Source organism: Lygodium microphyllum, chromosome 18 (assembly GCF_053477565.2).
Source record: "Lygodium microphyllum isolate KBCC chromosome 18, Lygodium_microphyllum_v1.1.10, whole genome shotgun sequence".
Lineage (NCBI taxonomy): Eukaryota > Viridiplantae > Streptophyta > Polypodiopsida > Schizaeales > Lygodiaceae > Lygodium > Lygodium microphyllum.
The window spans coordinates 21,009,778-21,081,866 of record NC_141152.1 but is presented as its reverse complement, the minus strand read 5'-3'; the positions used below and the strand labels follow the sequence as shown (position 1 = coordinate 21,081,866).

The 72,089-nt window shown below is 38.8% G+C and overlaps 2 pseudogenes; both read left to right on the top strand.

Moving 5' to 3' along the window:
- Positions 1-16,318: 16,318 nt before the first annotated feature.
- LOC148020660 (calcineurin B-like protein 1 pseudogene) lies at positions 16,319-17,353 on the top strand (annotated as a pseudogene).
- Positions 17,354-17,478: 125 nt separating this feature from the next.
- On the top strand, positions 17,479-47,521 carry LOC148020659 (calcineurin B-like protein 1; annotated as a pseudogene).
- Positions 47,522-72,089: the final 24,568 nt, after the last annotated feature.

Below are 72,089 nucleotides of genomic sequence, written 5' to 3'. Positions count from 1 at the left end.
CAAGGTAATCTACTAGAAAACTAACATTATTAATATATTAGAATTAGTATTAAAGAAACATATATAGAATATAAAAATTCTTTCCATGATTGAGCTAACCATAAATTTTAGTATCACACTTATAAGAATGACATTAGTAGAATCCTTGAAAATATTAAACAATAACCAAGGATAAATTAGTTAAGTCCATCTCTAAAAGTTAAGTACTATAGTTATAGTAATAATTATTTAGATGCATAATTGAAATTTGAGTTATTCTCTTGACTAAAAATTAAAGGTTTCTATGAACATTTAAACATGTAGGACTTATTTCTAAGATAATGATAATTGTTAATAGATTTGAAGACTCCTTTAAATAAGAATAGTGTCTATTGATTTGGCCACGAAAAGACTTTCATAATCATAAACTATCCTAGACGACATATGAAATATAGATTATTACTTAGGAATAGGTTTTCTAACTCTTGGGTGACAAAACAGATAAATATGGAAGTATAAGGAATTGTTGATTTAGTAAACTTAGAAAAAAAATGTCATTATTAGGGAAAAAAGGTATTTGAAGAAAGAAAAGAACTAGTTGCCATACATTTGAAAAATTAGAAAATTAGTAAAACAAATCAAGCAAAGTCTTCTCATAGAAAATTCAATAGCCACAAAATGGAAGAAGCAGGGAATGAAAATCCTTAGAAATTATTGGTTGTCAAAGTCAAAGTTATTGAAAAATCTTTTCGATAAAGTTATAACCGACTTTATAAATTACTATTTTTAGTAGTTTTAATTGCTCAAAAAATATTGATTATAAAGGACTGGATAATTGATGGTTTCTAATTTTTGAAACCTAGATGTGATTGCGATTTCTTCACAAATGGAAGGAAATATTCTTGGCTAGATTAAGAGCCATTTTAGTGGTTGACTTTCTCTTGGGATCAACTGCTGGAGCTCGAATGAGTTGGATATATATTTTGGTCTGCCTGGAGCGTCTGACCAGCGTCTAGGACGAACGGTCCAGTATGGAAGGTTCCTTCCTATGGTGACTCATAACCATGAGAAGATCTGGTTAGAACTTATTCCTAGAATATGTACCAGTCCTAAGACAGAGAAGAAATCCATATTGTGTTTTGCATTGGAGCCTAGAGATGCAGGTTGGAAACACTTCTCTGGATTCTGAGAACGGACGCATCTCTCATTTTAAGGGCAGAATTGAAAATATATAAATATGTTTTTATCCAATGTTTTGAAAGGATTGGTTTCACTATTTTGTTGTGAATCAACGAAGACATGAAATAAACCTTGTGCTAAAAGGGTAATTAATGAAGCTATTCTTATGTATTCAACAACATGGTAGTATACTCTGTTTAGATAACTAAAGAAAACATTGTTTGAAGAGAAGCGAGTGAGTCACCTTTCCCAACAAAATACATTCGATGACAGACAGGGTGGACTCAATGAGTTGGGTGCTTTCCTGAAAGGGAAAAATAGGATAAAGCTGACATGATGGCTTACCCTAGGGTTAGAGTCTTAGAACCTAGACTAATCGTTATCTTAGGGGAAAGGTGTAGCAGCTATGCCAGAATGCATTAGGGTTTCACGAACTCAAGCCTATTACTCGAAAAAATTGTTACACTCCATGAACCAGGGTAATGACCCCTCTCCGTTCGGATAAGAAGCCCCTTAGAGGACACCTCCAAATGTGAGCTAGCTAAAGATGGGAGACTGTTAGGTTAACAGGAAACACTCAGGTTGATCCTCGTGGAATGAGGTAGGACGTTCCCCTGCGAGGCGGACCTCGGGTCACCTAGACGATCAAAGTCCAAACATTCCAGTGGAGTGTGGATAGTGGTAACTAGGAAAGACCCTAGACGACCACGAAACATTATCAACTATATTTAGTGGTCCGTATGTCATAGGCCGGTCATGTAAAAAAGGGGATGGGTGCGCAAAGGGATGAGGGCATGTATGAAAGCCAAAATTGGAATAGAGAAGCTCATTCTTGGTGTGTGGAAAAAGTGGCTCTTCTTCTTCTTCTACCTCTTCTCCTTCTCCTTCATCTTCTTGCTTGCTTGTACTTGTGCTTGATCAGAGAGGGAGTGTTAGAGTGTGAGGGAGTGAGTGTGTGAGGGTGAGGGACCATGGTGGAGAAGCTCTTCATTTTTTCCTCTCTTCTTCTATTCTCTTCTCTTCTCTTGTCTCGCATTGTTGTGCCACTACACGAACACAGTGTAAAAAAATATGAAATGTATCATCATCCGACTTTCTTAGTGATATAGAGAGTTAATGCCATATTAGTCATTAGTGTTAATGTCCAAAGTATGTATAGTTCAAAAATACTAGATTCTTGGATAGATTTAGACTATTTTTTATATTTTGGATATGATTTATTGTAAATATCTTTAAAAGCTATAGAAAACTTCTAGAATAGGCTAACATGTAAAAAAGAAAGTGGCTTTTCCAGCCAATTTAGGAGATTTCATGCAAAAATAAGGATTGGTAAAATCATGTGATGCGTGTTCATAGTTTATAGGCAAAAAATAGCATTCCGACTGGGAGAAGAAGAAGGAGTGATCTGAAAGAATTCTCATCAGGTGTCCTACTATTTTACCCCCCTTTTGGAGCTAATGAAACCATCAGATTTGCACTCTTAGTAGTAGAGAAAAAGCTATTGTTTTGATGTATGTTTTTTGTCTATAAGGGAGCTCTAAGAGATCTAATGCTTGGAGATTGTTTCTTAGTGCCAAACAAGGAATTTCAAGTTCTATCAATACATAGTACTTTGATTCATTGTGCTTTATATTTATTGTGTGTACCTCTTGTCCATTCTTTTTTTCTCTTTTCTATCTCCTATTCTCTACTTCCTTCTCTCTCTGATCCCTTGTGGATACGACCTTTTGACTAAAACCCCTTCGACAAAATACACAAGTATGGAGCATGGAGCTTGAAGGTGGAGGATTGAGCTTGCTTGAACTTGCATCTTGGATCGTGGAGCTACCGGTGTGCTTGAGAGAGGAGGGTACTCGATCCAACATTGAGGTAAGCTCACTACACTCCTAAGCTTGAGAGTGCATATGGCTATGTAAGATGTAGCCATTAGCATTCACCTTAAAACACTTGAGCAATAAGCACTCTATCGGTCTTGGCAATCGAGCGAAAGCTCCCACATGGAGCTTCAAAAATGATACACGCATGGAAAATCTTTAGGCTACCAAAAGAAAAAAATGTGACAATATATTTATGCACGAAAGAATTCGTAACAAAGGCCATATCTACTGAGAGCGGATTCTTAGAATCCATTTTTTGAAGCGGAAAAGTAGCCTAAGAGGCATAAAAGACCAATTTCTCATGCAAAATAAAACAATTGTGGATCAATGAGATGGAGTTCAATGCCAATAACCCAAGGGAAGTCTCGATTTCTCGATGAGAGTCCGTTTGACCCCTCGTTTAATCTCGGCAAGTTTTGGTGTTATAAAGTAGCTATGTGATCTTAAAGCCAAAAAGTGTATGACGGAGGCTACATTTATAGATTTTGACACCACAAAGCTAGCCATCCCATCCGTTTGCTACTTGGAGGTTGTTTGGGTCTCCTTTTGACAAAAAGATCACTTATGACAAGTGTGAATATAACAAATTAAGCTAGTTAGTTTTGTGGTCAAGTTTAAAGCTTAACTCAATTAGGAATGAAAAGACATGAAACACGAAACGAGGGGGGGGGGGTTTTGCGCCTCCAAATTCGATTTAAAATTGTCATTTTCAATCTATTGGAATCATGAGGAAGGAAGAGGGCAACAAGACAATGGATTTCTTTGCCATCCATCGTTCTAGACTTATTGAAAGATGGTGCATTAAATCAAGAGATCAGATTTTAGTCATTCTCTCTCCTCCCTTCTCTTGTTGTGTGTTTCCATGGATTAATGTATGAGAGAAGGGGGTGGGCTAAAATGAAAGGTTTTGATCATGGGATGATACGGGAGTATAAAGGAGGATACATCGAGTTTTGGCGGATCATCAATGGCTGTTGGAGAGCATCAACTGGCCTCCAATTATGAAATATGTATGTCATAAGGCACGATTTCATTTAGTAAGTCGTACATTTCATTGTTTTATGATAAAATTGGGTTGAAAATGATTAGAAATGATTGCATTTGGTTTCCAATGCTCTGATTTATTATCAATGTTAAAGAAATCAAGAAAAAACTGTCATCCAATAATTTTATGCTAAACATGCAAAACCCACAATATTGCAATTTAATGAAAATGATGTGTTTTTGGGGTTTTATCATGCGTATGTTATTCCTATGGGTTGAAATATGATAAGAAAATAATTCTTAGTAAGATCAATCAATATAGATTAGTAAATTATAAAATATCAATTATTATCTATAATTAAATAGTAAAAAATAAATAACATTTTAAAAAATATATTTTTTAATGCGAAAAATAAGATTTGTGTTTGTGAATGTATAGTAGATCTGAGACATGTGTTTTACCCTTATTTCAGTCCCAGCTCTATGTTAAAGTGGATTTTTATTACTTTCGTAAAAGAAAAATACATTAAAAATATTCATAAACCTACCACCAAACACATAACTTTAAGCAGTAGGGAGAAGGGGGATATTAAGTTCTTAAAGTACATGGATTTATGATGTTTTATGATGTATGGAGTATACGGTATGTTGTAATCTAAAGTTAAAAGGGTCTAGTAGCACGAGAATACTTGGTGCTAGCTCTAAGCCAATGTAGTATTTGCGGTTTAGAAGAAAGGCACGAAAAGAACTATTTTCTCACCTTCACAATGTAATTGGCTGTTAATGAATAAACTTGTTTGAGCACTCTAGTCATACACAATTCCATTACACACACCATATGGTATCATCCTAGATGCACATCAATTTGTTTCATGGATGATGACCTATGTTGTGTGTGAGGTACCCTAAGTTGTAGAGTCAGTCACTCATTCTTGGGGAATATTCAATGAGGACTTTCTATTATCTCTTATATTGATCAATTAAAAGAGTAGATTATGTATCAAATGTACTTTATGTGTTTACGGCACATATTGGGACCAATCCCCGAGGTGTAGGAGAGCCATACTAGGGAAGTGGCAATCAGCTAAGGGGCACTCTCTATGTGTTTGCTTACATGGTGGATTTCACCAATATGTGTAGGGACTCCCTTTGAGGAGTATGGGGAAGGGTTATCCATTGGACTACAATCCATACAAATGCAAAGTTTGTATTGAAAGTTAGGGTAGTATACCTCTTAGACGCTCTTGGCTATGAGGCCGTGTGGGGTGGTTTGAGGTATGTAATAGAGGTCCGATTAGTGCCTTAGAGAAAGTATCAAGCCTGTTTTTAGGTCTTGACAAGTGATGTATTTTTCGGGAGCCACTACTAAGTGGCAGTTTGGGAATCTCAATCAATACAGGCCAGATTATTAGTGTATCCCAAAAGACAGTGAGATAGATTCAAAAGACCATCAAGTCCAGCTTTAAAAGTAAGAAAGAGCTAAATGGGCTAGACGACAGGTTGAAATTATTAGATGATATTCTCTGCAAAGGAGTGGTCCAATATCCCTAGAAGGCCACGATCTTAGTACCCTTAGTTTGATGCATAATCTATTAGGAGGAGGAAGTTCTAGTACTTCCCCTCTTCTAGTTAGTCAATCCACTTCAAGTGGAGTTATAGTTCCCATTGTTCAAACCCTTTAGTGAATCTGGTCACCACAACACAACCCATTGCAATCCTACCAAGAATGTTAGACTTGCAAGTTACCTTAGGATTTTCTCTATCCATTTTTAATGGGTTAGGAGAGGAGGATGTGAAACTTCCTATCAATGGATTCAAAAAAGTAAATGTTTAACTATCGAATCCAAGATGAAGGACACTTGATGATGTTCTTTAATATGACTTTGAAAGGATGAGCTAGAGTATGGTATCATAGCCTAGAGACTAGAACCATAACTATGATTGACTTCTTTTGTGCAACCTTTCGGAGAGAGTTTGCCCCTGAAAAAAGAGGCCAATATTGCCTGCATGTTCTCAATGTAACACATCAATAACCTCATGAGAATGTTCATGGGTATACCAAGAAATTGAAGGAAGTATTCCATAAGTAACAAGACTAAATTCCTATTCTAGCTGTTGCTCAATTACAGTACTTTTAAATGGGTTAGACCTTAACATTTAAGTGCAATTGAGAAATGTTGCTATTGCTAACATTGATATGATTATTACATAAGCAAAGGAGGTAGAGTTGCAATTATAAGTGGCCTATATCTCTAGGGCAACATGAAATCGGAGTCTAATTGTTGAAAATGCTTTAGCACTAACAAATAGAGGTCAAGAGATGCCCATGAGAACCCCCACTGGCAGAGGAAGCATGATTCAAAATGTGCACATGTTGCCAACTCCTCCCAGTGTAGCCATACCTATGGCTAGTCAGATGGGCCTATGGAGCCCTTATCCTTGGTCAGTCTTATCTTGTAGTTGAGCTATGCCAAAACCAAGGATTTGTTTTAGTAGTACGCTTCTGAATGGTTGTTTTGTGGATTATCATGTTAGGCCAATATGGCTATTTTTGTTGGGTTTTAAGGTTTGATTTCCTTAGGCCAAGAGGGCTAATCATTTTGTAGTGAAATGTCCTATCTCATTAGGCCAAGAAGGCCATGTGTCTATTTGATGTGGGTGTGTTTAGTAGTTTTCTATTTTAGTGAGTGCATCAGATTGGTTTGATAAAGGACATGGAGAGAGCCTCTTATTGTGCAGAAGCTTCTTGTGCCCAAGCCTAGGTGATGTTCTTCCTTTATGAGTACTTTTCTTTTCTGCTATATTTTTATGTACTTGGGGAGCATTGTTCTTTTGTTGGGAACCACCAATCAAGGCATGAAGTCCTAAGTTTAGGGTAGGTATATCTAGGGGAGGTTCAAGTAGTTGTCTAATCCCGTGCAACGACATTGTTGGGCATTGAATGACCTATTTTAGAAGACAATCCTAGTGATCCCGTCCTTCCTGCCTACTACTAGACAACTATTCTAAGAGTCCATGCTTAGTGTGAGGTAGTTAAACAAGCCTACCAAAGTATAAAGAATATGAAAAATTAAATATATTTGAAATATAAAACGATACAGAGGTGTATAAAAAGAGGTTCTTATTCTTGAAATAGAAAAGAAAATAAAGAAAACTCTTAGGAGTAGTTGATTATTTCCTTGCGAAGGCTTGTTAGGTTCCTGGGGCCGAGTCAAACCTAGAGCTAATGCCTTGTCTTCTTAGCAGTAGCATCTAGCTAAAATAAAGAAATAAGGAAGGTTGGAGCGAAAACAAAAGTGAGTGGGAAAGAAAAGGATTAAGTGTCACCTCTCACAAGAGCTTGATAGGTTCTTAAGTACCGAGTCAAGACCCAAGGCCATACCTTATTCTCCTTGGGTTAGTCTATGCTCAACTCCCTCCTTCTTATATGCTAGAGTATGGAAACTCTGAAAGAAAAGTGTAAAAGTAAATTTATGATGACAAGGCTATAGGAATACTCACCTAGTAGGAGGTTTGGGTCTAGTTATCCAAAGTTAGGTAGGTAGTTTAGGTCACTAGGATGACTTCTTTGATAGTTTTCTTTGCTAGTCTATGTAGTTGGTTAACAACTTGCTTTGGATTTCTATCAGTTTATGCTAGGCCTATTCCTTATAGATTTGCATGCCTTGATTTTGTCAGGGGGTAGGGTGAGAGGTATTCTTGTGCTTTGTTGAGTAGTATTCTATTTTGTGGTAGCCTAATGCTTTTTATGGTTGTTTATGCAAATTAGCTTGTGGGATTCAATGGGCTAAGTTTTCCTATCCCATGGTTGCCAATGAGAGTGGATTTTCAAAACCTGTTTTTAAGCATAAAAGTGGCCCAAAAGTATTAAAAGACTAATTTTTCATATAGAATGAAGCGGTTGTGGATCAATGAGCTAAAGTTTTTCTAGATGGATTTTGATGCCAACAAACCAATGCAAGTCTCTGTTCATCGATTGGAGTCCGTTTGAGCGCCCATTTAATCCCCGCAAGGTTTGGTGTTATAAAGCAACAATGTGATTGGGGAGCCAAAAAGTACATGAGGAGGCCACATTTATAGATTTTGATGCCACAAAGTCAATCATCTAGTTCGTTCGTAAATCAGGGTCCATTTGGACCTTTGTTTGATTAAAAAATTCACTTATGATAAGTGTGAATATGAAACAATTGAGCCAATTAGTTTTGTGGTTAAGTTTAAAGATTAACTCAATTAGGAATGAAAATGCATGAAATATGAAAGGGAGGGGAGGGGGGGGGGAGGGGAGGAGGGGGAACACAAATTTTTTCCACGCCTCCAAATTTGATTTCAAAAACGTTACTTTGAGCATGTTGGAATCACGAGGAAAGAAGAGAGTAGTAAGACACTGAATTTCTTTGCCATCCATTTCTTCACTTTGATCAAATAATGATGTACTAAATCAAGAGATGTGATTCTAGTCTTTCTCTCTTCTTTCTCCCCTCCTCTTATTGTGTGTTTCCATGGATTAAGGCATAAGTTTCATTGTTTTACGATATATTTTGGCTAAAAATGGTTAGAAATTATTACATTTGGTTGCCAATGCTCTAATTCATCAGCAATGTTAAAAAAATCAAGAAAAATCTGACATCTAATAATTTTATACTAAACACATAGAACCCACAATGTTGGGGTTTAATGAAAATTATGTGTTTTTTGGGTTTTATCGTGTTGTGTATGATGTTCTTATGGGTTGGAATATGATAAGAAGTTATTTTTAGTATGGACAATCAACAAAAATTAGTAAATAAAAATAATAATTAATTATCTATAAATGAATAGTAAAAATAATAAAAAATAAGTTTTTTGTATTAAAAAAAAAGATTTGTGTTCGTGAATATATGGTCAATCGAAGGCATGAGGTTTAGCCTTAGTTCTGTCCTATCTCTATGTTAAAGTGAAATTTTATTGTTTTTTTGAAAGAAAAATACATAAAAAATATTTCTAAACCTACCACTAAATGCATAACTTTAAGCGATAGTAGGAATAAGGGGGATGTTAAGTGCTTAAAGTTCGCTGAATTCTGATGTTTTATGATGCATGGTATATAGGGTATATTGTTTTCTAAATTTTTTAAAATGATCTAGTAGCCCGAGAATGCTCGGTGCTAGCCCTAAGCAACACATCAATTGTGGTTTAGAAGAAAAGCATGAAAAAAACTATTTTTTCACATTCACAATGCTAGTTGTTAATGAATAAACTTGTTTGAGCACTATAGTCATACACAATTGCATTGCATGCACCATATGGTATCATGTGGATGCACATCAATTATTTTCATGGATGATGACCTACGTTGAGTGTGAGATACCCTAAGTTGTAGGGTTTGTGGTTTGTTCTTGGAAAATATTCAATGAAGACTATCTGTTATCTCCTGGATCCATCAGTTAAAAGAGTGGATTATGTATCGAATGTGCTTTATGCGTTCACGCCACATCTTGGGGCCAATCTCTGAGGTGTAGGAGAGAATGGAGCCACGGCAATCAGTCGGGGAGCATTTCGTTTGTATGTGCTTACATGGTGGATTACACCAATATGTGTAGGGATTCCCTTTGAGGAGTGTAGGGAAGGATTATCCATTGGACCACAATCCATACAGATGCAAAGTTTTATATTAGAAGCTAAGCTAGTATATCCCTTAGATGATCGTGAGGCCGTGTGGAGTGGTTTGAGGTGTGCAGTAGAGGCTTGGCTAGTACCTTAAAGCTAGTGTAAGACCTATTTTAGGTCTCAACATCTACATCTATGTCAGAGATTATAGACTCCTCTCAATTATTATTCAATGTTGTTTCCTCCATGAGTCTCTCTTCAAAGCAAGCTTCTCTCCCTTTTGAAGAATGAGAATATCTTGTAAAAAGTGTATATACCTTTTTACAGTGTCTCTACTCAAACCCTTCTAAAATTATCCATCCCATGTTGTTAAACCTCATGCACATGCATAACTCTCTCTCATATTTTTCAAACTTTGTAGTTTATCTTCCCTTTTCTTATTATTTTCTCCAAAAAGATTGATTATGAAGACTCATGTACACAAGACAACAAAAGATATTATGAAGAGAGACTCTATGTACTACCTTATATCACCTAGTGCATCATCCAATTTGGGGATCTAATCAATTAATATTACATTTTATTAATTGGGATTAGTAGATAATATCATTTAGCCAAAGCTTTAAAATATGAAAAAGTGATATATTTACAAAAAACCTACATTGTTTGCTATTTTAGGAGATTTTTATAATTCTAACCATGCTTCTTAGTATGCTTCAATGTGTCAATCTTTAATAGGTGGAGTCAACGCTCTAGGCTAGCCATGGAGGGAGGCTCATGGACACCTTGCTTCAACAGGTGGAGGTGGTGGTTGTGGTAGATGTCTCGAAGAGCCGCAAACTTTCTCTCCTCCTTGTTCCAGGGGTGGTTTTGGGGAGTGTTCTAGAGATATAGATGATTTGACTCTACAATCAGTTGCTACTTCTTGCTCCAATACAAGTTCTAGAGAGGGTGGATTAAGTGTGTGCTATGGAGACATCGATATAATGTCCCCATCCCATCGATCGAGTAGACACTCATCACCTCTACGATTTGGTATATCTATAGGGATATGTACTCCACTTACTCTAGTTTTTTCTTAGTCATCCTCCATAGGTGACACCCCTATGGGTGCTACCCCAAGATATACTACCCCTACAAGTATTGAGAACTCAATTGACTTGTTTTTTGGGCTGATTTTTGTTGTTTTGTGAGGTGAATGGTTAATTTTGAGGTTTATTGATTGATTTTGGTTTAGTTGAAAGTTTTTGGGAATGTATTGGGATATTTTGAGTATGTTTGAGAAGTTCATTGTGGCTTTTGGTTGAAATTTGATATTCTGATAGCATCTATAATATGTATATTTGGTTCTGATAAGGTCTATTTTTTCTCTATTTAGATCTGAATTCTCTCTATTTGTGAGGTTGAGATTATGAATAAGCCTTTTGAGAAATGATTGAGAGCATGTGGGATGGTTTGAAGTGGTTTTTGTTTGAGCTATATGGTTTTTATACCTTTTGTTGACCCTCTGTAGTATCCTGTAGAGCCTCTGTCTCTGTTAGTTGGGGTAATTCCACCCCATATTCATAAATTAAGATAGGTCTCAAGTTTTCTTCATCTTATCTATTTATAGAATTGGTGAGTCCTTCTATAATGAATGTGACTTGAAGTATTAGAAAGGGGAATTGCAATGTGCAAAAAGATGAAAAAAGTTGTGATGTTTTCTCTAGAGATGTCTTTTATCCAATCCAACCACGTCTCTTAGTAATTTCTTGAGCCTCTATTTACTTCTGTATCTATTTTTATGGATGGATGTTTAGCTTGGAAAATGTTTTGAAATCTTGAAAAATGATCAATACAAGCTTAAAATATCTTGAAGAAGCAAAAGAAGTAGTTGAAAAAGACTTGAAGTGAAGACTACAATGAAGCGGCAGTAGTGAGCTCTAAAAGGACTCTATAATGGCTCTGGTGGCTCTTCATATTAGTAGGCATACCTGTTGGGAGGGGTATCCACAACCAAGAGAGGTTTATTGGGGATTATTCATTTTCATTCCAATGTACTATTGAGAGAGAGCATATATAAGAGAGATAGAGTATGAGAGATAGCCAATTTTTATGAGAAACATTATTATCTACATGAGAAAGGATGAGAGAGAGGGACTATGAAGACTATAAAGATGATGAAAGATGAATACTATGTGATGAATTCCATTTAAATTTAATCTTTCTTTTATGTCATTTCGGTTGTTTGATTATTTCTATGAAGAATATGAAGAATGTGTTAAAGATTTGTTGTGATAAATCTACAGTGGGAGAATTCCTATATGACCTTGTGTGAAGATTGGTATTGTTTTTCTTCTTGTGGGTAATTAAAATATAAAAAGCATGCTTGTTAGTGTGACAAGATAGATTTTTTTGCACTAGATTCCCCATTTTTCTTGGTTTTCCTCTTAGGGATCCATGTTTTTCGTCCATAGTAGGGGAAGACTGCCATTAACAAGTAACCACAAATGCTGTAAATGGAAAAAGTGACACTATTGAAGAGGAAAAAATGCAATTGAAGATTCTAGAATTCTTAACACTCTTGAAGAATTGAAGATCTTCATTGCCGAAGCCACTTTTTACAAGATTCAATGCATTCCTCGATATCAGAAGCATACCATCATCTTAATGCATGCTCTATATGATAGATTGATCCCATTATCTTCTGATGCTACAAAAAGCTTTTTCATAATAGTGAATTATTTCCCACAAAACTAAAGAGCAAAGTAGAAACAGAGAGAATGATCATCCATAGAGGTTTGGCATTCATTGAAGAATTTTGTGACATCATCAAGTGGGAGATTGTGAAGAAGTTTCAAGAGTTATGGTCTGTAGAGTTGGAATTTGTTCATGGATACTTAATAGCAAGATACGTGGTGGTATGCTTGGTGCACTGATAACCTTATCTTTTTCCAGTCTGCAACCCAATGGAAGCTAGTAGACAAAGTGTTCTTTACAACCTGTGCTATTAAAACTCTTTGAAGTGAGTATTATTAGGACAATGGCACCATGGTGATTGTTAACCCTCATAAGAAAAAGGTGGAAAATCCAAAAAATCTAAAGCAGAAGATAAGGCCAAGGCAAAAGTGAAATGAAAAATGAAGGCGTGTCAAGAAAAGTATGGAAACACAAAAAGTGAAAAAAAGTCTCCACAACATGCTTCATTCTTCTTCCTTCTCGAAAGTGATGTATTTACATTCTCATCTTCTTGCCAACATTACTTATTGTATCATTCAATAAGTTCCCTTTGTGGTTTGCATTTTGACGATGCATTTTACTTTTTGAGTTTTGCATTTTGCTAGAGTTTTGAAAGATACAAACTTCCCTGCCTTTCACACACACACAACTATCATTTGTGATAATAAACATGCATTAGCAAGTCTTAATGATACTACTCAATTAAAGTGATGTAATGAGACAAGATTGCCCATTTGGAACAAAAGATTTGTTTAAATTTTTGAAAAGATTGCCTTAATTGTTTTTGTATTTGTGATTAAGTTATCTGAGTGAATTATGTTCTTAACAAGTTAATTAAGGAACCCATTTTTCTATTTGTTAACCTAAATGTGCTAAGTAATCAAATAGCTAAGAAAACCTCTACTGAAAGGAAACTAGGAGGTTAGCTCAATCATAGATTTGTCCTATGGTAGGGTAGACTTGATTAGCAAAGTGGCTTCCCTCTAAGAAATGATAGAAATAATTTCAAGAAAGGCCAAATGCCAAGTATCATAGAGGATTATCATAAATATCAACCCCGTATTATTTTAGGGGGTCAAGGTGAGACTTTGCCATCCATAACTGATGCTATAAAATTGTTAAGGTGACCTTAGAAGCTATTTAGGAATCTTGTTGCATGCTGAATCTCATGGGAATGAAGTGGATATTTCTCTATAAGGATAAACTCAAGCTACCCTAGGCAAAAAACTTTGGATATTCCAATAGAACTCTAAATGACATTGCATAGGTTTATCCCTTGATGGACTTCCAAAATTGTGCCTTCAAGGTTTTGTTAGATAGGGACATCACAAAAACATAGTTGGAATGCAATAGCTCTAAGGGAAATCAAAAAGTACCAATACTCTTTTTATCTCATCATTCTAAAGGCTAAGTTCTCAAGAATTATAAGTGAGATTGTGTGAGATCTATATCAATCAAAAAGTAGAATATGATTTCTACTATAGTAGTAAGATAGAAATGCCTACTTCACAAAGGAATGTCTTTATACTGTCCATTGGTTCCATATAAATTTTTAATTGACTCAACCGAGTGATATTCAACTTTATATAACACATGCAAAGTACATTATATACATGATGATTTTCAACTGCTAATGAAGAATATTCAAGCTATTATGAAAAATGGACTTCTCATTTTGTGGATTTTTTATACATTTATAAGGCTAGGAAGTGACAAGGAGATCAACTCATATAGTAGAACCATGTAATAGATATTATGGAAAATATTATAAAAATAATATAATTTTATAAATTATTCGCAAATTTTTGGTGTCTCTTTGCTGCAAAATCATGGCTTGTTACATGTAAGTGCTACTTCTTTGTAGTGGACACATTATACTCAATAAATAGAGGGCAATGAGCTAATTTGTTTATTGTTATGGAGGTGAGCATATTATTAGGTGAAATTATTCAAATTAATATTTTTGAATAATTATTTAGTATAAATAATATTTAGGTGACTTTGTAGCATAATGTATAATAATATGTACTTAAATGATATTGTGTAATATTAAAATCACTAGCTTATTTGTATATTATGATTTTATGCTTTTTTGGTAGTAATTTAAAATAAATAATTAGTATTCATTACTATTAATTTATTTGATTTAATGTATATAATAAAAATAAAATTAGAGTATTAGATTTAGGATATGCTTATATCAAACTAAGTTTTCTTTATAGAATCTTTTGCTATTTTCTTTATGTGGTCCTTTTTTTAGAAAGGTTTCTTAGCTTTCTTTAGAAAAAAAATAGGATCATGCACAAAATAGGAAAATAGGATAAAAACTTACTTTTGTTATCTCTTCCTTGTCTTGGAGTAAGAATTCAGAGCTTTTCGAGTTGTTTTAGACGTTTTTGGCATCTTTTCGATGTGGTATCCATGCCAAAACATTATGATTCAACACAAAAAAAAAAATCTACAATAACTATAGTGAGTGACAAGAAGTCTCTTGATCCACAAAACTTTGTATTTTGATCTATATTTGTATTTTCTTTGCAATTGGATATATGCTGTAAATATAAATAGTTACGTAAATAAATATTCTAGAGCAAAAGATGGAAAACTATGGCTTTTATCATGGGGGAGATTGGGCCCTATCATATGTTTTCTCTTGTTCTTTTTGAATTTGTTTACCTATTCAAATTATTTTATGATTTATAGAGGTGTTTGCATCTAAGAAGTATACATTAGATTCACCATGTGGTCCCCTTTGTAATAGAAGTCAAGATATACATTTATTTCAATAGAATAAATATTGTTTATATCTTTCTTTAATAAATGTCCACCCCATTGTCGTGACTCTATGCATCCACCATTGCAAACCCGAGGGCGGAGTTTTTCGCCAGGAATTTGAAGTCGTTACTTAATGTCATTAGGAATTTGTTTTTTGTTGTGTGTATCTTTTTGTTTGCAAATGCTTTTGTTTGTAGCACCCTTGTGACTATGTATGGTAAATGTGGTAGCCTTTTGAAAGTAGAAAGTGTATTTTCTCATAGATCCAACCATGCGGTATTGTGGAGTGCTCTACTTTCGGTATATGTGGAACATGATCAGGGAGAAAGAGCTTTATGCCTCCATAGGCAAATGGTAGAGGAAGGTGCAAGTCCATATCTACAGACATACATACTCATCTTGCAAGCATGTCCAACCCTTCAAGGAAAGGGGGAAACTCTACTTAAGGACGGTTGTGATATGCCCTAGAAATTGTGCAAGCAGTACATGATGATGCTCAAAGTAAGTTTGGCAAGCTAGATGACCATAATACTATATCATGGAATGCAAAAATCCCAAATTCCTTGAATATGGCCAAGGAGACATTGTTTTGCAGTTATACATGCAAATGCATGCAGAGGGTATAATTCCAGACCAATGAACAATGTTGATTACCCTTCAAGCATGCACCATTCTTTTAGAGCACACAGAAGTCAGAGTTAAAGGGTGGCTACCCCATCCTGTTGTTTTGAATATTGGACATGTATTACACATTGATGCTTGGAGCAAGGGGTTAGTCAAAGATTTTTTTGTGGGAAACACATTGATTGATATGTATGGAAAATGTGAAAGTGTTGTGGAAGCAGAGATCGTGTTTGAAGGAGATGTGTTGGCCCCTTCAGAGGAATGTGTAGGTTGTCAACATGTTTCTCTGGATGACAAAATTACTTGTACTCCATTAATGCATGAATGGACAATGATATTTTTAAAGATATAACATATTATAGAACAAAAGATAAGAAAAGTGATGCTTTTCCAATCATAGGAGATGGGTCACAAAGCTTCAAGAAAGAAAAGCTAATGATAACAAAAAGCAACGTGCTGTTTGTTTATGTCTCCAATTATGTGTCAAAGGCTGAACAAATGCCTCACAACATTGGGCCTCAGGTAACAGTGGCGCCATTGCGGAGGTGTTGTCCTATTGCTCTCCGGCATTCTTGGACTATGCTATCAAGCCTTTCATGGGTTGTTTTGGATCAAAGCAAGTTAAACAATTTCTTGGTTATGAAGATCCAGCAATCTTGGTAGGGGGAAATTGCACTTAGGTTTAGTGAGGTGGAAGATCTAGATGAGCTCTTCAAGAAACTTATCAGCTCAGTAGTTGATGATGGGCTTATCCATAAGGAAGAACTTCATCTAGCGTTATTTTAGGAATAGCAAACGAGAGAATCTTTTTGCAGACAGAGTTTTTGACCTCTTTCATGTGAAGAGGTTCAATGGTGTTATTGATTTTGGAGAATTTGTTCGATTGCTGAGTGTATTTCATCCCAACACTTCACTTGAAACAAAAATTGAATTTGCCTCCAAGCTGTACCATTTGGGATTGACAGGCTTTATTGAACATGAAGAGGTCCAAAAGATGCTCATTGCCTTGCTATCAGAGTCTGAGAAGCAACTACCTAATGAACTATTTGAAGTAATTCTAGATAAGATGTTTGTAGAGGCAAATACAAACAATGATGGGAAAATTGTCTAGGAGTAGTGGAAAGCTTTTATGCTAAAGAATCCAATTGCTGCATCGACACTTACATCAGTAGTAGCTGTTGGATCAACAATGACTGTTGCATCAAGAACAGGAGCATATTCTTGGTGCAACCAAGGCGATCAAGGATGTGGTTAGTGAGCAAAAATTATTTGATGACCAGAATGTTTCAACTTACATTAAGGCCTTTGAAAGCCAGATGGACTTGTTTGGAGTTTTGACCAATCGGAAGAACAATTTTTTACGGCTTGTCATGCTTGCTTTGTAGGTTAGAGTGAAAGATTTGTTTGTACAGGACTCTAATTGGGATTCTTCCAAGAAAGCTCTCAAAGACAAATATTTTCTACAGGATTATGGCATTGCTATGCAAAAGACATGTAGAGAGTGGGTTTATCAGCCCAGCAAAGAACTTGTTGTCTTTGAACTATTTCGGGAGTTTGAAGAGCAACACAACCAGTTGGATGCACTTAAGCAAAGAGATGTGAACTCAGAGAAAGTGGAGTTATTCTTATAGGTGGATGATCTTGCACTTCAGGATGAGCTGGGAGAGCTTCTGGAGGATGGTACACATCCTATGGGATTGAAGACGGATTGGTAGGACGATGTCAAAGTGGTTTCTACACTAACAAGGAGGTAGAGATGGAAGGCTCACTTATAGAATGGGATGCAGTCATCAGAAGTGATTTCTTCTCTTGTCATGACTTCTCCTACTTCTCCTATTGCACCATATACTACTTCTCCTATTTTTGAGCTTGTGTCTATGCATGTGCCTTTTCCTACTGTAGTTGTCAGACCAACTGCAAAACCCACTATCGAAGATATCAAAGAACTTAAAAGACCTACAAATCAAGATGACCAGAATGGAGCAGCAACATCGCTTAGTCTAGCTCTGGTTTCATCCCCAACTTCTTCTACTTCTCCAAATTCTTTCAAGAGTGATCATGTCTGTTGTTGCATGTGGTGTGATATTCTAGAACATGAGCGAAATGGCTATCAAGATTTTGAAGAGGTGAGAAGGCTAAAGTTGGTAGTTTGGAAAGACTAGATGATATGTTTTGGAGATATAGAGCAACCGATCAAACCAAATTTTAGTAAGGGTGGTGGCTTTAGTTCCTATTGATTACCTACACTCATTGGGTCTCCTTCCCGACAACCATAACGGACCTTCTTGAGCTCCCGTTACTCCCCAATTTCTTGAGCACCTTCCAAGCCCCTTTGGATACTCTTAAGCCATTGCATCAAAGGTATTTCTTCATTTTCTTCAGAGTTTCATGCTGGTTATAGGACTATAGGTCTGAGAAGTGAAAGGGGGCTCCATATCTTGACATAGTCTTTACTAGGGCACCCTAGGCTTGTTGTGCACATTCTTTGGCACCTACTTGAGCTTCCTACCACTATGACCAGCACAAAAATGCGAGTAGAAACCCCAAGCGAATTTGTGCAATTTTCCAAGTGCATTTATAGAACATGATCAATTGTTTGATCTCCTCCATCTCATTCCAGTAATTGGCAGCCTCATTTGGGCACTTTACACTTGTTATGCTTGGTGTTTGATCCCAAGCATTGGCATTGAGCATTGATGTAATTTAGTTTAGGTTCGAGACTATTATACATAGTTTGCAGGTAGCCCATAGTAGTGCTACATTAGGATTTTATGTCTGGACCACTTTGGCATTGACATTGATTGCTCGGTTGGTCCCCAATGCTCCCTAAAGGCTAGAGGAATGTATGCCTATGATATGAGATGCTTTTGGGGCCAAATTTGCTCATTCTTTGACTATTTTACATAGTTCACAGGCAGCCCAAAACAGGGCAGCCCCCTGACATTACACTTTATCCTCGTGCTACATAGTCATTTGATGCCTGATTATGCTCGATTGGTGCCTATACATATGGTAAAGTATGCCTATCATGGTTTGTCTACGGTTTTGAGCTTGGATTGAGCCACAATTGGCTTATTTTTGGATGCTTATTTGTTGTTAGAATATTCAGGGCTAAAGCTCATTTTCTTATGTTTGGATATGCCTATTGGATTTGGGCTATGTCTTGGATGTATACATTGATATAGTGACTCTCAGGGATTGACATAGATCTTGGATTTTCTCTCAAATCATTGGTTGAGCTTGAGCTCACTTCGCATAGCATTTGGATCTTCATCTTTGATGTACTTATGGCATGTACTTTTCTTATGTCTGATCGATCTTGACATGCTTGGCCTATGCCACTACTACATGCCCGTTACATTGTTTGGAGTTGGATCCTATTGAGCCTTACTTTGGCTATTTCTTGGCTTGCCAAAGTTATAGTTTGGATGTATTTGATGTCTATGGATGCTATCTACAGATGCTACATGGCCTATATGCTCATGAGGTCTTATTAATACTTGATCTTGGATCTTCTCGCATTGGTGCTATCATATGCCATTGTTGAGCTTCTTTGCTTGATATTTATGACTTTTGTGCCAATGGGAGTGTCTTGATATGCTGAAAAACAAGGAGGTTTATGCAACTTGAGCATTTGGATACTTGAGACGACTGGGATCTTTACTTGGATGTTGCATGGTTGATATGTTGTGGTCCTCAAGGATGTATTTGGACTGATTGGGGCTTTGCACTCCTTCCACATATATGTCTTTGTGTCATGTCTTTCCAGTGTTGTGTACACTTTTCCCTATTACACAGGAGATGTGCTGAGTTACTGAGGGATTCATTGGGCATACTTGAGTATTTGCTTGCCATTCACATGATTGTCACTTGTTGATTTATGCCTGCTTGATGCCAATTATGCTTTGACAGTCAATGGTTGACTTGGTGCATTCATTTTGCCTATAGCTTGCTCTCATTGTATGTGGTTGTAATTTATTATAGCAAGTAGTTATGCATGGAGTAACATTGAATTTTCATGCTAAATCATCCTAATTTTATGCACTTTTGATTGTACTTGGTGGGCAGTATCATTAGCTATTAGTTCATAGTCATTTTGCCTTGGTTTTTGTGGTATTTTGGCTGTTTACAACAGAAAACAACAAGCAATTTTGAACTTTCTGCACCATTTTGGAGTATAGTATAGCATCTTCTTCCATTGACACTGCTATCTTCAACATCATTAAGCTTGATGGTACGAATTATGCCTATTTGGAAGAGCCAAGTTTAGCAGGTATTGGTGCAAAAATCATAGATAAAGCCACTAAGGATGCATGGTGAGTAGCCAAAAACTATGGCTGATGATGAATGGGATGAGCTTGATGAGTTATTCAAGTCCGCCCTAATCTTGTCTCTCACTGAACAAGTGCATTACAATGTGGTTGAGGAAGCACAGAGTGCTTGGGAGATAAGATCAAGAACCTCTATGACAAGAAAAGTCCGGCAAGTAAGATGTATTAGCTGAAGCAACTTATGGACCTGCGCATGAAGGAGAATATGATGATGTCTACTCATTTGAGCCAATTCCATGCTATTCTCAAGAAATTGACTTCACATAGGGCATTACCTTTAATGATGAGGTTACTCCACTGTTTTTTCTTGGGACTCTGAGTGAGTAATGGGATATATTCCGCACTACCTTATATGATCCTACTATTATTTTGAACTTGTCTAATATAGAGAGTGCTCTTCTACAGGAATAGATCAACCGTAAGAACTTGGATGCCTCTCGTGTGTTACATTCTTTGACTGTTAGTGGTAGAGATGGTAATGTAAAGAATGATTGTGGGAATGGCAGTGGTGGTAGAGACTCGCAGAAGTCTAGATCTAAGTTGCGTGGTAAGTCATGCAGTAAGTCTCATGGGAGAAATGCTAATGTGACATGTCATCATTGCAGCAAGAAGGGTCACATATGGCCATAGTATCATGAGTTGCACAATGATAAGCACAAAGAGAAGGGGAAAGTCAAAGTACAAGAAAAGCCCTCAGATTGTCGCATAGTACCTGTAAAATCCAGTGTGAAAGTAAAGGAAATCAATGTCATGCTGCACACTAATGACTCCGATGGGTAGTACATACTTGCAACTAGTTCTTGTGATGCTACGCCATTGATCAAGGTTTGCTCTATATATGTGCAATGTCGGCTTTTGGATTCTGGTGCTTCATTTCATGTTCCACCATGACGTGAATGGTTTCACTCCTACCGCACTATCTCTGGTTCAGTTCACTTGGGCAATGACATGCCACTTGCTATTGTTGGCATTGGGGATGTTGCAACTCTCTACTTGCAATACTTTTTTGCTCTACAAGATGTCCGTCATGTACCTGCGCTTACACACAATATTACATTTGCAAGGTAGCTTGATGATGCTAGATTTCATGTTTCATTTGGGGATTTTACTTGAAAATTTGCATGTAGTAGACTTGTGATTGCTAGAGGTGCCAAGGTTGGCAACCTCTATCCTCTTGTAGTTGATGGGTTCTCTATTGACCATGTTTTGTCAATTAGTTCCATCCCACATGTATCTCTTTAGCATGCTCGTTTTGGCCATATGTCCTTGAAAGGAATGAAAATGCTTTCTAGTTTGCAGTGCTTACCGCCCCTTGACTATGTATGTTTTGATTCATGTGACCATTGTGTTTATGGCAGACAAACTAGGAATACACATAAGAATTTTGGTAGAACACGCATGGATGAGCCCTTGGCATTGGTACATTCAGATGTTTGTGGGTCCATGCCTTGTCAGTCTATGGGTAGTGCAAAGTCATTGATGATTTTTTGCGTAAAGTCTGGGCTTACCCCATTAAGCTTAAGTCAGATGTTTGGGTTGACTTTTAGAGATTGCTTGCATTGGTTGAGAACTAGACTGGGCTGAATGCATTAAGAATGACAATGGGGGAGAATATGTATCATGTGCCTTTGAGTAGATATGTGATGAGATAGAGAGATATTAAGTGTCAGTTGACCACCCCCTATACCCCGCCCTAGAATGGTTTGGTTGAGCGGATAAATAGAACCATCCATGAGCGTATATGTAGTATGCTTAGCCATGTATGCCTACAACGGAGCTTTTGGGTTGAGATAGTCAGTATAACTGTGCATGTCATAAATAGATCACCTTCTAGTTGTTTAGATTTTCAGGTTATTGTAGAGGAGGTATGGACAGTCATGTATTCATCTACATGTCTTTGGATGTGAGGCATTTTGCCATGTGCCCAAGGATTTCCCAAGGAAAAGTGTACTAAGCTAGATCCTAAGAGTGTCAAATGCATTTTCCTTGGCTGTGGAGATACAGGCTAGATGGGTTACCGCCTCTGGGATCTGCAAGTGTAGAAAGTCATCCACAACCATGATGTAGTCTTCCATGAAGACAAGATGCATCAATAGCATGAGAAGGTGGTAGAGATATGCATGGCTATATTTCAGAAGGAGCCATGTGCTCCTGCACAGCCAGTTGGATAACATGTAGCAACAATTGGTACACATGGACAGGGTGTCGGACAGGATGCTAGACATGGAGTAGAGCATGGAGTGAGACAATCTATTAGAGCTAGACGTCCATCTAATAGATTTGAGCCCTCAATGCATTATGTGTTGGTTACAGATGTAGGAGAGTCTCTCACCTATGATGAGCCTATGCGCAAGGGTGACAATCACTCTTGGGAGAGGGCTATGCAGTCTGAGATGGACTCCCTACATAAGAATATGACTTGGGATTTGGTTGCATTGCCTAACGACAGGAAGGCTTTGCCATGCAAATGGGTGTATAAGTTGAAAAGTACCCAATGGGCACCCCAAGTCGGCTTATAAGGTAGGACTTGTTGCTAAGGTTTTTAAATAGGAGCATGGAGTTGACTTTGATGAAGTCTTTTTCCATGTGGTCAAGATGACCACCCTATGCTTGGTTTTGGCCTTAGTCGTGCAGCTTGACTTAGACATATATTAGATGGATGTCAAAACTGCATTCTTGCATAGGGATTTGCATGATGAGATCTACATGGAGCAGCCCAAGGGCTTTGCGGAACAACCTGGCATGGAGCACCTAGTGTGCAAGTTGAAGAAAAGTCTTTATGACTTGAAGTAGGCATCTAGGGAGTGGTATCATAAGTTTGATGCCTTTATGCAGTCATAGGGCTACATCAGGAGTGCTATGGATCCGTGTCTTTACACGAAGATAGCCCGTGATGGCTCATTGCTTATTTTGGTACTTTATGTGGATGATATGTTGATAGCAGGGAGAGCTCATGATGAGTTGGATGTTCTTATATCTCAGTTGAACAAGAGCTTTGAGATGAAGGATTTGGGATAGGCCTCTCAAATTCTTGGTATGTGCATTAAGCGTGATAGGCATCAGAGACTACTCTACCTATCCGAGAGGGAGTACATTCATAAAGTCCTTGAGCGTTTCACATGCAGGACATGAGGCCTATTGGTTGTCCATTACCTTCTTATGTGAAGGTTTCACAACTGATTCAGATGAGTAGAATGCCAAGATAGCCAAGATCCCTTATGCATCAGCCGTGGGCAGTTTGATGTATGCCATAATAGTCACTCGTCCAGATATTGCCTTTCCAGTTGTTTATGTTGTGGCACACTATATGGCTACACCTAGCAAGAAACATCGGGATGCCATGAAGGGTATCATGAGATACCTAAAAGGCACATTAGATATGTGTATTTACTATGGTAGCTAGGATACAGGAGTTGTCGGGTACATAGACTCCGATTATGTAGTACATGCAGATAGTAGGAAGTCTACCTCTGGCTATGTATTCACCTATTCTGGAGGTGTTGTCTCTTGGATTTCCAGGGTTCAAAAGTGTATGTCTTTATCTATCACTGAGGCCGAGTATATTGTAGCCATTGAGGCTTGCAAGGATGCCATATGGTTGGGCCGTTTGGTTCATGACCTTGGGATTGATACTATACTTATGTTGCATTTGAATTCTATGAGTGCTATTTAGCTAGCCAAGAATCTAGTCTTCCATGTGAAGATGAAACACATTGAGGTGAGATATCGCTTCATACATGGGGTTGTGGAGGGCAATTGTATTGATATTTTCAAGATCTCCACTAACGACAATCCTTCAAATTTGCTCATGAAAAGCCTCACTACTAGGCACTTTTCCTTCCTCAAGAGATTGATGGGCGTTTGATGAGATGATGTTTTTCCTGATCTTGTTGTACATTAGGAGAAATATGGACTCTCTTTTTTGCCCCTTAAGGAGTGAATAAACAAATATAGGCCTAACCAATGAGAGAGCTGGGATTCCAGATTCATGTAACATGAATCTTCTAGCCATATCTTGGACCAAATCTTCCCTCAGCAATAAAATAAGGGAAAAGGGGAGTACAAAGCTGTCACTTCTTGGAAGTTTGTGCCTCGAATTTTCATTTTCTTATTTTTTATGTTTGACTTTTCTTTTCTCCCCTTTTCAGTTTCCCCCTCTTTTTTAGGCGGAACTCAAATTTGTCATATCTCTTTCCCCGCTTCTTCTTTCCTGACGAAATTTTACAGCCTCACTGTTTCTTGCCATGTCTGTAACCCTGTAAAATTTCATTTGATTTGCACAAGCACAGAGAGAGATTCATGTGTTTCATGAGAGCAGAGCTTGTTTTACCAAAGCCCTAAGATTCTCTTCACAAAACTCTACAGGTATATTTTTCTCTTCCATAGATGTTCTATGGTAAAGTTTTATCTCGTTTGGAGAAAACCTGTGCAAGTTATGTGCATTCTCTGACATGTAATTTCTTTTGTTTTGATGCTCTAGGAGTCTCTTACAGTCAATAATAGTGACATTTTGAATACTCAACTTCTTCTTCAACATCTTAGGGTTTCTCTGTAAACAAAGTTACAGGTATATTGTCTTGTTTTTTTGTTGCTCCACTGTTAAATTTTATCTCGTTTAGACAAAATGTATACAAGTTACATGCATACTGAGATTTCCTTTGTTTTTTTACTCCAAGAATCTCCGAGGGTGAAGAACAATGATTTATTAAGAACTCAACTTCTACAACATCTTTGGGATTTTGAACACTCAACTTCTTCTTCAACATCTTAGGGTTTCTCTGTAAACAAAGTTACAGGTATATTGTCTTGTTTTTTTGTTGCTCCACTGTTAAATTTTATCTCGTTTAGACAAAATGTATACAAGTTACATGCATACTAAGCTTTCCTTTGTTTGTTTACTCCAAGAATCTCCGAGGGTGAAGAACAATGATTTATTAAGAACTCAACTTCTACAACATCTTTGGGATTTTGAACACTCAACTTCTTCTTCAACATCTTAGGGTTTCTCTGTAAACAAAGTTACAGGTATATTGTCTTGTTTTTTTGTTGCTCCACTGTTAAATTTTATCTCGTTTAGACAAAATGTATACAAGTTACATGCATATTGAGCTTTCCTTTGTTTTTTTACTCCAAGAATCTCCGAGGGTGAAGAACAATGATTTATTAAGAACTCAACTTCTACAATATCTTTGGGATTTTTTGTAGAGAAAGCCACAGGTATATTGCCATTTTTTACTACTGTTCCATGGTTAAATTTCAACGCATTTGGACAAAGCCTATATAAGTTATATGTATGTGTTGACCCAATATTTCTTTTGTTTTTGTACTACAGGAATCTGTCAGTGAAGGAACAATGGTCTTGCTATACGTCAACTTCTTGTTCAACATATCTAGGGATCTTTGTGAAAGAAATTACAGGTATAATGTTTCTTTTTTAAATTGATCCATTTAAATTTAATTTCATTTGGAGATAACATTTGCAAATTATACACATGTTAATAGGTAACTTTTGTATTTGGTTGTTACAGATGTCTTCACGGAGGAAAAATATCAGTAGCATACTTGCAGTGGAGGTCTTCAATAGGAAAGATAATGGCGGTAATTGGATTTGTGATAAGTATTATAAGTTGGATTGGATTTTGATGCACCCAAGTACTCGAGGGAGTTTCAAGGTCAAGCGCAAGGATGTTGCAAACCCTAGCAAACATTGGAAAGGTAGAATTCTAGAGTTCAGAAAAGTGTTTAATGGCACAAGTGCAGTAACAGAAGTGTTGATTCAACATGTTTATACGCATAAACAAATCTCTGTACACGACGAGAACAACATTGCAAATTATAAACAAAACAGTAAGTTGTTAAATTTTATCATTGATTATTCTTTTGTATCAGAGTTGTTTTTAAAAGTCTTTGCAGTATTCTAATTCAGTCTTGTTTGATTGACAGCTCTATATCCATCGACTTTGCATGAATGGCAGAATGTGGAATGTTTAAGCGGCAAGATACATGTTTGGCATGAAGAGATAGGTTCTTTGATCTATGATAATACCTCTACAAGTCAACTTGCCACTCAAAATATCTTTTTTTATAATTCATTGTATGTGGTAGAAAGCCAGAGATTGCAGCATGTCCCATTGCCGCCATTGTCTAGTGGTGAATGGTTCATTGGTAGCTTGGAGTTGTCAGGAGCTTGCAAGTCGAAGATAAAATCTGACATCAATAGTGCTATGAAACCCACCACAGGCTCCAAAGATGTGCATCTTAATTGGTTTATTCCATTCTCATTGTTTGCACATTTGTTTGGTTCATGTGATGTTTTGAAGAAAACAAAGATTACTTATCAATGCAAGTGTCCATCCGAGGAATGGATGAGTCAGCTATTGGGTGAGTCTTGGGAAGTCAAAAGAACACATTTTGATGAGACGATTGAGTGCAGGGTCAACCAATCTGATATTACATTCAGGTAAAACTTTTTTACTACTTTGCATACCTTGATTTAATTGACATAGGTCTCGCTTAGATGAATTGTTATGTTAGTCGCATTGATCACTTACCATTATTTTTGTTTTTATTACAGGTATTTCATTGCTAGACAAACTCTGTGCGTTCGCTTTCGATATAGAAGATGGCGACTTTTGCGAGGGGAGTGGATCAGCTTGGATCAAGATATCCGAGATGACACACATACAGCGCTCGTAGATGTGGTAATCTTGTGGAGTGGTCATAATCCTTTCGTAGTCAGTGCAGAGAGTCATTGGCCCATTTATTTTCTGAGACAAGAAATCCAATTAATGTCTAGTGAGCCCCTCTACAACTTCTATTTCAAGTTAGATAATAGAAAAGTCAGGACTCGTAGTGAGCAATCCATGACATGTAAACAATGTGCTTCTCCACATATCCTTGAGATAGTGGAATCCTTGTAAAAAAACTTTATAAAGAGCGAATACATACCTTTTTTGAACTTCTGAGTACTTTAAATTTTAGTTTACTGTGATCCAAGCGTGCGATAATACATACTGTAATTACTCAATCGTGCAGTTAAAAATCATAATTAAATTGCAGGTTAGAGGTCTATAATCTAGAGAATATTGTCTTTGCACAATGATATATTGTAGCGCATCTCTGCTGCTCGTTTATTACATTTTAATATTAAATTGGATCCAAAGGGAATTTCAAGGCCTTTTAGATTTATTTTCTTTAAAAAATTATATATTTTCTCTCGTTAGACTTGAATATACTCAGCGACCCAAACATATTCGAGGATATAATAATGTAGAACGAAGCATTTGTCTGTATGAGTAATTTTAACAGTGACTTTAAAGTACTGAAATAAAGAAACTAAGGTAAGAGTTTTAATTTGAAACTTTAGAATTAATAACTTTATAAAGAATCTTTATTTGAAACCCTAGACACATAAAAGCTATAACTCCAAACTCATTTTCGCTTTCATTCTCCACTTCCCTACACTTGTGCTCTCATTCCTTCTCTCTTTGTGTGCCATGGCTACCACCCCCGCCTTCGCCGCATGGATCAGTTCCACATGCTACGCGCACATAGGGGACCAGATATACCCTAGGTTTTGCGTGACCTTGAGTCTAGAGAGCTCGCTTTCCGCTGTAGACCCTGACTCTAGTATACTAGCATCGTTTTGTGATGCAGTGAACCCTCTCACTTGCTCTATTCCTGACTCCACTCTCAGGTGGGTTCCCATGGATTTTTTGTATAGTTTGTGTGCCGGATCCAGCCATGCAAAGGTGATAAGTCGAGCCCTGGTGCATGTGGGGCAACATCTCCGCGCTAGAGCAGTGCCCACCTCGTCACAGGACCACGTCACGATGGATCTCATTGAGAGGGATGCCGCCTTTGCCATATATGTTATGTGCACTGAGGTGCAAGAGGACAGTGACGAGGACATCGACGCACCCTCTCGGCCACTATTAGAGTACTTTGAGAGGGAGCCTGAGGAGATCACTCTCGATCTGAGTGTTGAGGCAGCACAGAGCCTGGCCATTGTGCACCCACCTCCCTGCCCTGATGAGATGCCCACAAGCGAAGAGCCACCCCTCTCTTCTCTCCATGCTATCACCATCGAGGGGGTGGAATATCTAGTCATGCAGGATGTGCTAGAGTTGTTGGAGCTTAGGGAAGAAGAACTATATTGTATCATGGTGCGTGATGCACCTAGTGATTTCATAGATTTTGATTTACAGGATGCCCCACCACATGTTGATGAGGTGGCTCGTTATGATGGCACGAGCATCGATGACATCTCTGCCATTGTGAGCATCCAGGAGCAGATTGAGAATGCGGCGCCACAGTATCAGATCTCTGATGAGGAGTTCGAGCGGTTGCAGGAAAGCCTTTTTGGTCCTCGACCCGACTATGTAGTGCCTACCTAGGAGAGAGACGAGGGCAGCCCAGTGGCAGGAGCAGACCTGGATGCTCCATTACAGCGGCAGATAGATGATGCAGAGAAGGTAATGTTCTCGGTTTCATATGAAACTTAACCAGTAGGGCCTCTAGGGCATCGGGAGCACACACATCTGTTTTTGTCGGGATCGGGCCCCCAGAAGTGCCCTGGCCGGAGGCTCGCGTCTGGGGGCCTGAATCTGCAGATTCAGGCCCCCAGACGCGAGCCTCCGGCCAGGGCACTTCTGGGGGCCCGATCCCGACAAAAACAGATGTGTGTGCTCCCGATGCCCTAGAGGCCCTACTGGTTAAGTTTCATATGAATATGATTTATATATCTTCAGCACACTCCATGCATAGTGAGTCTGATACTGAACTTGTGTGTTGCAGGAGATTGTCTATATAGATGAGTTTTCATCTAGGCAGGGTGGCTGATCTGGTAGCCAAGGAAGGGTGCAAGACTCGGCATTGAAGGAGTATGTTGGGCAGCTTGTCAACGACATTATTGTATTTCATAAGACATGCTCCCCTGCTTTTGCAGAGAACTTCTTGAAGTTGAGGGCACTAACAAAGGCTGGGCCCTTCAAGACCATCCCGACCAACTCCAGCCTGGAGAAAGTAGTGTTGCTTCGACGTTCGAAGCTTCTCTACTTATTCACGAGTACTAGGTCTGGCCCACTTTTCTCCATGGTGGCCCGTGGCATGGTTGCCGGTGTTGAAGACCCCACTGTCATTAGACAGGAACTATTGGGGCAAAATGTATTGTTGCCTATGATCAAGAATAGCTCTGACCATGGGGAGCCTAGCTCCAAGAAGCCTAGGAGAGAATATATGTACTTATTGCCTACTGATATCGCATCACTGATGTAGTGCACTTTGTAATCTTCTCTTCAAGTAATGAAAACTGATGTTTGTTGGATTCGCGTGCAATGTAGTTTGTGATACGTGTCATTTACTATTTTTTTTTACTTGAATGTTACATTTATTTATCAAATTTATACGTAACACGATTCGTATCCTAAATTTAATACACAGTGCTTTATCGAATTCGTGCGCAACATGTATTTGTTCGAACGCATGTAACGATAACTCAACGACGTAAATAAAATAAATATCAAGTGACTAAACAAAAATAAGACGCGCCAAAAACTTTGTATTTGTATTAATAATAATTTTACATGGGGTCCATTAGGACCAAGGCTTTACAAAATGTCTTCAGAAGCTACATTCCATGTGCTTTTGAGTTTGTACACCTCTATCCTTGCTGACCTCCGCGAGGACTATCTTTCCATCGCCGAAAGAACCTGACTATCCGCAGATCCCTCTCGGTGACAGTGACCCTCCTTGCATGCACCGCTGCATAGACTGAGTCTCCAAATAAGTCTACGAGGTAGGCTTTAGCAGCTTCTTGTAGTGTGAGGAGGGCCTGGGCAGTCCAGCGATCCGGTTGTTTCGCGCGTGATGTGTTTGGAAACTGGTTCCTGTTGTTCATGATCAATATGCCCTCCATGATCTCCCGCACCAACTTTTGGAATGGAGCCTTCGGTATCAGGAGGTGAGTGGTCTTCTGGTAGTGGCGGATCTCGCGAAGAGCCACTGTGCCTGGCTTCCATCGACGCTTGCGATGCTGGCATGGTGGTGGTGGTGGTGGAGCTGGAGGACATGGCTGCCGTATGGAATTTCCAGGGGGGTATCTCCGGGCCGCTTGCTTGGTGCGTACCATGTCTTCTAGGAGAGAGAACTCAGAACTCAAAAGTGAAATGTGTAAAATGAGGTGAAACTTTAAACTTATAGCCAAACTTTTCAAAAACCCTAAAATTTCAATTAATGAATCCACGCTTAGGAAAAATATCACCAGTGCTCCGATTCACATGAAATTTTACCTGTAGGCTCCTCAAGGACACATCAACCATCCAAAATTTTTTTGGCCCCAACAGAAGCCTCTGGATCACCTGTCCGGAGGCTCGCGTCTGGGGCCCTGAATCCCCAGATTCAGGGCCCCAAACGCGAGCCTCCAGACAGGTGACCCAGAGGCTTCTGATGGGGCCAAATTTTTAATATAAATGAGTTTTTCTAATGCCCAGCATGAGGGTGAAGTTTCACCAGATTCCGATTTATAAATTTGACGGTTCAATCTTTTTTTGAAAATGCGTTAACTGCATTATACTGCACTGATAATGTATTGTCAACCTCGCAACTGTAGATTAAATGTATTGATAATGAGTGTGTGCAACTGCAGATTAAATGTATTGTCAACCTCGCAATGCGAAACATTGGAAACTTAAAAATTGACAAAAAATAAATCATGGGCAAAATGGAATATCGCATCAGATATACTGTTGCCAAACCACTAAATATAGTAAGGATATAGTGCATCGGCCCATGTACAACTGATCACCGACGTGTACGTGGTGGCACATTGAATTTATCCTCAACAAAACTACTTACAAAATTGGAAACTTGAAAATTCACACAATGCGAAACATGGTCAAAATAGAATATCACATATTGGATTTAGCATTGCGAAACTATGAAATACACGGTAGATAGTGCATCGCACCAAGTACGACTAGAGCTAGGGAAAATTTAGCTCCATTTTGCAGGCCACTACTATCAAATACTTGAAGGTCTATTGGAAAGATAACCCAAAACTAAGATCCTTACAATCTACAACCAAACCTGAGCTAAAAACATAGATCCAATTACAAGGTAGCTTCTCAAAGCATATTGTTGACATTAAGATTAAATGCATCCTTGTTATTGCGGATCCTGCGAACAAGAACCAGATCTATGGGCTTAATAGTGATACGTCGGGCATGAATGGCTAAAAGTTGACCATCACTCATTAGATCAATCAAGTAGCTTTCAACTGCTTCTTGGAGAGCAAGCAAGGCTTGGCTTGACCATCGCCCCACATTCCTTGCCTGGTTCCTCGAAAAGAACTTGTGATGATGCCCTGACTGTAGATCTTGCAGTATTTCTCGCACCAACCTGGAGAATGGTGCCTTAGGAATAATCAAGTCGGCACTCTTCTGGAATTTCCTTATCTCGCGTAGCGCAACTGTGCCTGGTCTCCATCTTCGCTTTTTATGTGTTGGAGGGCGTGTATTACGAGTTGGAGCAGTAGTGGGAGGTGGAGCAGCTGGAGCATGTGGACCACCATTTCTGGACAATGGCGAACCATCATTATCGACCATACTAGGGCCACCATTGTTGGCCACAGTAGCGCCACCATTATTGGCTGCAGTAGGGCCACCGTTATCGGTCACCAGGGGATCTTTGTCACTCACAGTACGCTCACTAGATTCGGAAGAGTATTGAGCTCTTGCTCTCGCAGGCACCTTTTTGATAGGAAGCTTGGAACGTGCCATGGCTGTGATAATGAAGGATAGAAAGGTGGAGGGTAGAGTGGAGAGCAATGGGAAAAAATGAAAGGAGAGACGACTTAAATACGAAACTTTCAAACTTACTGTGGTGTAAATGAATTTTAAATTTATCATTTCATTTCATTTCTCCACCCCATCCCTACCTCTCTCTATCTCCTGACACCCCCCTCATGCCCCCCCTCTCTCTCTAGGCCAATGAATGTTCCAATGTTTAGAATTTTCATATCTTTGTCTTAGGATTTCAAAATGGACTTTTCATAATTAAAAAACAAAGTTCGAAATCGACTTTGAAAAATATAGTGACAAACCTTTGAAATTTTAAAGAAAATTTATAAGACATCTCATGTTAGAGATATGAGTATTGATGTGTCATATCCTTGGGACTTGTGCTCTCTTGTGGACTCTAAATGCATCAAAATTATTATCTTTATCTAGGTCTCCATTTTTTGCCATCTCTCTCTTGGGTTTCCAACCATTCTGCGTGCCGTTGTCTAGCTGTGCTGTTTTCATATCTTGCTTTTCTCACTTCATATATTGCCCTACTTATAGATTCTGCTTGAGATGTTTTGGACTTCTTTTCTTTTTCCTCATATCGTATCTCTAGTCTCCTATACCACCATTGGAATAATTGCCTCATAGAATTGGAATCATTGATGCCACCTCCATGATCAGTTGCCTTTTGAAAAGCACAGCGAGCTTGCCAGTGAGATCTTTCCATGCCTTGAGTTGACCATATTGCCAAACTTCCTTGATCTGCAAAGTATGGACCATGTGCTTCAAGTATATGCTGCACAAGAAAAGAGATTAGAAACACAAAGTAATTCGAAATGATGATTTTTTTTTGCAATGGTGATAATACTGACCATGTAGTGTGTTATGCTATTTGTAGTCCATGCCTCCACCATGGACTTATGAAATTTAGCAGCTGTCTCTTTAAATGCATTGGCATCACCATCCATAAACCCCAACTTCTGTAAGAGAGCTGCTAATCTATCTAGGTGTATCCACACTTCTGCCTTCGCAATCCTCGTTCGTCCCCCATTGCTCCAATCTGAAACAGCAAGGTGCAACTTTTTCCATGCTTCGTACTTCTCTGGTTGTTTTACTAGTATATTGCCTTCCTCATCTCGAGGTGGAGATAAAAACTTCCTAGCCTTGGGTCCGCCAAAGCATGGTTTACAAGGAACATTTCCACTCTTCCCCGATTTTTTCTCATCCTTTTTTATGTCTACTTGGCCTCCGTGCAATCCAACTTCAGAGAGGACTTGTTCTACCTTCTTGCATGTAGCATCAGATTCTGACACGGGCTGCATCTTGTATGCAAAGCATATATATTCATATACTAGCTTCTCAATTATTCTAACCAAACAATGCAATGTGCAAAAGTGAACACTTGTTAGTGGTATTTCCAAAATAGGGCGCCAGTTTGGATCCACTGGAATTAGCATTCCATTTCTCATGACTTTCTGATCACGTGTCGGAGCACCCTGTTGTCCTGCCTTGGCAAGCCATTCTTTCTTTCCATCTTTCCCTTTCTTCCTAGTTTGCATGCAGTATATGCACGGAAATTTTGCATTTGCTGCATTTGATAAACCAAACATACACTTCAATGTTTTTAAATCACCTGCAAGATGCCATTCAACTTGATAGTCCCCAAACCCCTCAACATGTAAAACTGCTCCATTATTTTGCTGTTGAATAACACTGGGTATATTAGTGAGGTTAAAAAAAAACTTTAAGTACTTCATGGTCCTCCTTTGGTACTTCAAATGCTGCAAGCCACCATATTTCATTCTCCGATTGTACACTGAAGTATAAAGGATGTTTTTCATCGATGTTGGGATCCAATGCTCGATTCATAAGTGTTATACTCACACGCTCAAGTTTTTGCCCCTTGATAATCTCACTCTCATCAAGTTTGAGGACAAACTTAAGCTTGCCTCTACATTCTTCCATAGACATATTGTAAAACTTGACCATAGCAATCTGAACCCTACATATATCCAATACAAAGTTGTTGGATGCATTCAATACAAAGGCAACTTCTTTGGAACCATACTTCAATATGTGTGTGTGTTCCAGATGCGTAGGCTCACCAATTAGTTCTAAAACTTTCTCATTTAGTTGTTTTCGAGCCTTCTTCACGTGAAATGGTTTTGGCAGAGGCATTACTCGCTTAGTATTGAAGACTTGCTTAAAACCTGTATCCAATTGTTGATAGAGCATACTATATGACTCAGAACTCATTCCCACCTTGTCACATAATCCCTGAGCATCTGTAGCAGTAAACAAGTTGCTCACATCCCTAAGACGTTCACTAGCAACACCATCCACAATGTCCCTGAATTTACGATTTTCCAATGCATTTTTTACCATATTCTTGCTAAGGACTTTGGCAATAGTATCATTCTCTGCATGAGGAAACATATTTCTCATTGTAGTAGATTGAGCATATATCTGTCTATGATATTGTCCACTTCCTTTGGCTAATTGGCCAATTGGTTTAACGGATCGGATGCGCCGACGTGCCCCTTTGGTTTTTAAAGTGGGCCCAATCTCCAAAGTTTTTGTGAGCTTCCTCTCTATGTTTTGATTCTCCTTCTCCAAGTCATTGACTTTAGACTGTAACTCCATATTCTGCACGTGTGTAGCATGCATAGCATCTTCAATGACAGACATTGCTTGTTGTAGGTTCTGGTTCTCTCTATCCTTCTCAGCCAATAATCTATCCTTTTCCATCAAAGACTGCATATTCCCTTGTAATCTTGTCTGCATATTTGTCAAGGTTTGATGAGCCCCTGCTATTCCTTGTGTGACAAGTCTGCATGTGTATCCATACAATCCTTCATTGCCTTCACAAGCAAACTTTACAAATGATGTAAGCCCTTCAAATTGTGGTGGCCTTCGAGTGAGTGGATCAGGTGGATAAATGCACCCATCAACCCAAAGGTCCACATTTTTTTCCCTGCATTTCTTTCTTGTTGCATCCTGCATCTTATTGCATCATCTCTTTCCACAGTTCTTTTGAACATTGGTGCATATTCATCCTCCAATTGAAAGTGAATATCTCTCTTTCTCTTGGTACATCCTACACCTACATTCTGCAAAAAAAAAAGTATGCAAATGTTAACTTGGATTAACATTCAAATAGCAGAACTACACCCCTTTGATTCACTATATCTGTGTTTTTTTTAAAACCCAGTTGGTTCTTGTCTCTTTCTCTTGCTTTCAGTCTTGATAGACCCTAATCAACCCCTAATCAGCCTGTAATCTTGGATTTTAATCTACCTCTAATTAGCATCAAATCTTATCTTCTGTTCTATCCAAAATATTCTCTCTCTCTCTCTCTCTCTTTCTCTCTCTCTCTCTCTCAACAAAAATTCATCAAGGAAACCCTAAACACATTCATACTGAAGCTTGGCTAGTGGAAAACAATAACATCATCTTATCTTCTACCCTAATTTACTATCTGTCACTCTATCACTTATTTTCTTTGTTCATCTCACACAGTCCTCTCTGTCCCCCCCCCTTCTCCCCTCCTCTCTCTCTCTCTCTCTCTCTCTCTCTCTCTCTCTCTCTCTCTATGAATTGATGCTTAAGGACTGAACAACAACTGTGAAGAATAATAACATCACAAAGATTTAAAAAATAAAGATACCTCCATTATCACTGGATTGCTTGTAGTATAGACTGTTGAAGACGGAGATTTCTTACTACATATTTCTGAAGAGGAAGATGGCTTGTAGCAGGGTAGAGTGTGTTGTAGATAGAGATTCTTTGATTTCAACAAATGGTATCAAAACTACTCCTCAATGCTGCTTCAGAAGAACTCGTATGCAAGAAACCATATTCTGGAGGGAAAGAGAAGAATGCACAAAATTTGGGACAAAACTAGAGCTTTCTGAGGGAATGAAAAAATGCCCAGAAATAGGTATATACTTGTCCAAAAAAGACGAAAATTTACAAGGAAACTCTTGAGTCAAAAAGGTGTCTCTGGGTAAAAAATAATCTTAAAATATGATGTGTACGTCATTTTATATCGTTTTTTAACTTCCGCCCTTTTAAGAAGCGAGAATGAGAATGATTGAAAAGTCATGAGGGCACTAAAGAGGGCATTAAAGAGTCATGAGGGCATTAAAGAATGATTGGCTGCGTTTTTAGAAAAAATAGAATTGTATTTTTTTAGTTATGAGGATTTTGAGAAAAAGTGACCTTATCCTGCAGTTTGGGAATAAAATAATAGGTGAAATCTATTGAAAACACAAAAATGAGATTTTCTTGATTGTAGAAGATCTCTTTTTATAATATTATTTTGGAATCTCTTTTTAGAGAGAGAGAGGTGAGAGAAACCCCTTAAGGGGCAAAAAAGAGAGTCCATATTTCTCCTAATGCATGTGTACATTGTACTATCTTTTCTTTTTCTTTTCACTCATCATTGGGGCAGATTTACCTTTAAGTGGGAGGTTGTTGGGGGTAAAGGCGCCTCTGCCTAGCCGCCTGTGTATTACTACACTGATAATACCTGCCATTACACACTGCAAGAGGCAATCACCCTTCATCGTCGCTTTATTATTTATTCTTTTAGTGATAGTTTAAATAAAGGAAGGCCTGGTCAAACATTGTGTGTTGGAGTTCCCATTTGGCCTCTCTCTCTTTCTTGCTCTTACTCTCCTGCCATAGCTCTTCCAAGAAAGCTTCGATCCTTCTCATCATTCAATCATAAGTCCCCAACGACAAAGGATTTGAAGCTGAAAAAGAAACTCGGATTCAAGCTACTTTCTGACATTGAGACGACTACGGACTTGAAGAAGGTGCTTGAGAATCGAATTCCTAACTATAAAATTGAATTCACTCTTGGAGAAGTCTTGGGGATTGCCAATGTAAGAGAGGGGGATTTAATAATGGGGAAATACTAGCTACAATGGCTAGTATATAAGGTGTTAAGGACTTGATTTTTCATCATTAGATTATAATACAAGTCTCCTTTCATCTTCATCTCCTTCTCCAAGCTCTCATGGCTTCTTTCTCTCTCTTTCTGTCTTTCTCTCTCCTTTTCTAGTTTTTCTCTCTCCTCTTCACTCTCTTTCTCTCTCTTCCTGCAGTCTTTCTCTCTCTTTTGCACTCTCTCTCTTCTCTTCTTGCCTTTCTCTTGTCCTCTTCATGACAGCCAAAAGAGAATTTCATTATATTATCATTGACATCATTAAAAGAAAATGACATATTATTGAAGAGCCGATACATGATATGATCCATTGAGAGGCTTTAGCATTGCTGAGGCTATTATTTATGGCTTGCAGATTGAGGAGATTGATTCTAATGAGGATTCTATAGATGAAGATTTATGAGAGGAAATGAGAGAGGGAGAGGAAGAGGGAAAAAACATGAAACATAGTAAAGAAAGAGAAAAGGGGGGGGAGGAAGAAGGAGAATAAATGGATAAAAAATAAAGAGAGGGTAAGATCTTGTTCTTTAATTTCTTCTTTTCTTGTTTGTAGTAGTAGTAATAGTAGTAGTAGTTCTTGAATTTCTTTTCTTATTTGTAGTGGTAGTAGTAGTGGTGGTGGTAGTAGTAGTAGTAGTTCTTTAATTTCTTCTTTTCTTGGAGGTGGTGTAGTAGTAGTAGTAGTAGTAGTAGTAGTAGTAGTTTTTTCTTCTTTTATTGTTTGTAGTAGTAATAGTAGAGTAGTAGTAGTAGTATAGAGAGAGAGAGAGAGAGAGAGAGAGAGAGAGAGAGAGAGAGAGAGAGATGTTTTGTTAAAGGAAATGAGAGAGGGAGAGAAAGAGAGGAAAAGAAATAAGGAATGAGAGAGAGAGAGGGAATAAACATGAAACATAATAAAGAAAGAGAGAAAGAGAGAGAGAGGGAGAGAGAGAGGAGAATGAATGGATAAAAAACAAAGAGAGGGTAAGATCTTGTTCTTTAACTTCTTCTTTTCTTATTTGTAGTAGTAGTAATAGTAGTAGTAGTAGTAGTAGTAGTAGTAGTAGTAGTAGTAGTAGTAGTAGTAGTAGTAGTAGTAGTGGTGGTGGTAATAGCAGTGGTGGTGGTGGTAGTAGTATAGAGAGAGAGAGAGAGAGAGAGAGAGAGAGAAAGAGAGAGAAAGAGAGGTTTTGTTAAAGGTGCACCTTTGATGTGTTCGAGAAGGCGAGTACTAGTCGTAGTAGTGGTAGTAGTAGAGAGAAAGAGAGAGGTTTTGTTTAGGGTGTAACTTGGGTGTGTTCGACACTTTGGGAAGGCAAGAACTAGTAATAGTAGTGTTAGTAGTAGTAGTAGTAGTAGAGAGAGAGAGAGAGAGGTTTTGTTAAAGGTGCACATTAAGGAAAAAATATGGCGAGGTCCGATGCAATACCATAGGACAGGAAACACTCCAACATAGGGTAGCTACTCCCTCGTCTCCATGCATAGCATATTAGACTTTACATATTGTAGGTCCGTCCATAGGTAGGTGGAGACTTTACATACATTAATTTTGTTGAGTTACAATAGAATAAATCCCTTCTCAAACAATTTAAGAAACGAAAAAATAATGATAACAAAAAAAAAGTTTGCCATAATGTAGACCAAATGGAAAATGATGAAGGTCGTGATGTTCAAGATTGTGAGACGTATCTTAATCAACGTGTCCCATGTCCTTGCTCTTAATGTAAGTTGGCAATTAGACAAAAACATCGATTGTCTGTAGAACACATACAATACTTCGGCAAGTTTCAATTAGAGATCATTGATCAAGTGATCTCAGATTTTTGAGCAAACGTTTAAAAAAAGTGTATATCAATCATGCATTGTATTCTCAAACTAATTGAATATCATATACAAAAACATTGGAGTTTTTCTACAAATTTATTACAAGGAGATGAAGTCTCATCCCAAGGAGGAGTGCACCCTTTGCAGCCAATTAGAAGAGTTCATGGGCATGCGATGGATGGAGTGCTTGAGCTAATCCACCACTTGGAAGGTAATGCCCGATCCATACCATCAATACTAGAGAAGATATGCAGCCTTCTAGACTTTTCTACAATCTTGGAGGCTGAGATGGAGGCAATGATCAATGCATTGATGCCCATGGATGTCAAGACATTTGATCCGCTTAGAGAGAAAGCATCCATACCATTATATGATGGGTGCCAAGTATCTTTCATGAAGACACTACTTGCACTCCTAAGTGTGCAAGCAATATACGGGTGGAGTGATGCGAGTGTGACCGAGTTGTTCATGTACCTTGTACGTACGCTTCATTAATTTCTTTTCAACGCTATTATAAAAAATAATTGTGCTTCTTCGAGGTGTTTTATGATTTTTTTCAAGTTACTGAAGTATCATAAATTACCATTTATAAATACCATGCCTGACTATCATGATGATGCGCGACATGTTTTATGAAAGCTTGGTATGAACTATAATAGCATCCATGCATGTATCAATGATTACATACTATTTCAAGGAGAATACGAGACTATAGAGACATGTCCAAAGTGTGGTGCTTACAGGTATCGAGAGGACTTACAATGGCAAACCATCTCTCAAAAAGTTATTTGATACTTTTCGCTTATCCGCTACATAAATGACATGCTTCATACGTTTGGCATGGTGAGCTTGACAACGTGGCATGTGCAAAATAGATCCACAAATGGAGTTCAATGAATATCAGTGGATTCATGCACATGGAGTGACATTGACTCTACCTTTCCAGGCTTTGCCCGAGAGCCAAGGAATCTTCGGCTCAATCTTGCTATGGATGGCGTGAACCCATTTGGTCTGCACTCACCTTCTTACAGTGTGTGGCATGTAGTCCTTGTCAACTACAACATCCCTCCATGGATTTCTATGAAGAAAGGACATCTCATCCTTAGCTTGCTCGTTTCCAACCACTACAAAGTCAAAAATATGGACGTGTATCTTCGTCCATTAGTTGATGAGCTTAAGATTTTGTGGGAGGAGGGGGTCACCGTGGAAGATGTGAGCAAGCACTATGGTCGACGATACACCAATATTAGAGCCATTCTCATGTGGACCATGCATGACTTTTCAGGATTCAAGGAGTGCTTAGGTAAGTAGGCTTCCGTTCTCGTTGGTAATATCTATCATAGCTTGTTCAAGTTTGTATTCAATGGATAGAGGTGTTGGGATAGGTCTAGTTACCTTAGGTTATCATACATCTCCATTGTGTGGGTCACAAACCATGAAGAAGATATGTGTGATTACCTTAGTTTATCATATGCTTCTTTCTTATCGGAGGGTCATGAACTGGGGGAAGGTTTTATTGTATGACCTCCAGCACGTATGAATGCCCAAAGCTTATAAGAGCTGAAAATGGTCCACACAGAGTCACATCCAAATGGAATGTGATGGTTCTCAGTTTTCTATGAGTTGCCGTATTGGACCCACTTATATATCAACCACTTGTTGGATCCCATGCATATTTTCAAGAATGTAAGTAGTTTACTATGGGACCACATCATAAGGAAAGAGAGACATTGCAAGGGCATGAATGGATTTGAAGGAAGTAGACAAGATAGAGCCGCTTTGGCCACAGTCGAGTGTTGATGGTCGATTGTAGCTACCTCGTGCTCCTTGGGTTTTGTCCACTAAAGAAGAGCACATTGTGAAGCAAATTATCAAGTCTACAGGTATGATACATTCTCTGAGGTCCAGGTTTTCTAAAGCTGACCAATTATTACGGCTAAAATCCCACGATTGACATAAGATATGTCAAGTTTGTACTACAAATGGATTGTAAGTGGCTTGCATATTTTGCTATTTGGAGTGTAGTCATTGTTCATAATGCTTCTTCATTAGTGACAGTTTGTACTATCGATCACGATCGTAGGATGCCTTACTCCAGAAATACGTGGGGTTTATAGGTTGTCAACTTTAGTGTAGTGGATCTCATAGAAGGAAATCAAGACATCCTTTATTGAATCCGCAAGGCAGGGAGCAATGGAGATGGTCTGTCTCTTTGAGAAATACCTGCCCACTAGCATGCTCATGATACAAATCCACCTTCTTGTGCATCTTGTAGATGACATGCAAATTGTTGGACATATCCATAGGCAATGGATGTTCTTCTTGGAGTGCTTCATGAAAACCCTGAAAGGCTTTGTGTGACAATGAGCTTGGCCGCCAAAAGTTAGCATGGCTGAAGGTTTGTTGGTGTCTGAGGCGTTAGTGCATATTTCACAGTGGCTATACCAATGGTGGATTCAGACAATAGTATGCTATGGTCGCTGAAGGACGAGGATAGACTGACTGTAGATGTGGTGGTTGGAAATGGGGTAGAAAAAAGAATGGATGCTGCAATGAAAGAAAAAGTGAATCGCTTTTGTATGTTGCACCATGCCTCCATGGAGACATGGCTCGCTAGGTACGAGCAAGCTAGGAAAGATTAAGAAGAAGTGCGATCTGAATTTTGACGTAGTATGTGCCATCAATTGATTCGATATCCCAAGGGCATGGAGGAGATGCCATGGTTTATGTCAACGCGATGGCTGCATGGAGCTTTGACAGTAGCGTCTTGCAAAGGAGTGGAGGTCTCAGTTGATGAGTGGGAATTCTCGAGGGTATTTAGTCCAAAGGTGACGATGTGTTTAGGGTTTGTCATATCTACATTTTATATGCGACAACTAATTGAGTGTTTCAATGTACAGTACGAAATATACAATGCGGCGTGGTCATGCGAACGGCATTTTTACGTGGAGCTTATCGACAAAATGCACTCCACAACATATTGTGGCATCATGAAAAAGTTCAAGCAAGAGAACCGATGACGAGCAACGGATCCAAACACCATTATAGATGAGATTGAGTATTTTGGGAACTTGCAAAGTATTATCATGGTGGATTATTGTAGCTTCTCCATGATCCTATTCGATGTGCACTGGTTCAAAGTGGTACTTAAAGGAGCTAGAGCAACAGTTCAATGAGGTCCATTCGGATTTCTCGAAATAGATTCCGAAAAACAATAAATGGATTTGCACGACACATTTGCATTGGCGGCCCATTGTGAATAGGTGGATGAACTCATATTTTTTAACATTTTATTACGACATGGTATATGTTACAAAAGTTAAATCTCTCTTGTACGTGATTTTGAACATGTAATTTTCTATCCAAACCCTCAACAACCTCGATGGTGGTATGTTATACCTTCAGCTCCTCGAACTGTGAGAGTATATGATCAAAGCAATGTTTCCAGTGTACATGAGGATAATATGAAAATAGAGGGGTTGATATTGCAAGGGGTGGAGGCCGCCAAAAGCTTGGAGAATATAGAGGAGCCATAATCGGGTAGCAATGATGGAAATACAAGAGTCCAAGATTTTTTTGAGAACGAGGTGGAGTCATAATTTTGTGGTGACCTGTTTGTCAACCTTCCAATGTATGTGGAGTTGTATCAAGAGATTGATATGGGACCATAGGGTACTTCATACTTGGAGCATTGACCTACTCCATTCACTGACGAATCCTTTATAAAGGTACATCAGATATCTATTTTAAGTAAGATCATTTTTTAAAGATTTATATTACCGTGCTTTGCTTGATTTATATTGATTATGCTGACATTATTATTTTTTTGTACAGGTGATCTTTGTGGATATTTAGATCAGCACGATGAGTCGAGGGATGAGCGACGAGGAGCTATAGGAGATCTTCACACATATGTCTCCAGATCAAATGGCTTGATTCAGAGATATAGCGGGCCAGGAGCTATCTCGGACACCATCAAGCCGTTCTGTTAGATCTACTTTGGTTCACTCTGATGGTTCAGTTTCCAGTAGACAAGGTCGACGCTCCAAACTTGGGCCAGATGAAGGGAGTGGTTTTGGGGGATGCTACAGAGATATGGATGCACTGAGCCCGCGGTCGGCCGGGATACAAGTGCTACTCCTCCCTCTCGTTCGGATTCGAGAGAGTGTAGCTTAGGTGGTTGTTGTGGAGGTATCGACACAATATCTCCATCTCATCATTCTGCTGGAGTTGCATCACCTATGGGATTTGTCACACCTGTGGGGATGTCTACTTCAATTACTCTAGCTTTTGCTCAACCGTCCGTAGGTGGCATATTTATGGGTGCTACTCTGAGAGATACTACCACCGTAGGTACATCAGATGTATAGGGGTCTCCTGGATATGCCCAAGAGTGTGGTTGCAAGTGGAAGAGGACACATCTTAGGTATACCCCAGCGGGGTATGGATACCTTGTAGATAATAGTACAAGTGCCATCATCATAAATGATGATGGCTCATATGAGAGAGTTGTGCCAACAAGTTTTTTGGCACAAAGACTTGGATCATTGGAAGAACATACCATAGGGGAGCAAGGACTACATAGTAGCATCATTGCATGAGGAGTTTCCGGTACCCATCACAGTAGATAGGTTTTCCATATGCTAGATGATGGAGTGCATGCGTGCATACATGTCACAAAGACGATCGAATGCATGCAAGGCACTTAAGAGTGGGGCCTCAAAGCTCGAGTAGCTAGATGCAAATAACTGGTGCCAACTCAAGGAGGAGGCTACAGATTCTCCAGGACATTGGAGAACAACAGTACGAGGTGGCGAGGGTACAACTAGAGGTAGGAGTGGTCCATCGCTTGGGAGTGGTAGCCACATGACTTATCTGGAAAACTTTGTAATTTTTTCTTTTGTTCTACTTGCATATTTTTTTGCAATCGTGTTTCTAACAGTTGTATTTTGTTTTTTTTGTAGCACTCCATTACAAACCGCGATCCCACCAGCCTAGAGACTCGATATGCAGAGAGACACAGTCTCACTACATTGATGGACCGATTGTATGGATGTAGCAATCTTGTAAGTTGCTCATCTTTCTTGTCTATAGTTACTAATTTTAATTAAAATACATTATTGTATGGTGGATTGATGTGTAGTTGTTTCTTTTTTTGCAAAGTCCCTTCGATGCTCCTTTGCAACGGGACGAGTTTTCAGATGGCGAGAATCTATAGCTCGCCCTTGGATCCGTGCAGTACACATGCTCTTCTTTTTTAGTCATGTGATCTATGTAGGCATTTTCTATGCACTATGTTATCATCATCCTTTATATCTTGCCATGATTGTACTGTCACTTTCATTACACAATCTTTTATTTATTTTATGTATCAGTCTTATGGATTCAAGTACACTTTGCCTTCATTTAGACGAGCATTGTACACATTACTGAAACTCTTTTATATAGCCCAAATAAAGTCACAATTTTTTTTTTCCATGTTATCATCACTATTAGCATTGCAAATGTACTGCATACATTGCTATTAGCGTTGCAATGTGTGTCACAAAGCGTCACTATCAACGATAGCGATGCAAATAGCTATTGTTCTATGGCGTCACTAATACCGACATTTTTTGTGGCGACGGGGGAAATTTTCTTTATGAACATTTTCGTCGCTTTGAACATTGGTAAAAGGCCTATATCTTATAGTGTGTTGAGCTTGGCGGTGTTGAGGATGGGTAGCTGTGGCCCATTCAGAGGATGTGCAGGTTTGGAGGGAGTGGATGTCATGACGTTATGTGTCCACCACTGTAAACTTGAGGGGGGATTTTTCACCAGGAATTTGAACTCATTAGTCAACGTCTTTAGGAATTTGTTTATGTGTATATTTTTGTTTGTAGATGCTTTTGTTTTAGCACCCTTGTGACTATGTATAGTAAATGTGGCAGCCTTTTGGAAGCAGAAAGTGTATTTTCTCACCGATCAAACCATGATGTGGTACTGTGGAGTGCTCTACTTTCAGTATATGTGGAACATGATCAGGGAGAAAAAGCTTTATGCTTCTATAGACAAATGGTAGAGGAAGGTGCAAGTCAAAATCTATAGACATACATACTCATCTTACAAGCATGTCTCACCCTTCTAGGAAAGGGGAAAACTCTGCTTAAGGACGGTTGTGATATGCCCTAGAAATTATGCAAGCAGTACATGTTGATGCTCAAAGTAAGTTTGGTAAGTTGTGTGACCATGATACTATATCATGGAATGCAAAACTCTCGACATTTCTTGAATATGGCCAAGGAGACATGGTTTTGCAGTTATATAGGCAAATGCATAGAGAGGGTATAAGTCGAGACCAACAAACAATGTGGATTACCCTTCAAGCATGTGACATTCTTTTAGAGTACAAAGAAGTCAAAGTTAAAGGGTGGCTATACCATCCGTTTGTTTTGAATATTGGATAGGCATTACATGTTGATGCTTGGAGCAAGGGATTAGTCAAAGATGTTTTTGTGGCAAACACATTGATTGATATGTATGGAAAATGTGGAAGTGTTGTGGAAGCTGAGAGCATGTTTGAAGGAGATGTGTTGGCCCCTTTAGAGAAATGTGCAGGTTGTCAACGTGTTTCTTTGGATGAAAAAATTACTTGTACCCTATTAATGCCAACAAGAGTTTGTGCCTCCATCTCCCGCGATTTGTGGCCAGCATAGGTAGCACCATCATCACCATGATCTTCATTAATTGCGCCTTCTATTCTGCTGATTCCTGGACAGCATAACAAACATCAAAATCATCATCATTGTTAGCTTCGGGACCTGCTTCTGCAAGGAAGAGGTGAGAGGAGAGACGATGGGAGTGGCTACCTTCAACAAGCATTCAAATCCTTTGTTCGCACACGAGACTACTGTACTACTTTCAAGCATATCATTTCTATGTGCTTGAATGCAATTCTAGTCAGCACTGAACTCGGAAACTTTGTTCACGTCTCCAGTTATGTGTCTAAGGCTGAACAAATGCCTTGACAACATTGAGCCCCCAGGTTACAGTGATGCCACCGTAGAGGTGTTGTCCCATTACTCTCTGGCATTCCTAGACTATGCTATCAATCTTTTCATGGGTTGTTTTATGAAGATCCAGCAATCTCGACAGTAGAAATTACTGCACTTCGGGTCAAGATGGTGGAAGGTCGATATATGAGCTCTTCAAGAAACTTAGGAGCTCAATAATTGATGATGGACTTATCCACAAGGAGAAACTTCAGCTAGCTTTATTTTAGGAATAAATGAGAGAATTTTTTTGCAGACAGAGTATTTGACCTCTTTGATGTGAAGAGGAATGGTGTTATTGATTTTGGAGAATTTGTTCGATACTGAGTGTATTTCATCTCAACAATACTTTACTTGAAACAAAAATTCACTTTGCCTTCAAGCTGTACAATTTGGGATAGAGAGGCTTTATTGAACGTGAAGAGGTCAAAAAGATGCTCATTGCCTTGCTACAGAGTCTCACAAGCAACTACCTGATGAACTGTTTGAAGTAGTTCCAGATAAGATGTTTGCAGAGGCAAATACAAACAATGATGGGAAAATTGTCTAGGAGGAGTGGAAAGCTTTTGTGCTAAAGAATCCTTCCTTGATAACATCAACAGCACCTTGCACCTAGTTGTGTTGACACAACAAAGAAGTACAAAAGTCATCATCACCTCCATGGATATTCTTTGCGCCAACTCTTTGTCTTCTCACTCTCCGAATGGTTACCATGTGCTTTGTCCTTTATAGGTTGCTACCCATGATTCGCCTTGTAGCTAACCTCTTGACACACTATCATTGAGAGCATCATTGAGTCAAGCTATGCCCACAATTGAAAATTGTGAGTATGAATATACTCTGAAGCTAAAGATTCATGGAGAGAGGAATCATTACGACTTGACTTGGCATTTATAACTATGGGTTTAGCTTGCCTAATTGAGATTTGGATTTTGTAAACTTTCTTGGATTTGTACCTGGAACTCCCATCTCGCATTGCATCCCTATGGTGATGAGCCAACTTTCGCGAACTCCTATGCCTATTCCGTGCGACACCATACATGCGACATGTGACTTTGTCCAACTATAAACTTATTATACTAGCTCAAAAGCTCAAATAGAAAATTTCAAATAAATAGATGTATTTATTTCAAATAGAAAAGATCTTTGTTTGACAAAGGTTCTCACCCTCTACACCTGACATGTGTCTTTGTCCAACTATGAAACCATTATACTAGCTCAAAAGTTCAAATAAAGTAGCCTTTTGCTTTCAGACCTTGCTTTCAACTTTAATCTAAGTCCTCTTCCTATATTTTATTACTTAACTACATTATTTCTTAGATTGTTAATTTAATGTATTCTTATTGTCCCTCATGAGCATCAATATTGCAAGACTCTTTTTAACTTGGAATCTTCTTATGGTCATTTCACAAAATGTCACAACTCTATAGAAACAGAATTTGTATCCTTTTTCATTAATTTGTCTATATAATGATTTATTAAATTTATTTCCTTTGCACTAATTAGATATAAAGAAAAGTGCATTGGAGCTGGCCACTGATGAGTGGTCATAGGTTATGGTGGACCCACGCGGTGGGTTAGAGAAAAGATAGTTCACACTTCCACCTATATGACCCGATTGGGCGCCTGTGACTAGAACTCACGCATATCAGGGTTAGACTCGCACACAGAAAGGATTGATGCCTTGAAGTGTGGGCTAGATCCACCAGAACAAACAGTTACAATCAACAAGATGGCATGATCATGAAATGCTTATATAATGTGCATGTGTGGGCTGAAAGCTTGAAATGCACATTTCTTTGCATAAGAAAGTCACATGAAGATTCGGATACCATTTTTGCGATGTACACGGAAAAAGCTTTCATATGACACCCATATTGGGGGGGTCCCTAAATTTTAGGAGGTCCCTAAAATTTAGGAGCCTCGAATTAACCTAAAAATGCTAGTCCTAAAAAATAGGGATGTCATTCTAAAAATAGTAAGTTCTGTACTCTGACTGTGCTTACTAAATTTGGTTGTTTCTATTCTTGACAGTATTCAACCCAAAAAGGAAGGCCATAGAGAAGAGACAAGTGTCAAGACACTTGTCACACAAGTTTCCAAGTGTCCCACTACTTGTCACATCTCATGACATGTGGCTAGACACTTGTCTTGTGCTACTCCACTTTCCCCTTTTGTACTAGCTCTCCCCTCTCCTATAAATAAGAGCTCGTTTTTCTTCATTCATCATCATTTTTCTTTGTTGTAAACTCATGTACAACACCCACAGATAGCCAGAAACTGGCCCTATCCATCCCCATCATCATCCCCCACTTCTCCATTATCAAATTCCTCCATATTCCCTCTTCTATCACTGTTGTTTTACAGGACAGCAAGCCTGTAAATCCATTACAGCACCTCCTTCTCGAGCTCTTTCTTCCATTTTAGCTACAAGAAGCAAGCCCTATCCATGTACTGTTGATAAACGATGGAGAAAGGCTGAATTCCCCTTTTTCTTCTCTCATACTGTAAAGAAATCAGTTCTTATCATTGCATAATAGATAATGCATGTGTGTTTGTACATCTTTGCATGATCTTGTGAGAGTGAGAATTACTTCTTCTCACTCTCAGGTTGATTGTAACTAAGCTCTTCCCTAAGGGACTTGGGTTGAGCAGAAATACATTCCTTCGGGGGGGGGTTGCCCATCTTCAACCCTCAATCTTGTCTCCATTACTTTTACATTTTCATGGCTGTAATTTTGTGAGTAATTTTCATTTTCAGCTTTAAGTGTTCATTCTCTTTTATATTAAGTCTCGAAAACAAGCGAATATCATAATTGTTAAGCATACTACATTGTTCGGGGCGTTTACAGTGGTATCAGAGCTTTGGCTTGGTCCTCACCCCCAACACTGGTAGTGCTTACAACTATAAGTTTGTTTGTTTTCAGCCCTTGCATTGAGTGCTTGAGCATATTTTTTTTCTTTAGTCTCAATGGATCAATCGAGTGCTATCCTTCAAGCCATTCAAAGTCTTAGAGAGGAGAATCAGCAAATTCGTGAGCAACTTCTCAAACTAGAAAAAGTTGAGAATCCCAAAGAATTCAAGGAAAGAAGCCCATCTACTTCAAGGAGACAAAGCCATACCAATGAAAGGAGCCGATCAAGAAGTCCAACTACTTCTAAGAGGCAGTCCCATTCTACTTCAAGACAAAGAAAGAGATCGCGTCGAAGCTCATCCTCTTCTTCAAAGTCATCTAGCGCCTATTCTGATGGATCCTCTTCTAGTAATGAAGAGTCACACCCTTCTCGTGGAAGACCTCATCATCGTCAAAGGCGTCGACATTCTTCACCCTCGTCTCCATCTTCATCCCCATCAAGCACTTCATCATCTTCAACCTCAAGATCTGAGCATGGACGAAGGCATAAGAAGAAGAAGAAGACTAAGTCACTATCTCAACTTGAAAAGAAGATCAAGTTTAGTATGTATGATGGTTCCCGAAATCCTGATCTTCTTCTGAAGTTTATTCGTCAATTTCAAATTTTGTATGGTCGTGACAAGTATAAAGAAAAAGAAAAGATTAAGTTTGCAGCTTTACATTTAACCGACTTAGCCCATACTTGGTGGACGGGGTTGGAATATGATCATGCTGCCCCAAAATCATGGTGGTCCTTTGTTCGCCTAATACAAAGCCAATTTCTTCCTGTTCATTTCAAAAGAGATGTAAAAATGGAATGGGATCGGCTTTGGCAAAGGAAAAATGAGTCACTTGGTGACTATACCAAGAGATTTTGGAAGCTACTTTTGAAGGTCCAACATTTCAAGAAGATCAGCAGTTCGGAAAAGCTTAGGAAGTTTCAAGGAGGTTTGCATTTTAAACTTCGTACTGCTCTTAATCATTATCATTGTTCTAGTCTCAGGGAACTCATTGACCATGCTGAGACATGGGAAATGGAGCACAATGGCAACAAATCATTCCAAAAGAATGATAAGAAGAGAGTAGCTGATGATGAGGAGTATTCAGCCCCAAATGAAGGACAAAAAACAGTGGCAAAAGCAGCCATCAAATCAAAAGAAGATGAAGCCCTATGCACCTCCTAATGCTCCTCAATTTCGCTCCAATCTATACCCACAAGCAAAGCAATTTTCCAAAGAAGAAAAGCAACGCTTCATGAAAGAAGGGAAGTGCTTTAAATGTGGACAAATAGGCCACATAGCGAAGCAATGTCCAAACAAGGGACAAAGCAAGGTTTCTGACAACAAGCCTAAGTCGCTAGTGAAAATCAATGCTATCAGTGATGTAGTTGCAAACACAACTCACACTCCAGAGACGCGCAAATTATTAAAAGCTTGGGGACAGTTGCAAGGTAAGCAAGCACTATTCTTGATAGATCTTGGGGCGAATGAAAATATTATTTCCTTGCAATTAGCTAAAGAGCTTGGATGAAAGAATGAAGAGATGGACACTCCGGCAGAAGTTCGCCAAGCTTTAAATGCTGATGAAGGTGACACAGTGAAGACTGTGATACCCTACATTAGCAAGCTCAAGTTTCAAATTCAAGGCTACAGTGACGAAGATACCTTCTGTATCGGAGACCTTGATGGTTGCGATGTGATTCTTGGCATGCCCTGGAATCATAGAGTAGATTCAACCATCTTCTCTCAGAAAAAGAAGGTAGAACTCACCAACAAAGGCAAGAAGTACGAGATCCAAGTTGGAGTTTCTGCAGACACCATACCTATGGTAAGCCATATGCAAGTCTCTAGAGCAATTAAGGATTGTGTTCAATGTTGTCTGCTTTATGTCACTGATGTAAAAGATAATATGAATGCTGAAAACCAAGAGCAACTTCAGCTCTTGGAAAAGTATAAAGATTGTTTTTCGGAAGATCTTCCTTATCAGCTTCCCCCAAAAAGGCCAGAAGACCATCATATTGATATTATCCCGGGCAGTTCTCCTCCTAATATAGCACCATACCGTGTGAGCCGTCCTCAACAAGAAGAAATCAGAAAGCAAGTCGAAGACCTACTCAACCGTGGGCTAATTAGGCCAAGTAGCTCGCCATTTTGTTCACCGGTTCTTCTTGTTCATTAGGATGTGCATTGATTATCGAGCCCTCAACAAAATCACTGTGAAGAATCGGTTTCCTATTCCCAGAATTGACGACATTTTGGATCGTCTAGGAGGCTCAAAGGTTTTCAGCCGCATTGATCTAAAGAGTGGTTATCATCAAATTAAGGTAATACCACAAGATGTACACAAAACTGCTTTCCGCACTTCATACGGTCTTTATGAATTCTTGGTGGTTCCTTTCGGATTAACCAATGCACCAGCCACCTTTAATCGAATGATGGAGCGCATCTTTAGAGAGCATCAACAATATGTCGGTACTTTCTTTGATGATATTCTTGTCTTTAGCAAGAATGAAGAGGAGCATCATCAACACTTGGAAATTGTTCTACAATTACTACAACAAAATCAACTCTTGGTAAATGGTAAAAAGAATGAATTTTTCATGCATAAAATAAATTACCTTGGGCATGTCATCTCTTCTGAAGGGATTCAGATGGATCCTGAAAAGATCAGGATAATCCAAGAATGGCCTCATCTTCGTGATGTACATGAGGTGCGATCGTTTCTTGGCTTATGTTCTTATTACCGCCGCTTCATCAAGCATTTTGCACATATGGCTTCTCCACTTCATGACCTTACAAAGAAGAAGATCTCTTTCCAATGGAAGGAAAAAGAGAAGGCAGCCTTCACAAGGCTGAAAACAGCTCTTACTGTTCTTATCATTCCAGATCTGGTAAAACCATTTGTGGTGGAAGCAGATGCTTGCGATGATTGTATTGGTGCAGTGCTAAATCAAGAAGGCCATGCCGTAGCCTTTGAAAGCCGCCGTCTAAATGATGTGGAGAAAAGGTATGACATTTATGAAAAGGAGCTCTTAGCAGTGGTTCATGCTTTAAAGATATGGAAACATTATCTTTTAGGCAATGAATTCCTTATTAAAACCGATCATCAAAGCTTGAAGTATTTCAAGACTCAAAAGCATTTGCAGGAGAAACATGCAATATGGGAAAATTTCTTGTATATGTTTCATTTTCAAATTATGTACACTCCAGGGAAACAAAATGTAGTTGCTGATGCACTTTCTAGAGTGCCTCGCATTGCAACTATTACAGTGGCTCATCATGAAGATTTTCAAACGATGAAGAATACTTATAATGAAGATACTGATTTTGCAGCAATTTGGTCAAATTTACAGCAAGGAGGTTCTCATCTAGATTATTCCATCAAAGACGGTTACCTTCTCATGAACAATTGCCTTTGTGTCACTCTTCCTGTTCGACAAAAGGTGCTTAAAGAAACTCATGAACCCCCTTATGCAGGGCATAGAGGGAGGGCAGCCACTCTAAGTGCAATTGAGCGCTACTTTTATTGGCCAACATTACGAAAAGATACACATAACTTCATTGAGGCTTGTCTGGTGCGCCAAAAATCCAAATATGATAGGCAGAAGATTCCAGGATTGTTGCAACCTCTTCCAGTGCCCAAAGATCCATGGGAATCTATCACAATGGATTTCATCTCAGGTATTCCAAGAACACCTCAAGGTCATGATATGATTTGGGTCATAATTGATAGATTCAGCAAACAATCACATTTTATTCCATGTCATAAAGCATTGAAATCCGCACAAGCTGCAAGACTTTTCATTCAACATATCTTCAGATTACATGGTATGCCTTCTGAGATAATTTCAGATAGAGACTCCAAATTCACAAGTAACTTTTGGCGTGCTTTATTTGAGAATTTGGGAACCACTTTAAAGTTCTCCTCAGCTTTTCATCCTCAAACTGACGGCCAAACAGAGGTGATGAATCTCACTCTTTTGGATATGTTGAAAGCTTATGTTAGTGAACATAAGTCACAATGGGAGAAATATCTTCCATTATTGGAGTTTGCTTACAACAATACAGTGCACTCATCCACAGGGAAAGCTCCAAATGAAATAGTACAGGGTAAAGTGATTCCTCCTCCAATTATTCGCACTAAAGATAAGATTTTTGCTGCTGATGAGTTTGCTTCAGATTTAAAAACCGCAATGGATCAAGTTCGAGCCACTTTCAAAGTTGCCCAGGAGCGACAAAAGAAGCAAGCAGATAAACGAAGAAGACCTTTGGCTTTTGAAAAAGGTCAATATGTCTTGCTAAAGTTTGATAAAAGCAGGCTCAAACAAGGTTCTGGTCAAAATTCATCTTTTCCAAAGCTCTCCAGTAGATACTTTGGACCCTTCAAAGTGATTGAGAAAATAAATGAAGTTTCTTATCGACTTGAGCTTCCTACTCATTGGAAAATACACAATGCTTTTTATGTAAGTTTACTAAAACCTTACATAGGACCAGAACCAAAGGAACCCATTATTGAAGATCCCCCAGAAGTTGAAGAAATAGAGCAACTCTTGGAACCTGAAAAGATTTTGTTTCTCAAGGATCGAACCATGAGAAATGGCCTTGTGACACGAAAATTCTTACTAAAATTCAAGAATCTACCCACAACAGATGCACAGTGGGTAGATGAAAAATTCATGAAGGATTATCCAAATATTCTACAGCAATATCAAGAAGCTTTTCAGCTAAGGACAGCTGAATAAAAGCCAGAGGGCTGTCACAACTCTATAGAAACAGAATTTGTATCCTTTTTCATTAATTTGTCTATATAATGATTTATTAAATTTATTTCCTTTGCACTAATTAGATATAAAGAAAAGTGCATTGGAGCTGGCCACTGATGAGTGGTCACAGGTTATGGTGGACCCACGCGGTGGGTTAGAGAAAAGATAGTTCGCACTTCCACCTATATGACCCGATTGGGCGCCTGTGACTAGAACTCACGCATATTAGGGTTAGACTCGCACACAGAAAGGATTGATGCCTTGAAGTGTGGGCTAGATCCACCAGAACAAACAGTTACAATCAACAAGATGGCATGATCATGAAATGCTTGTATAATGTGCATGTGTGGGCTAAAAGCTTGAAATGCACATTTCTTTGCATAAGAAAGTCACATGAAGATTCGGATACCATTTTTGCGATGTACACGGAAAAAGCTTTCATATGACACCCATATTGGGGGGGTCCCTAAATTTTAGGAGATCCCTAAATTTTGGGAGGTCCCTAAATTTTAGGAGCCTCGAATTAGCCTAAAAATGCTAGTCCTAAAAAATAGGGATGTCATTCTAAAAATAGTAAGTTCTGTACTCTGACTGTGCTTACTAAATTTGGTTGTTTCTATTCTTGACAGTATTCAACCCAAAAAGGAAGGCCATAGAGAAGAGACAAGTGTCAAGACACTTGTCACACAAGTTTCCAAGTGTCCCACCACTTGTCACATCTCATGACATGTGGCTGGACACTTGTCTTGTGCTACTCCACTTTCCCCTTTTGTACTAGCTCTCCCCTCTCCTATAAATAAGAGCTCGTTTTTCTTCATTCATCATCATTTTTCTTTGTTGTAAACTCATGTACAGCACCCACAGATAGCCAGAAACTGGCCCCATCCATCCCCATTATCATCCCCCACTTCTCCATTATCAAATTCCTCCATATTCCCTCTTCTATCACTGCTGTTTTACAAGACAGCAAGCCTGTAAATCCATTACAGCACCTCCTTCTCGAGCTCTTTCTTCCATTTTAGCTACAAGAAGCAAGCCCTATCCATGTACTGCTGATAAACGATGGAGAAAGGCTGAATTCCCCTTTTTCTTCTCTCATACTGTAAAGAAATCAGTTCTTATCATTGCATAATAGATAATGCATGTGTGTTTGTACATCTTTGCATGATCTTGTGAGAGTGAGAATTACTTCTTCTCACTCTCAGGTTGATTGTAACTGAGCTCTTCCCTAAGGGACTTGGGTTGAGCAGAAATACATTCCTTCGGGGGGGGTTGCCCATCTTCAACTCTCAATCTTGTCTCCATTACTTTTACATTTTCATGGTTGTAATTTTGTGAGTAATTTTCATTTTCAGCTTTAAGTGTTCATTCTCTTTTATATTAAGTCTCGAAAACAAGCGAATATCATAATTGTTAAGCAAACTACGTTGTTCGGGGCGTTTACACAAAATAACACGACAACACACACGAGTCAACATATAAAGGCCAATACTATGTAGCATTATCTAGTTAGTCAAGTTAGCTACTTAGAAAATTAAAATAACACAAAGGTTACCTAGCTAGTTAATAGTGTTCATATCAAAGATTATACATTTAATGAATAAGAGTTGGCTCAACACCTAAACCTATTAAAAACTAAGTTAATTCATACGATTACTAATATTAATTTAAAAGAATTAGTTAGCTTAGTTAGGTAGTCAATCAGTATTGGGAAAATAATAGAAGGCAAGGTAAGCTAGTGAGGTTGGTTTAATAATGTAAGGTTCTATAAACCTTAGAAAATTAAATATCCTTCTCTCACATTATATGATACCGGCTTGTGTCATCTCGATCTTCCCCCTCACGGTTACATTACCTTGCATAGCTTGGTCGTCTTTGCTAACGGTGGCTATGTCATACTTATTTCAATATGCAAAACATTGGAAAGGGTATTGTGTACTTTACTCTTGATGTGATTGTGGAATCTAGATGATGTTATTTGTGACGATCAATAATTGCAATCATAACTCCTCAATCATACATTCTTGTATAATTTTGAATGGAATACTTTTATAAACACCTAGCGATTATGTCAAATAATTACCCACGATCATGGCCACGGTGCGTGTTTTCTAGTACTCAGCTGATCACGATGTGTTTCATTCTGATAAGGTCTGTGATCCACTAATGGCGGTACTTGCTCTACCACAAATTGATCGATCAGGACTTGAAACCAAGGGGAGCCCTACAGCCTACCAGCACTAATTCAAACACACGGCTTACCGGCGGTATGAATTAGTGTCACTCGAGGAAGCGAAAGTTGCCACGACATGTAGCATAATCATTGCACATAAAAGATCTCATCATCTCACATACATTATAAGTCTATCGTCTCTCTCTCTTCTCGCGAAACAAACCGCCGGCCGTCAAGCCTTATATCAGCATTAGTTTGCTTTGATCAATAGATGATAACATTTGCGACATGCGTGTTCCTCAGAAAATCTGTTTTTTTCCAGGTTAATGAAGATACTAATGACCAGCGGAAGGAGAAAGCACTTGAAGAAGATCCTCTGATAGGCCAAAACCAGATCGGGGAACGAGGATGAAGAGCATGTATGTAGCTCTTCAATTGTCGAGGATCTAAAGTCCAGACTCGTCGTGTGACCTTTTACTAGAATAAACCCTTGTTGACATTGATAATGAAGGGGGTTTGAGTGCACGATCCAATATACAGAAGGGAGAAGCCCTTTACGTTTCCATAGGATTCATAACGACCTTCACTATCACTATAGACTGCCATCATGCTAACCAAACATAAGACCTAGTTAGAAAAATTAGAGAAGAAATATCACAACTTATAGAAGAGAACCTAGAGTTCAAAGACATGCTTTGTGCAATACTTTAGACAATAAGGCCAACCAAGGAAACTAGTCACACAATCAAATTCAATTTGAAGAAATGAGAGGAGCTTGACGTTGAATAGACTCTACTCTCCACAAAGTCACGATGGGCAGGGAAAATTGATAGGCCTTTCAAAGAAATGTTTGAACTTGTTAAGAAAAAGAATGAAAGAGACCTACTACCACTTAATCTTATTGATGACAATGTGAATTGTACTGTGGAGCAAGACTAAAACACTACAATGATTTATGACTATTACTTCAATATGCTTAACATTAAACCAAGAACGAAAAGCACAAGGAAAACCAACGCAAAATACCACGATGTAGGCCCAAGGTTATTACACTGTCCATGGCTGCTCTATGATGTAGCTTTTAAAGGTAAATTTGATGCTTATATCCTTGGACTAAAAGTTGACCTTTTTTGGTAGATTGCTCACGTTGAAATATGGAACATGATCCAATCTACCAAATATGCTACTATCTCGAAGAAGTAGAAGATGCAATAGGATCATCACAACAAAGAAGCTTGGGTTGATGCAAATTGTGTAACAAAAGAATAGGACTGTGTCTTTATCCTGAACTTAATTTTGGATGCCGATTGACGCTACTAAGATACCATGCCCCTATAATTTGTAAAAGGCCACCTCATATCCAGTTTACAAAATGCCCTCTACTACCAGCTATGCTACTGTGTTTCTTTTTTCTTCATGTGCCTCCTGATGATAAGAGATTAGTTGTGTTTGGCTTGAAAGCACTCTGATTCTCACATTTAGAGATTAGAGTAGAGAGATAATAAATTTTGTAAAAGATAAAGGCAAGATTCAACAGGAACACAAAAAATAGAAGAAAACAACTATAGTTTGTATTAATTGTAATAGAGTTTTGGCTCCATTGTTATATAGCATATACATCGACTTGAAGACAATAGCTCTAAGGCTATGGCTCAAAAAATGCCCAAATTAAGTTAGCCCAAAAGATTCAGTGATTGCTATAAGAGCAGCACAAAACAATGTATCTTTCTCCCAAAATCAAGCCCTGAACATGCATAAATCAATCTTGATCCAAAATAGCTTGCATATAACAAAATACCCTATCCTGAAAATTGCAAAAGACTTATCTAAGTTCAAAATCCATGTTCTAATCTATCCTAGTAGATTAATAAGAAAACCTCAAATATTTCCACTCATAACATTAAACTCGGAGCTATAGATTACACTGATTAAAACAATAAATAGTAGTAGATACCATAGTATCTCTTTATAAACTAGTCCACAATAGTCCAAAGGTACCCAAATCAGTCCCTATTCATGCACTCGTACACATTGATAAGTTTTCTTTAGCTTTTTCCTAATTTACCCTAGCTTTTTTCTTGTTTTCTCTTTGACAAAAATTCTAAGAAACTTGGATCAATTTCTTTTGAATGAAGATGCCTTAGGATGCATCCCATGTTTTCAACCAAAGATTGGAGGAGATACCTTATAGGCCTCACATACTCTAAATATTCTCATCCAGTTTTCAAGGGTCATTATCTTTGGCCAGTTATTGCCTAGGAAAGTCATGTCACTTGGTACTCAATGTTAAGGTGTGAATTGACTTGTAACATAATGAAAGATAGTCATAAACAATATAAAATTTAGCATGAACAATGAGAGTTAGGTTCATCGACACCTAGATGAAATCTAGTCACCAATGACAAACATCACATAAGTCTTCATCCTATATACATGGAGCCATGTGATATCCATGCCAAGAGGTTGTGAAATTACTTTTGTCTAGCCTAAAACAACTAGAGTTATTGAGCAAAAGAAGAGATTATAGTAGGAGAGACAAGAAAATATATAGAATATAACAGCAGGACTAAACACCAATATAAGAAATAGAAGAAATCCAACTTTTGTTTGTATTTATTGCAATAGAGCTTTGGCTCAATTCATATACAGCATATACATGCACTTATTGACAATAGTTCTAAGTCTATGGCTCAAAGAAACCCAAATTATGTAAGCTAAAAGGTCTCAATGATTGTTATGTAAGAGTTCAAGCACAAAACAATGTATTTTTGTCCCAAATCAAGCCCTAAACAAGCATAAATAAGTCTTGATCCAAAATACTCTATCCTACAAAAGACTATTTTCTCAACCCAAAATCCATGTTGTGATTCAGCTATAGTAGATCAATAGGCCAATGATTGGTGTAATTTACTATGAATTTCTTGAGAAATTTTTTGCAATTTTGTGAAGAATTAGTTTAGTGGTCATAGGTTTCATCTAAGGCAAATGTGGTGCCAAACTAGCTACTATACCATCGTGACTAGCTTGTAAAATCAATTGTCTATGTGACTAAGCTTTTGGAATTGATGTAACCATCAATATACACAGCCAAAAGAGATAAAAAACCTATAATTTTTTTGAAAATTAAGGGTCTCCAACTATAGGAACTCAACGGATTGCATGATAGACAAAGATAGTTTCCCGCGGTGTTGAGTAGTCCCTCGTATAGGTGCAAAATGGACATAGTATGATGATGTGAGATTTGAGTTGCAAAGAAACATGTTTGGACTTTCATATCGGTGAGTTTACTATGACTTTCTAAGTAAGAGAATTTTTGGATCAATTGGGTTTGGGTGCATATCGACATATCCATTTTGGGCCTTATAGGACTCCAAAAGGTTAGTTTGGGGCCGACATGTCATAGTTTTTCTTTGATTGATGTTCTTTCACTACATATTTACTAACCTTGGAAATTGCAAGTTTTTTGGTGAAATTATAGGTTTTCGGAACAACCATGATCCTTCGATGCTCATCCATGTGTATGGCACGAATTAGCATTGAGATACTAGCTCTAGACCTAGTCTTGACTTGCATTTTTGATAGTCAAGGAGATGACTTAAAGGTGGCTTAATGATTTAATTCTTGACACTTGAATTCACTGATTCATTGGTTGGAACCCATTCAGAGGTCAAAGGGGGTAGCTTGCAACCTTGTGAAATTACAAGACGACCAAGTCCTCAAGTAGTGCCACATCACAGACCATCATAGATTGGGTAATAAACATCTCCTTGGTTTTCCACTCACATGAGATAGACTATTTTCATATTGAGCAAGGTTGAAGATCTCTTAGACATCACAAAAGTGAGGACTTCCCTCGCATTGAACATGATACATGCACATGCCCATGTGGATATAACTCAAGTTCAAAATTGGAGTGATGACTCTCAACCCAAGGCACTAATTTACTGAGGTGATTCATCACCATGAGATCCTCTAGAGTTAGTAGTTATCATCCTCTTATCATCTTAAGAGCCACATTCTTGAGGTAATCCTACCATCCTAGGCTCACTATCTCGCATCCACAAAATCATAAGAGGTGAGTCCATCTATACCTAGAGACTCCAATTATCTCAAGTACAGCAAGTGGTCCATCACAGTTTCAACTTGAGTACATCAACTGCAATACCATTGTCTCTATTAGAGACTTCACTTCAAGTGAATGTATCCCAAGTAGAACCAAGTCATATCCCTTCCAAGACAACACTTCATCTCCACTTGATCACTTTGAGCAACTTGGGGAACAAAATAAGCAAGGAAGGCAAAGAGGGAATTGATTGAGACCTAAGTTGAAGACTTTGACAAACTTGAGACCATAGAAAGACAAGTGCTTCAAGGGAACAGAATTAGAAACCCATAAATACATACAAACGTACTAAAAATAAATTAGTCAATAGACAAAAACCACCTTTTACACACAAAAATAGAAAGGTTTGAACATGTCTATATAGCCATCAAGGGCTACAAAGCTGACCACTTTCATACTTTAGGTGGTGCAACCTCATGAACACATGAGCCAAGCAGCAAGGGTATTATGTATTTATAGAGGTGTAATAGGAACTCCCACTTCCCTATTAGAGCATAGCAACTTTATCAAGAGCTTAGTGAGCCAAGAACTACCCGCAACCATATTTGGGTTAAGTTCTAATGCGGATACCCTAGAGTTTGATGCAATGGAGTTTTCCATAGACATCTAACAGGTTATCACACTCTATGATGTACATACCTGGAAAGAATATGTAGAAAGACCCATAGAGGATATCATGGTGGTGGCTGACTAGAAGGTGTGAGAAAACTAGGAATATATCTCATCAGTCAAGTGGTTACATTGGCATGAAACTAGACGTTGGATAGATGGAGAGAGAAGACTAAGATAATTCAAATCCAATGGATTTTCAATTTAGCCATGGGAATAAAGAACATAAAGGACGTAGTAGACTTGGGAGCATCCAATGCCGATCCTAGCCAATCCAAACTTCTTCTTATATGTTTGTAAGATAGAACTTCCATAGAAAAATCTTGTGCTGCACTAGCCACCATACTCTTGACCGGATTAGGAGGATCACCAAGAACTACAAGTCAAACCAAAATCCCAATCATTATTACTAAGCAAGTTGATAAATACATGGCAAGAGATGACCCTTTTGCTTTGCTAATCAATTCAAACAGATGTTTGAGGCAAATAACCTAATAGTTGTTGATAAGAAAACACAAGCTTTTAGGTTGTGTGATATACTAGCCTAGATGACACTAACCCTAAGAGCTTATCCATCAACCACTTCCTCGAGGCAAGATATGTGGATAACTTGATTGTCGAGCTCATAAATGTGAGCCAAAGGGACAAAGAGAAGATTCAAAGGTGAAAAGTCTCTGCAAATGTATCCTTGCCATTGAAGGACCTACTCAAAGGTACTATCCACTCGCTTGATTAATGGCATTTAAAAAAAGGAGTTGTACAAAGCATTAGCACAAAACTCAAGCTTACAAAGAGATGTATTGGCAAATATATTTTATGAGGCCATAAGTTTTGATGACCTATCAAAAGAGAGGAGTGGCAAGACTATTTAGCCAACAAGGATTGTCAATATTCATAGTGAGAGATGCACTACTCGCAGTGAGCATGCAATATCCGAAGCTCATTGTGCAAGGGCAAGGGAGTGGACTTGTCTCAAGAGATGTTCAATATTGAGCTAGAAATAGTCAAGCTTCATGATGCCTTGTAGAGATCTACTAGACCTAATCTCCAATATGTGCATTGTAGAGGTAATAACCTATCGAAAAATTGCCTAAAATCTAGACCTAGGATATTTTCCAACTCTGGAAGGTATGGGCATGATGCTATCCATTGTAGATTGCCATGATGATTGCTTTACAAACAACCATGCCCACAACAATATTTAATGAACTCATGATTTCAGTTTGGACGAGGAGCTCCATTAGCTCTTCTAGCACCTAATGAGCAAAGACCTAGGGTAGAAAATAATCCAATTGACATACCTCGGTCCATTGCACCGATCATAACACTACCATAGAGCGATACTCTCATACACTATGTCAAGGAGCTACTTGAGGAAGAGGCCTATAGGAACCCCTACATCTCATACAACAAAGAGGGGAATCCAATTCTTATAGAATATATGCCAATACCAATGATGACATTGGGTAGGAAAAGAGGACTAGGATCACAAGGAATGTTGTTACAAGAAAAGGCGACTTATTGAAATTGTGGTTATCTTTGACACATTTCTTCCCATTGCCGTGAAAAGGAATAGGTCAACAATGACAAAGACGAGTTTAGAAGCTCTAAGTGTGGGGTTATACATTGACAAGCAAATTACCCAAGGAGAAAAGCATCAATGAGTGTCACATGCCACCTTAGTAGGGTACCCTAACCAAGGGCATTAGTTGGAGATCATCCAGAAAGTTAGAGGTTGGGTAGAAGAAGCTCAAGCACACCTAGGGGAATCGATACCTAACCAGGAGGAGCAAGGATTATCTAGTATAGAATCACCTTCCTCTCTAGCTTACATACAATCATTGACAAGCTAAGGACATGAACCTCATAACCAACCAAAACAAGGTGAGCCTAATGTATCCAACATGGCATGGAGACAAAATCTTAACTACTAAGAAGGGATAAATCCAATGAGGTTGATGCAAGAGTGCTTGCAACCGTTGTGTCCACTCAGGTACATTACCCTTGGGACAACTAATAAGGCAAAATTGTGGCCTATTGAGTATATTTAAGTCATGGGTTGAGGGGCAAGGATAGCCAGCATTAGTACGAGGATCTAACAATGATATCCACATTCCAAGTGTGACAATCTCCCCAATGGCATGTTCCTTTACAGATTAATGCCTTCTATAAGGGAACTCATATGCATGTTGTCCTTCTACTCATGTCATTAGAGGATACAAGTCAAAACCGAATTGTGGACATGGGGGCAGGAGTGAGTATCCTTAGCTAAATCTTGCAAGTATGGGCTAGCCCCCTTGTGGAAATAGCTAGATTCAATGTTGCACTCACTAACATCAAAAAATTTTGTCCATTTGGAGAGGTCAAAGATTAAGATATTTAGAGTTGTTTCTCAGTGAGTTTCATTGTAATGATGGGTTTGGATTATGACTTATTACTAGAAAGAACCTGGATGAGAAGTCCCAAAGTGATAGAAGACTAGGAAAATGGATTGATCTACTATAGGAATAGGATGGAAGTAGTTTGAGTGGCCATGGACACCTGGAAGATCTCAATTATTGACTTTGATGCCGTTTCTGTAGTGTTCAAGGGAAAACCACATAGTAAACCCAACTATGGCGCCATAACCAAGTACATTGTCTATCTAGAGGACAATCATGAATGGATGCACATACTTATAATGAGCAACTTGTTTTTTTATGAGAATGATTATAAGAAGGCTATTGAGAAAGCAAGCACCTCCAACAAGACTATGGACAATTGTACATCTAAGAGCAATAAACTGTCATTAGTGCCTCTTTGCATGATGATGAGAATCTCAAGCAAGAGGCCACTTCCTATGGCATACAATGTTCAAAGAAGGCATTAGAATTGCATGCAATCCCTAATTATCTGACTAAGAAACTAGCTAAGAACCCTGCGACCAATTTAAAACCTCCCAAATATCTCATTGAAACTCCAAAATGGAAATGGACTCAAGTATATGATATGAACCTCTTGTATAACTAGGCCCTACTCAAAGACAATGAGAAAGTGGAAATCAATGAGCAAGTGGAGAACGGCTCTTTGAATGAGAGAATTCTGATGATGAATATGTAGGTTGTGACCTCGAGAATGAAATGACTGATGACAAAGTAGAAACAATCAATTATGGCACATATGGGGGTAGACAAAAGAGAAAATCATTGTAGACTTTAAGCCCTCAAAGACCAATGTGTTGTGCATTGAAAAGGGAGTCATCAAGATAGATTGTTATAATTGATATTGGCTAGAACATCTAGAGGTAGTTGACTATAAATGACTACGATTGAGGCTAGATCTACAACTCTATATGAAATCGGCACTACATCAGAGCTCCAACCACCCAATGAAACTCCCTTATCTAATGATCAATCTAAATCATAGCTGATGACCTGAATAAGGAGGGGGAGACCAACCTCATCTATCTCCTAAAAGATTTCTATGATGTGTTTGAGTGATCCATGGAACATTTGAGTGGTATTAAAGTGATCATTGTTGCAGATAACATCCTTATGGTTCTAGATGTTATGCCCTATCATATAGGAAAAGAATTGATTGAAAATCTTGAGTGTGGGTTTAATTTTTGAGATTGAGCATACTAACTAGGTATCCCCCATCATGATAGTGCTAAAAAAGAAGGGAAAGATTGAACTTTGTGTTAACTACAAAAAAGTGAATGCAATTTCTTGGATAGCTTTTCAAGATATAACCAATCATATGTTTGTGCAAATTATAGTCACAAAATTGCATTTTCCTATAGAATGGGGAGTTTTGCCTATATAGTCATGCCATTTGTATTGACCAATACCCTTGTCACCTTTCAACACCTCATGTATGTTATCTTCAAAGACATATTGAAGTAGTTAGAGGTATTTGTTAATGACATATATATTCATAGCAATGGGGAGGAACACTTGGAAAAACTTTGCATCATCTTTGAGAGATGTAGACAATATGGCCTCTCATTAAACCTCTTGAAGTGCCAATTTTGGGTCAAACAAGGTTACATACTAGGGCACATTGTGTGGGAATTGGATTGCCACACCGACTTCTCAAAAGTCAAAGTAATTGTAGATCTTCCACCTCTCACCATCAACTACAAGGGAGTGCAGTGGTTCCTTGGCCATAGAGGATACGTTTGTCAATTTGTGGTGAACTAGGCATAGATTACTTAACCCTTATACAAACTATTGATTGTGCTTGAGTAGACTAAGGAATGCCAACAAGTTTACGAGAATCTTAAATAGGCTCTTACTTCAACACCAATTTTTAGAGTCCCAATACTACAAGGATACAAGCACGTAGCAATGGCGATTTCTGACGTAAATTAGCAACATCGCTATTTGTGTCGCAAATGCGATGCAAATAGCGACAATACTTACGCAAAAAAGCCCAGGCTGAAACCTGAGCGCGTCATTTTTCTCGAATGAACGAAAGAGAGAGCGAACTCCATCTTGCATTTGAGAGGGAGAGGGAGAGGGAAAGAAAGAGAGAAAGAGAGAGAAGGAAAGCTTCTCACTGGTGGCTGCCGTTTGCAAAGAAGAGGAAGTGTACGGAGGGTGAAGAGGAGTCATCATCGTGAAGAGGAGTTGCTGAATCCATCCTCGAGCCTTTGCGGTGAGTGCATTGTTCCCTCTTGCTTTGTTTTTGTTTTTTCTCCTTTTCTTTTGCTTGTTTTTGTTAAAAATCATGTGTATTGAGAGAGAAAGAGACGAAATAAGAGAGGGAGAGGAAGAGAGAAAAGGAAAGAAGAAACAAGAGAGAGAGGGAGAAAACATTAAACATAATAGAGAAAGAGAGAAAGAAAGGGAGAGGGAGGCAGGGAGGGAGAGAGAGAGGGAGGGAGAGGTTGTTGTTATTGTTGTTGTTGTTTTATTTCTTCTTTTCTTTTTTTCTTATTTCTTGTTATTGTGGTGATGGTAGTAGTAGTAGTAGTGGTGATGGTGGTGGTGGTGGTGGTGGTGGTGGTGGTGGTGGTGGTAGTGATAGTGTAGTGGTAGTGGTAGTGGTAGTGGTAGTGGTAGTGGTAGTGGTAGTGGTAGCTATTGTTTAATTTCTTATTTTCCTGTTTGTTATTGTGGTAGTCGTAGTAGTAGTAGTAGTGGTAGTGGTAGTGATCTTAGTAGTTGTTGTTGAATTTTTTCTTTTCTTGTTTGTTGTTGTTTTGGTAGTTGTAGTCGTGGCTGTAGTAGTAGTACTAGTAGTAGTAGTAGTAGTTTTCTTGTTTGTTGTTGTTGTTGTTGTTGTAGTCATAGTAGTAGTAGTTCTTTTTTCTTTTCTTGTTTATTATTGTTTAGTTTTCTTGTTTATTGTTGTTGTTGTTGTTTGTTTGTAGTAGTAGTAGTAGTAGTAGTTGTTGTTGTTATTGTTTTTTCTTCTTTTCTTGTTTATTGTAGTGGTAGTGGTAGTGGTAGTGGTAGTGGTTTGTTATTGTGGTAGTTGTAGTCGTAGTCGTGGTTGTAGTAGTAGTAGTAGTGGTAGTGGTAGTGGTAGTGGTAGTGGTAGTGGTAGTGGTAGTGGTAGTGGTAGTGGTAGTGGTAGTAGTAGTAGTAGTTGTTGTTGTTGTTGTTGTTTTAGTTTTCTTATTTGTTTCTGTTGTTGTTGTTGTAGTTTCTTTTCTTTTCTTTTTTATTATTGTTTAGTTTTCTTGTTTGTTGTAGTAGTTGTAGTAGTTTTTTCTTCTTTTCTTGTTTATTGTTGTTGTTGTTGTTGTAGTAGTAGTTATTGTTGTTTTTTTTTCTTCTTTTCTTGTTTATTGTAGTGGTAGGGGTAGTGGTAGAGAGAGAGAGATGTTTTGTTAAAGGAAATTGGTAGTAGAGAGAGAGAGAGAGATGTTTTGTTAAAGGAAATTGGTAGTAGAGAGAGAGAGAGAGATGTTTTGTTAAAGGAAATGAGAGAGGGAGAGGAAGAGAAAAAGAAAGAAGGAACGAGAGAGAGGGAATAAACATACAACATAAGAGAGAGAGAGAGAGAGAGAGATGGTAGGAGAGAAGAGAATGAACGGATTTTTTAAAAAAAAGAGGGTAATATCTTGTTCTTCAACATCTTCTTTTCTTGTTTGTAGTAACAGTAATAGTAGTAGTAGTAGTAGTAGTGGTAGTAGCAGTAGCAGTAGCAGTAGCAGTAGCAGTAGCAGTAGTAGCAGCAGTAGCAGTAGCAGTAGCAGTAGCAGTAGCAGTAGCAGTAGTAGTAGTGGTGGTGGTGGTGGTGGTAGTGGTGGTGGTGGTGGCGAGGTCTGCTACAATACTACGAGATGGGAAACACTCTGACATACGTTAATTTGTGGGTGCATGGACATACGTATATTTTGTTGAGTTACAAGAGAAGAAATTCATTCTCAAACAATTTAAGAAAGAAAAAAAGAATGATAACAAGAACAAATTCTTTATCGTAACGTAGACCAAATGAAAACTGATGAAGATCATGATGTTCAAGATCGCGAGACGTATCTTAATAAGCATGTCCCATATCCTTGCTCTCAATGTAAGCTGGCAATTAGACAAAAACATCGATTGTTGATAGAACACATACAATGCTTCAGTGAGTTTCAATCAGAGATCATTGATTAGGCGATCTCAAATTTTGAGCAAACGGTAACAAAAGTGTATATCAATCATGCATTATATTCGCAACATAATTGAATACCATATACAAAAACATTGGGTGTGGATGGCAAATTTTTTATCCAAGGAGGTGACGTCTTGTCCCAAGGAGGAGTGCACCCTTTGCGGCCAGCTAGAAGAGTTCGTGGACTTGCGATGGATGGAGTGCCTAAGCCAATCCACCACTTGGAAGGTACTACTTAATCTATACCATCAATACCAGAGGATACACGTAGCTTTTTAGACTTTCCTACAATCTTGGAGCCTGAGGTGGAGGCAATGATCGATGCATTGATGCCCATGGATGTCAAGACATTTGATCCGCTTAGAGAGAAAGCATCCATACCATTGTATGATGGGTGCCGAGTATCTCACCTAAAGACACTGCCTGCACTCTTAAGTGTGCAAGCAAAATACAGGTGGAGCAATGCGAGTGTGATCGAGTTGTTCAGTTACCTTGTACGCACGCTTCGATGATTTCTTTTCGGTACTATCATTAAAAAAATTTATGCTTTATCAAGGTTTTTAATGATTTTTTTCAAGTTACTGAAGTATCATATATTATCACTTGCAAATACCATGCCTGAGTCTCCTGATGATACACGACATATTTTACGAAAGCTTGGCATAGACTACGACAGCATCCATGCATGTATCAACAATTGCATATTGTTTCGAGGAGAATACGAGACAATGGAGACATATCCAAAGTGTGGTGCTCATAGATATCGACACGATTTTCAAGGGCAAACCATCCCTCAGAAAGTTCTTAGACACTTTTCGCTTATCCCCCGCATAAACCATATGTTTCTACGTTTGGCATGACGAGCTTGACAAAACGGCATGCACAGAATAGGTCCACAGAAGGAGTTCAACGAATATCAACATATTCACTTGCATGGAGCCACATTGACTCTACCTTCACAGGCTTTGCCCGAGAGCCAAGGAATCTTTGGCTCGGTCTTGCTATAGATTGCGTGAACCCATTTGGTGTGCGGTCAACTTCTTACAATGTGTGGCCTATAGTCCTTGTCAACTACAATATCCCTCCATGGCTTTCTACAAATAAATGACATCTCATTCTTAGCTTGCTTGTTCCCAACCACTATAAAGTCAAAAATATGGACGTGTTTGTTCGTCCATTCATCGATGAGCTTAAGATTTTGTGAGAGGAGGGGGTCTCCATGCAAGATATGAGCAAGCGTGATAGTCGATGGTCCACCAATATTCGAGCCATTCGTATGTGGACCATGCATGGCTTTTTGGGATTCGGAGAGTGCTTAGGTAAGTAAGTTTCCGTTCTCATTGGTAATATCTATCATAGCTCGTTCAAGTTTGTATTCATTAGATAGAGGTGTTGGGACAAGTTTGTTACCTTAGGTTATCATGCATGTCCATTGTGTGGGCCACAGTTAGACTCCCGAAGGTCACGAACCATGAAGAAGATGGTATATCAAGGACACGTTGCTTTCTTGCCAGAGGGTCATGAACTTAGGGAAGGTTTTCTTGGATGACCTCCAGTACATATAAATGCCCAAAGCTAGTATGAGCTGAAAATGATCCACACGGAGTCACATCCAAATGAAATGCGACGGTTCTAAGTTTTCTACGAGTTGTTGTATTGGACCCACTTACGAATCAACTACTTGTTGGATCCCATGTATATTTTCAAGAACGTGGGCAGCTTACTATGGGACCACATCACAGGAAAAAGAGACACTATAGGGGTACGAATGGATTTGAAGGAGATAAGCAAGATGGAGGCACTTTGGCCGCAGTCAAGTGCTAATGGTTGCTTGCAGCTACCTCGCGCTCCTTGGGTTTTATCCACTAAAGTAGAGCACATTGTGAGGTAAATAGTCAAGTCTATCTGCACTCCAACAAGTTTGATACGTTCTCTCATGTCCGCATTTTCTAAAGATGACAAATTATCAAGGCTAAAATCCCATGATTGGCATAAGATATGTCAGGTTTGTAGTACGAATGGATTGTAAGTGATACACGTATTTTGCTATTTGGAGTGTATTCATTGTTCATAATGCTTCCTCGTTTGTGGTAGTTTGTACTACCAATCGTAATCGCAGGATGCCTTACTCCAGAAATACGCGGGGTGATTTACAGGTTGTCAACTTTAGTGCAATGAATCTCACAGAAGGAGATTAAGATGTCCTCTATTGAATCCACAAGGCAGGGAGTAGTGGAGAGGGCCTGTCTCTTTGAGAAATACATGCCTACCAGTATGCTCATGATACAAAACCACCTCCTTTTGCATCTTATAGATGAAGTGGAGATTGTTAGACCTGTCCATACGTGATGGATGTTCCTCTTGGAGTGCTTCATGAAAATCTTGAAAGGCTTTATGCAACAATGAGCTTAGCTAGAAGGTAGCATGGCTGAAGATTGGGTGGTATCTGAGGCATTAGTGCATATTCCACAATGGCTACCAACAGTGGATTCAAACAACAGTATGCTATGGTCGCTAAAGGACGATGATAGACTGACTGGAGATGTGGTGGTTAGAAATGGGGTAGAAAAAATAATGGATGCTGCAATGGAGGAGAAAGTGAATCGCTTTTGTATGTTGCACCATGCCTCCATGAAGATCTGGCTCGCTAGGTACCAGCAAGCTAGGAAAGATCAGAAGGAAGTGTGATATGAATTTCAACGTAGTACACGCCATCGATCAATTTGATATCCTGAGGGCATGGAGGAGATGCCACGGTTTATGTCAAGGCAATATTGCATGGAGCTTTGACCGCAGCTTTTTGTGAAGAGGTAGAGGTCTCAAACGAGGAATGGGAATTCTTGAGGGGATGTAGGCCAAAGGTGATGACATGTTTAGGGTTTGTCTCGTATCTATATTTTATATGTGACAACTAATTGAGTGTTTCAATATACATTATAAAATATATAGTGCTGCCTAGTCGAGCGGACGGCATTTTCGTGTGGAGTATATTGACAAAATGTGCTCGAAAACAGATTGTGGTATCATGGCAAAGTTCGAACAAGACAGCCGACAACGAGCAATGGATCGAAACATGGTTATAGATAAGATGGAGTATTTTGGAAACTTGCAAAGTATTGTCATGGTGGATTACCATAGCTTCTCCATGATCCTATTCGATGTGCAGTAGTTCGAAGTGGTACTTAAAGGAGCTGGAGCAACAGTTCGACGAGGTTCATATGGATTTCTCGAAATAGATTCCGAAAAAAAATGGATGGATTTTCATAACACGTTTGTGTTTCCGGTCCATTGTGAATAGGTGCATGAACTCATGTTTTTTTTAATTATATTATGACATGGTACATGTCACAATAGTTAAATCTCTATTGTACGTGATTTTGAACAGGTAATTTTCTATCCAAACCCCCGACAATCTTGATGGTGGTATGTTATACCTTTAGCTCCCCGAAGTGCGAGAGTATATTATCAAAGTGATGTTCCGAGCATAGATAAGGATAGTATGGAAATAGAGGGGTTGATATTGTAAGGGGTGGAGGCCACTAAAAGCTTGGAGCATGTAGAGGAGCCAACATTGGGTAACAATGATGGAAATAGAGGAGTTCGAGATATCTTTGAGAACGAGGTGGACTCATCCTTTTGTGCTGACATGTCTATCAACCTTCTAGTGTATGCAGAGTTGTGTCAAGAGATTGATATGGGACTATAGGGTACTTCATACTTGGAGCATCCACCTACTCAATTCGTTGACGAATCGGTTATAAGGGTACATAAGATATGCATTTTAAGTAAGATCATTTTTTAAAGATTTATATTACTGAATATTTAGATCATCACGATGAGTCAAGGGATGAGCAACGAGGAGCTACAAGATATCTTCACACGTATGTCTCTATATCAAATGGCTCGATTCAGAGATATAGCAGACCACAAGCTATCTCGAACACCATCAGGCCATTCCATTAGATCTACTTCGGTGCGCTTTGATGCTTCAGTTTCCAGCAAACGAGGTCGACGCTCCAGAATTGGGCTAGACGGAGGGTGTGGTTTAGGGGGATGCTGCGGAGACCTGGATGCAATGAGCCTACGGTCGGCTCGGGATACACGTGCTACTCCTCGATCTCGTGGCAGTTCAAGAGAGCGTGGTTGAGGTGGTTGTTGTGGAGGTACTAATGTAGTGTCTCCGTCTCGTCATTCTGCTGAGTTGCGTCACCCTTAGGATTTGTCACACCTGTGGGGACGTCTACTCCAGTCACTCCAGCTTTTGCTCAGCCATTCGTAGGTGGTGTCCCTATGGGTGCTACTCCAAGAGATACTATCCCCATAGGTACACCAGATGTACAGGGGTCTCCTAGATATGCCCAGGAGCGTGGTTGCAGGTAGGAGAGGACACATCTTAGGCATACCCTAGAGGGGTATGGATACCTTGTAGATGATAGGATAGGAGCCATCATCATGAATGATGAGGGGAGGAGGATAATGGCTTGTATAAGAGATTTGTGCCAATACGTTTTTCGGCATAACGTCTTGGATCATTGGAAGAACATACCGGAGGGGAGCAAGGACTACATAGTAGCATCCTTGATGAGGAGTTTCCGGTACTAGCCCAATAGATAGGTTTTCCACTGGCTGAATGATGGACTACATGCCTGCATACATGTCACATAGACGATCGGATGCATGCAAGGCACTTAAGAGTGGGGCCTCAAAGTTGGAGTGGCTAGTCGCGGACGACTAGCACCGACTCAAGGAGGAGGCTACAGATTCTCCAGGATGTTGGAGATAATAGTGCGAGGCGACGAGGGCACAATTAGAGGCAGGAGTGGTCCATCATCTTGGGATGGCGGCCACATGACATATCTGGAGGACTTTGTAAGTTTTTCTTTTGTTTTTCTTGCTTATTTTTTTGCAATATCCCTTGTAGCAACAATCATGTTTCTAACAGTTGTATTTTGTTTTCTTTGCAGCACTTCATTACAAACCACGATCCCACCACCCTAGAGACTCGATATGCAAAGAGACACGCTCTCACTGCATTGATCGACCGATTCTATGGACGCAGCGGCCCTATAAGTCACTCATCTTTCTTGTCTGTAGTTACTAAGTTTAATTAAAATGCATTATTGTATGGTGGACTGATGTGTAGTTGTTTCTTTTTTTGTAGAGTCCGTTCGATACTCCTTTGTGGCGGGACGAGGTTTTGGATGACGAGGATCTATAGCTCACCCTTGGATTCCTAGAGCTCACATACTCTTCTTTTTTGGTCACGTGATTTGTGTTGGAATTTTCTATGTAGTAGTAGTATCTTGCCATGATTGTACC